The sequence below is a fragment of the Pseudophryne corroboree genome, chromosome 3 (genome assembly GCF_028390025.1).
Source record: "Pseudophryne corroboree isolate aPseCor3 chromosome 3, aPseCor3.hap2, whole genome shotgun sequence".
NCBI classification, from domain to species: Eukaryota; Metazoa; Chordata; class Amphibia; order Anura; family Myobatrachidae; genus Pseudophryne; species Pseudophryne corroboree.
The window spans coordinates 133550416-133622504 of NC_086446.1; the positions used below are offsets into that span (position 1 = coordinate 133550416).

General features: G+C 43.9%; 10 pseudogenes; all 10 read left to right on the plus strand.

The window, feature by feature from the left end:
* The first annotated feature begins 12024 nt into the window (after nucleotides 1-12024).
* Nucleotides 12025-12143, plus strand: LOC134898469 (5S ribosomal RNA; annotated as a pseudogene).
* A 333-nt stretch (nucleotides 12144-12476) lies between these two features.
* LOC134898410 (5S ribosomal RNA) lies at nucleotides 12477-12595 on the plus strand (annotated as a pseudogene).
* Nucleotides 12596-12702: 107 nt separating this feature from the next.
* LOC134892678 (5S ribosomal RNA) lies at nucleotides 12703-12821 on the plus strand (annotated as a pseudogene).
* Nucleotides 12822-29379: 16558 nt separating this feature from the next.
* On the plus strand, nucleotides 29380-29498 carry LOC134890504 (5S ribosomal RNA; annotated as a pseudogene).
* Nucleotides 29499-34594: 5096 nt separating this feature from the next.
* LOC134898426 (5S ribosomal RNA) lies at nucleotides 34595-34713 on the plus strand (annotated as a pseudogene).
* A 1195-nt stretch (nucleotides 34714-35908) lies between these two features.
* LOC134898207 (5S ribosomal RNA) lies at nucleotides 35909-36027 on the plus strand (annotated as a pseudogene).
* A 107-nt stretch (nucleotides 36028-36134) lies between these two features.
* Nucleotides 36135-36253, plus strand: LOC134897338 (5S ribosomal RNA; annotated as a pseudogene).
* A 109-nt stretch (nucleotides 36254-36362) lies between these two features.
* On the plus strand, nucleotides 36363-36481 carry LOC134893177 (5S ribosomal RNA; annotated as a pseudogene).
* Nucleotides 36482-36814: 333 nt separating this feature from the next.
* On the plus strand, nucleotides 36815-36933 carry LOC134896080 (5S ribosomal RNA; annotated as a pseudogene).
* A 106-nt stretch (nucleotides 36934-37039) lies between these two features.
* Nucleotides 37040-37158, plus strand: LOC134894149 (5S ribosomal RNA; annotated as a pseudogene).
* The last annotated feature ends 34931 nt before the right edge of the window (nucleotides 37159-72089 follow it).

Genomic DNA, 72089 nt, shown 5'->3' on the forward strand with positions numbered 1-72089 from the left:
CCAGAAACTTGACCAGGCACAGGCAAAGCCACTGGACCTCAGGACAGGAACGCCTCACGGCAGGACACGGGATCAGACACAGGAATCGACACAGGGACTGACACAGGAATCGACACAGGAAGCAGCTCGACTGATACTGCTACGCAGGAGCTAGCAGGAACCAAGCTCAGAACTCAAGCAGACTGGAAACCTAGAAATATCACCAGCATCTGTGAATAGCACTGAGCCAGCATATAACAGAGAGGCCTAATTAACAATCTCATGCAGCTGCCCTGTTGCATGACTCCAAACTGACAAGATGCAATTAGCAGCCAGGTGAGGCTGAACACATGGGAACAAGCTGCAATAACACAGACTCACCAGCGGCAGCAACCAAGAGTACTCTTAAAAAGAGCAACAAGAAATCCTGGCCTGCGAAACAACTTATAAACATAAAATACCAAACTAACATGCAAAACAGGAATGAGCCACAGCCGTGGCTCATAACAGTACCCCCCCCCTTGAGAAGGGGTCAAATGACCCCAAAATACAGACTATCCAAAACAAGGGATACAAAAAAAAACCTGACACACTGGTCTAACAGACACGAAAACAGAAACAAGCTGCAACCACAGCTTGTAACAGTGGCCTCCCCCTGACGGTGGCCACAGGACACAAGATAAGGAAAATAAATATATATTTTTTTATATATCAAGGCAAGAGTCAAAAATTATTATTTTTTCTTCTTCTTTTTACAAAGCTCTTTAGGTCTGACCAAGGTAATTCCCCAAACATTGTCTGAACTAATGGTACCACCCAGCAAGGCTGCGTTCAAATCAGAGACAGGTTTCTTACCCTTGGGAGCTGAACTCCTGAAGGTGTGTTTTTGGATATACCCGAAAACCACGCTCAGGAAGCGCAGGATATGCTAGACTCCCCAACAAGATTAATGTCACACACTGTTATTGTAAATAGGTGTCCATCCAAGGTAGAGGAAATGATTTCCCAGATACCGGAGTCACTTTGGACCAAAGATGGACAAGACACTGGATTGATGGCAAATGTAGCCCCAGTAGTTGTGCAAGTAAAAGATGGTAGGATAGCTCCAAAAATCCCACAATATCCTCTGAAGCCAGAGGTGGAGTTAGGAGTTTACCCTGTAATAGAGCGCTTGCTACAACAAGGCATTCTGGTAAGGACGTCCAGCACTGCAAATAGTCCCATCTTCCCTGTTAAAAAGAGTGGGGGGAGGGGTTACAGATTAGTGCAGGATCTAAGAGGGGTCAACAAAATAGTTGAGAGTCAATTCCCCGTAGTGCCAAATCCAGCTGTCATCCTAATGCAAATCCCTCCCACTGCCAAATTTTTCACTGTGATTGACCTCTGCTCTGCTTTCTTCTCGGTACCTCTGCACCCTGACAGTCAATACTTATTTGCATTCACATACAGGGGAGTTCAGTATACCTGGACTCGCTTACCACAAGGGTTCATAGACAGTCCAAGTATTTTCTCACAGGCCCTGCATGATTGTTTACAGTCTTTCCAACCAGTGAGTGGATCAGTATTGATCCAGTACGTGGATGATTTACTACTGTGTTCAGATTCACTGGAAGCGTCCCTGAGAGATACGAAACAGCTCCTGTTTCATCTTTCAGACACAGGACACAAGGTTTCCAAAGACAAGTTACAGTTATGCCAGACCTGTGTGAAGTATTTGGGACACTGTCTAACACAAGGACTGAGACACCTTACCGCTGATAGAATTCAAGCAATTCGTGACCTGACCCTGCCACAAACCCAGCAACAGATTAGAACGTTTTTAGGAATGTGTGGGTATTGCCGTAACTGGATCCCAGGTTTTTCCATACTAGCCCTACCTTTGCAGGAGATGGTCTCATCAAGTAAACCTGATCGGATTTCGCACACAGACGAATCTGAGAAGGCATTTGAAAGACTAAAACAGTGCCTAACACAGGCACCGGCATTAGGTATGCCTGACTATGGGAAACCCTTTGAGCTATACGGAACAGAGAGTGCTGGTTGCGCAGCAGGTGTCTTAACCCAGAAGCATGGTGATGCCAGCAGGCCAGTAGCTAACTACAGCGCTCAGCTAGATACGGTAGCGCGATCCCTCCCCACATGCTTGCGAAGCGTTGCAGCAATAGCATTGCTAGTCACGAAAAGCGAAGATGTAGTGCTAGGACACAACCTCACAATTCATACACCACATGCAGTGTCAGCCTTACTGAATTCTGCCCAAACCAGACACGTCTCATCAGCGCGGTTTACAAGATGGGAATTGGCATTGATGGCCCCCGTAAACATCACCATAAGGAGATGCAGCGCATTAAATCCTGCAACGTATCTCCCAGGTGTGCCTGGACAGGCACAAAGGGTGGAGGATGAGAGTGATGGTGAAGGAGGATTTAATACAGGGGATGACACGCATGATTGTATGGAATATTTGACCCAAAATTTCACGGCAAGGCCTGACATCAGTGACAACCCACTGGAAGATGTAGATTTTACTTTCTACACTGACGGTAGTTGTCACAGACAGACGGACTCGGGAGACTTGTGTACTGGATACGCTGTCGTAGATGACCAAGGTACCATAGAAGCAGAACCGCTAGGTCCACCTCACTCATCACAAGTTGCTGAACTGGTTGCCCTAACCAGAGCATGTGAATTGGCTAAGGGCAAGTCAGCCAATATCTACACAGATTCTAGGTACGCCTTCGGAGTAGTCCATGATTTCGGAGCCCTATGGCGCCTCAGAAATTTCATGACGGCAGCTGGCACACCCGTAGCGCATGCAGCCCACATCAAAAGACTTCTAACAGCGATACAGGAACCCGACAGAGTGGCTGTTATCAAGTGTAAAGCTCACATGTATAGCCAAGACCCGGTATCACTTGGTAACAGCCGAGCAGACGAAGCTGCTAAATCAGCAGCTAGTAACCCCATACAAACAGATAGTACACGACTGATGGTATTTAATACTGTAAACACACAGAAATTGTGTGAAATGCAAAATTTGTGTTCCCCACAGGAAAAGGCAGTCTGGAAGTCAAAAGGATATGGCCAGGAGTCCACAGGACTCTGGACAGATGGACAGGGTAAACCAGTGGCACCCAGAGCATACCTTCCAAGTCTAGCTGAAGCAGCACATGGGCTGACTCATCTAGGCAAAGAAGGGATGTGTAAGCTAGTAAGAGCTTATTGGTGCGCCCCAGGATTTTCTTCCCACGCGGGTAAAAGAGCGATGACATGTCTCACCTGCTTGAGGAAGAATATCGGAAAGGTAATACCGACAGAACCATCCCATATCCCTCCGACATATGGTCCTTTCCAGGTAATACAGTTGATTTCATACAATTACCACCTTGTAGAAATTTAAAGTATGTTTTGGTCTGTATTGATGTATTCTCAAATTGGGTCGAAGCATTTCCCGCGGCCACAAATACCGCCGTATTTACGGCAAAGAAAATTGTGCAGGAATTTGTGTGTAGGTACGGTATCCCTAGAATAATTGAGAGTGATAGGGGTACCCATTTTACAGGTGAAGTCTTTCAAACAATGTGTAAGTTGATGGGAATTAATAGTAAGCTGCATACTCCGTACCGCCCCCAGGCGAGCGCGAAGGTGGAAAGAGTAAACAGCACTATTAAAAATAAATTGAGCAAGGTAATGACTGAAACAGGACTGTTATGGCCTGAAGCTTTGCCAATCGTATTATACAGCATCAGAACCACCCCCAGATCCCCTCTTAATCTGTCTCCTTTTGAAATTCTGTTTGGTCGACAACCCCATGTTATGATTAACCCCCAGGATGATTTGAAATGTAACAATGAAGTAACCATAAAGTACTTGGTTAAGATGAGTAAGCAATTGAGGAATCAGAATGATAATCTAAAGTTGGTGATTCCTGATTTGCCAGACAGTAATTGTCATGACATTGAACCTGGGGATTATGTAATGATTCGGAATTTTCTACGCTCAGGTTGCCTTATTGACAGATGGGAAGGACCATATCAAGTCTTATTGACCAGCACAACTGCTTTGAAGGTTGCCGAGAGAGAGACTTGGGTCCATTCGTCTCATTGTAAAAAGGTCACTGACCCAGAGAGGTCCCGTGATAAAGAACAGATGGTAGAGGTTGTATCACTAGAGTGTCTGTTCAGGGAGGATTAAGACGACACCTGAGCGCTGAGAATAACAAGACCGGAAGCTTGTCGAGCCAGATTTCTTTTTCCCATTTGTTATTTTCTCCAGTTCCCACCTCCCTCCTATTTCCTTTCCCCCTTCTTATTTTTCTCCTTTTACTCCTCAAAGATGGACTTGCCCCAAGAGACTGTGATCCGGATTTTCCTGTTGACCATGATGTTGACCAGAGCAGTCTGTTTCGGTGAGAGTACCATGGAGGTCGAGAAAGGATCGGGAATGGGTTCTGAAGACCAGGATGCAGGCGTAGATTTCCAAGAACAACATAATCTCCGAGTAAAGGCGAGTATCAGAAAACGATCTGGTAGCATTGACAATAGAAGGAATTGTGAAGGATTGTTAGCTGAAGAGAACTGCATCTGTAGGCATTGTGACAATATAGTTGAGGATGGGTGCATAAAGAAATGTCAGTCCAGTTTTAATGTCCACATGGACCGGCATCCATTGAGTGACTATCACTCCTTAGTGGGTAAAGTGTTAAATCAGACAGACAGTTGGGTATGCTCTCAAGTGCCTCAAGGCCATAGCAAATCAGGACTAGTACCATTCCCTTTAACTGTAGGAGAGGTACTTGAGCTAAGTGGTGGGAGGCCGGTGGACAAGAGGTTTAATATCTCTAGTCCTCCTAGTTTGAAGCTCCACCAATATCATGTGGATAGGTCCTTAGTGTGCTTTAACATTTCCAATCCCCGAAAGCCGGGAAATTGGGAAGTGTCATGGAGTAATCAAACCATGACATTCTCACATAGAGCCGACAGATTGCCCATAGACACAGAACTTATACGCCAGATAGCCGACCATAGGAAATTCTTTCGGTATAGGTACACCTTAGGAAGTAGGATCATGCGAGTTGGAGAAGTATCACCAGGATACTGTGCACAGGTCGTACAAACTGATACGTGTACTAAACAGATGGAAGAATTAGGGTTAGGAGAGTTCACATGGAAAATTTGTAATATGGTTATGTCACACTCCGTCCCATATGTTCTCCCCGATGATGCATATTTCATATGCGGGAGGAAGGCGTATAAGTGGCTTGCCCCAAACTCAGAAGGGTTATGTTATATTGGAAAAGTACTGCCTGAGATAATGACTGTATCCCACACTAAAATGAAAGATATTCACCGCAATGCCCAAGCTCCTTATACTCACACTCATTACGAGCACATCGTTAAACGGCACCTGATAGAAAGAACAGAGCATTCGGCCTCTGACCTGATCCATGAATCCACCGGGATTCAATTCCTACTCGCGTTAGATATCACTCGTACCGCCAGAGGAGTGCTAAATTACAAATATATATCTGCGCTTGCAAATTTATTAGACAATATCACCGAAATGTATGACGACACATTCAGGTACACTGGGAAAGAGTTACAAGCCTACAAAACAGAACTGGTTCAGCATAGGATGATTCTCAATTACCTCACAGCTGTGACAGGCGGGTATTGTGTTACCCTGGCAACTCAATATGGAATAAAGTGCTGCACGTACATTACAAACAGCACGGAGGACCCAGCCGAGGTCATATACCAAAAGATGGATGACATCTTACAATTAAAGTGGGAGTTTCGAAGGAAACACAATCTCACACTCGCTGCTGTGGGTAATGAGCTGACCAGTTGGGTGTCATGGTTGAACCCACGAAATTGGTTCTCTGGTTTAGGAGAATGGGCCCAAGGTATTATCATGGATGTAGGGAAATTTCTTTTGTGTATTCTGGGAGTCGCCATATTGGTCGGTCTGATATTTAGATGCGTTCGGGTTTTAGCGAAGCGTAAAAGTAATACCAGGGTGATGAGTCTAAGGAACGAGGACATTGTACTAACAACAACAAATTTGATGTATGACCCAACGATAGAGACAATGTTGTGATGAAAATGTGATTCCACGGTCCGTTTCTTTCACCCGTTTCTCCTTTGTTTTCCTCCAAGGTACAAAGACATCCGCTTGGAAGAAGAATTTGACAACCTTTTACACAGACCATTGATGGACAATGCCATAGAGCCCCATTTTCCCTAGTGACTTTAAAAATTTTACGATAGCCCAACACTTCAAAGATTGTAAGTCTATGGACATTGAGAAAGCTTTTTGCTCAAGCAATTATAGCAAAAGCATCGGGAGACTACAGTCAACATGTACATCGAGACAAGACATCAGACAAGACCTCAATCGGCAAATGTACATTAAACTCACATAGTTTATGACTGCATTTACCATAATTGCTTCTTATCTTCATCTCTACAACCTTCAGGTAATGACACACATAGTCGATAGGGAATATAGGCACAGATATCAGCACTCACATATCCCCCCCCATTCATGTATCATCAACTAAAATGTGCTCCCCCATTTTGTTGCAACCAAAAGCCGAAAAGAGCTCGGTAAAGTTTGACAGCCCATCCACAGGCCCGTACTACGGGATAAGAAGGAATTCAAATGTATACTTCGCAATACCTCGAAGCTTGATTTAAAACACGTACGGCACGATGATACATGACCCCTCAAACATGGACTCATACACACATGCTTCTACTATCTCACTAGGTCATACCTTTTTCTCACCTTCCTCTCTTCTCCCTTACCCAATCATAGAAATGTATTTATACATGACATATATTTTTCTCTTTTTGAACTGTTTTAGGAAGTGGCAGTTATTGGTGACTGCCAAAGGGTGGACTGTAAAAGTCAGAAAAATATCACGCTGCACGTTGCCATATATTCACCTAATGCGCGTGCCTGCTGCATGTGCACATTCTCTCCCGTGCGTGCGGATACTCGCAGCCGCGTGATGGCGCCTCGGCCATGCGCTCGAGCGCGTGGTATGTGCATTTACGGTAGAGTTTGTGTGCGTCTAGCGGGCGCCTCAATCGTTAAATAATAACACCAAATAGTATGTTTTATAGATAATGTTCCCCTTAATAATGACTGTAAGTTTGTTTAATGTAAATGGTCGCTGGACAGAGGAATTCCTCTTTGTATGGTACGAAGGGTCAGACAGGGTTTGAACAGCTGTGTCTGGTACCTAACTAAAGAACATTTTAATAGCAACAATCCGGTGTTGGTTAGGTAAAGATTAATTGCTCCTGTGTATAGTTATGGCCATTAGTAGATTCTGGACATTTCATATATTTGCGATTCATTACACATGCGGCGGGAATCTTCAGATTCCCTCCCACTTGAGCAGTTTGATATAGTCACAGCCCACCTGTTCAAACTAACCTATGACCTTTTGTTATGATGCGAGGAGACATTCCTGTGTCCAATGAACAATGAGATTATAGGTCCCTTTGTAGTATACTGTACCCAGTGTATATAAGATCAGCCACCCTGGGCAGCTCCCTCACTCTCCACAAACGGTTTTCATATTGACTAACTCGGAGCTGGTACCAGGCTGCGCTGCGATCATTCCCAGTGTGTGTAAGTAATTCTCTGTAATCATCTCGCTCTTTGTTTGTATTGGCCACATTCTCTCTCTCTCTGTTTAGTATAAGATTGCAACGTTATTGTATGTTTCTGTCTAGATATTCTGTTAGAATTATATGTTAGCTTGTAGTGTATGACTTGTAAACTGTTTTACCCCTTTCCGATATAACTAAAAGCTTGTTAGTAAAGGTGTTGGATCCTTAGCACGGTATTGTGTGTTCATTACAGTGCAGAGGGTAATAAGAGCGTCTCGATCGCTCAAACAGCTTTAGTATTAACAAGGTTAAGCAGCGTTATATCGCTACAGTGTCTCAGTACAAGGTTTACAGCATAAGAGTATCCTTTCTGTGTGTTACATTCAAGGTTTACTGATTCTCATCTTGTGAGCGTCTGCGCCGCTCGTGATCTCCTCGTGGTCTCGAGCGTCCGCTACGCTGGTAGCGTAGCATTACGGTAGTCGCTCGCCTATAGCGTGCTCGACACCACGCATTAAGCTGTGAGCGAGCGTGCCGCATGTGCGTCTCGATCACGGCCTAGCGTATGCTACGCTAAGTGCGTACCCTTACGGTACCCCATACGCCAATTGCGTACTGTGTCTCTTACCCATTATTGTGAAGGTTATAAGGTAATCTAAATCAGCATTATCAGCAGTGACTTTCTGGAACCCCGCTGGGGCAGTGGCCTCCGGGAACCCCGCCGGGGCAGTGGCCTCCGGGAACCCCACCAGGGCAGTGGCCTCCGGGAACCTCGCTGGGGTCAGCACCTCGGATTCTTTTACTGGGACCGAGCCGTCGGCCTCCCCCACTGGGACCGAGCCATCGGCCTCCCTCTCTGAGTCGATAATTATCGAAACTTCTCCCGGGACTATGACTTCCGGGACTTTTGCTGAAGCTATAACCTTCAGCACCTCCACTAATGCTACGCCTCTTAAGTTCTTTCCTGGGGAAGCGACCTCTAGACCCTTCTTAGAGGCTGCATCTCTCGAGACCCCACTTGGGGATATTACTTCAAATATCCCTTCTGGGGTTTTGCTTCTAGAGTTCCCTTCTAGAACTATGGTTTTAGATACCCTTTCTGGGGTTGCGCTTTTCAAGTCCCTACCTGGGGTAACAGCTTCTGAGACCCCTTCTGGTATGGACACCTGAGCTACAATATTTGATGTCCCTCTATAAGCTTGGTCATCGGGTACCGCTCCAGCACTCTGGCCATCGGGTAGCGCTCCAGCACTCTGGGCATCGGGTACCGCTCCAGCACTCTGGGCATCGGGTACCGCTCCAGCACTCTGGGCATTGGGTACTGCTCCAGCACTCTGGGCATCGGGTACCGCACCAAGATCCTGAGCATCGGGCACCTCTCCAGGACCCTGGGCAACAGGCACCACTCCAGGACCCTGGGCTACGGGCACCACTCCAGGACCCTGGGCTACGGGCACCACTTCAGGACCCTGGGCTACGGGCACCACTCCAGGACCCTGCGCTACGGGCACCACTCCAGGACCCTGGGCATCGGGCACCACTCCAGGACCCTGGGCATCGGGCACCACTCCAGGACCCTGGGCATCGGGCACCACTCCAGGGGCTTGCAACTCTGCTTCAACAGGAACCTCAAGAGAGGAGAGAAACATTATCTTTTGATTCCTGAATCTATAATGGGGCTCCCTTGCCCAAGGACCCCAATTATAGGACAGAGAGCTTTTTAGTGTGGGTTGTGTGACAAGTACCTCTGCCACAGTAGAGACAGGGGTAGGTCTTGTATCCTGACTCAACTTGGCCAGAGGGCAAGACTCGTCACCACACTTTGGCTTGCGCAACTCACAGGTCTGCAGATAGTTGCCTAAACCCCCACAATATAGGCATAAGTTTAAGTTTCTGCGACGCAGACGCTCCTCTTCTGAGAGCCTGGGCCGCAGAAAACTTTTAAACCTTTTCTCTTCAATTAAACCAGAGGATTCTCTTGTCACCATACTGTGAACAAGAGTCTCTTTAGAGATAGATGTACTCTCAACGACTTCTGGCAAGATGAGCAAGATTTTAGTCAGAAGGTTTTGCAGTTGCTTTAGGGATTGCAGCAAAACTTCTAGTCGCTCTGGTCTCAAAGCACTGAAAGCAGAGTTCAGGGCTGCGAGAGATGCCTGCAGGGCTTGCATAGTAGACATAGGAGGATTTAAAACTAGACAAGACAAGACTAGACAAGGCAAGACTAGACAAGGCAAGACAAGACTGGAATTTTAAACTAGACAAGACCGGACTGGATTCTGCACACTAGTTTCTAGACAGGACTGGATTCTAAACACCGGATTGGATTCTGCATACTGAATTCTAGACAGGGCTGGATTCTAAACACCGGACTGGGTTCAGCACACTGAATTCTAGACAGGACTGGATTCTAAACACCGGACTGGGTTCAGCACACTGAATTCTAGACAGGACTGGATTCTAGACTAGACACTGGACTGGGCCAAAAAAGAAAAAAAAAGTTTTATTTCTTTTTTGTGGTATGGCTGGTGATAATGTTATGTACCTGGTGCTCAGAACAAGGGAGATGTTATGAAGTGAGTCCAGAGCACCAGGACGTAACGCTGAGAAAGGGGAATGGAAAGGGAATAGCCCCTGGCGCCCTATCTCCGTTGTCTTGCCCGTGCTGTCAGTACACTCTTGCGAGACTATGGTTGCTTGAGCCCATGGCAGCCGCGTTTGAAGGGCGGATTACGTCTGCCCAACTTCGATGCCCCCTCAGGTCTTAATGAGAGACAAAGAGTGTACCGAGACAGGGTGATAACAAGGGGCCCTCTTACTAAAACAACCAAAGCCAGGGGCTACTAACTAGCCTAAAACTAAATGTATGTGCGGCTTGCCGCCAAAGGAAAAGAACAACAAAGGAAATGCTGACCACACGCCGACACAATACTTTTGTTTACCGGCGGTGACAGCATAAGCAGAACCCTCTGCAAAACACCAGTGACAGAAATAATAACGGAATACAGCGGCCTAGGCCGACGGACGCGGCAGAGCCGCTACTCACGGTACCGGTACGAATACTGGCAAACGGACAGGAACTCCCAATGCTGCTGACACAGACTCTCAGAACTGGAGGACAGGCAGAATCCCAAACAACAGACCGGTGGACACCAAGAAGCCAGAAACTTGACCAGGCACAGGCAAAGCCACTGGACCTCAGGACAGGAATGCCTCACGGCAGGACACGGGATCAGACACAGGAATCGACACAGGGACTGACACAGGAATCGACACAGGAAGCAGCTCGACTGACACTGCTACACAGGAGCTAGCAGGAACCAAGCTCAGAACTCAAGCAGACTGGAAACCTAGAAATATCACCAGCGTCTGTGAATAGCACTGAGCCAGCATATAACAGAGAGGCCTAATTAACAATCTCATGCAGCTGCCCTGTTGCATGACTCCAAACTGACAAGATGCAATTAGCAGCCAGGTGAGGCTGAACACATGGGAACAAGCTGCAATTACACAGACTCACCAGCGGCAGCAACCAAGAGTACTCTTAAACAGAGCAATGAGAAATCGTGGCCTGTGAAACAACTTATAAACATAAAATACCTAACTAACATGCAAAACAGGAATGAGCCACAGCCGTGGCTCATAACAGTTACCAGCTTCATCTATTACATCTACTGGCATGTTCCTCGGTTATCTTCACTACTACAGCCAGGCCTGGTAAGGTTATTCCATCAAAGGACTTTAACAGCTATTCTTTAACCTACCAGTGCTCTGTGATACCTTCCATGGTCAAAGTGTTCCAGGAACTATATTATTTGCCATTACCATTAATTGCTGTCTGTTATTACACGGAGTCTGTCAATAAACTTTTATTTTACTTTTACCTGGTTGTCATGGTCACACCTTCGGGTTTCCTTTAACACTTACATGCCCAGGGGTCTGATTAAACCTCCCTGGTTTAAGTTCCTCTCAGCCCCTACAACTGAGGCTTCCTCCTGTCAGCCAAAACCCTCAGTTGTGACAGAGACTACCTGGAAATACCACGTGCTGTCGGTATTTTATACTACCAACACTGCGTGCTGGAGGTTTTTTTTATACTACAAACACCGTTCTCTTGATGCAATCCATTTTTAAACTTATTCATTAATGTACCAGTAGTTAGAAGTAGACGAGCTTTAACAGAAACCACAAAGCTCATATACAGTCACACCACACTGAATATGCCCAATCTCCTCTGATCTTGGAAGATAAATTGAGTTGGGCCTGGTTAATACTTTAATAGGGCTACCTGTGAATACAATGTACTTTAGATATTTTTATACTACTAGCACCGTTCTCTTTATGCATTCCATTTTGAAACTTATTCATTTATGTACCAGTAGTTAAAAGTAGAAGAGCTCTAACAGAAACCACAAAACTCATCTAAAGCCACACCACAATGGATATTAGCAATATCATCTGACATTGGAAGCTAAGCAGTGTTGGGCTTGGTTAGTACCTGGATGAAAGACCACCTGGGAATACCAAGTGCTTTAGATATTTTGATACTTCCAACACCATTCTCTTGATTCACTCTATTTTGAAAATCATTAATTTATGTGCCAGTAGTTAAAAGTAGAAGAGCTGTAACAGATACCACAAACCTCATCTACAGCCACACCACAAAGGATATGCCCAATCTTATCTGATCTTGGAATTTGAAAAGCTTTATGCCTGGCTAGTACTTCGATGGGAGACAACCTGGGAATACCAGGTGCTGTAGATATATTTATACTACCAAGACCATTCTATTGAGGCATTCCATTTTGATATGTATTCATTTATGTACCAGTAGGTAGAGGTAGAAGAGCTCTAACAGAAACCTCAAAGCTCATCTACAACCACACCACACTGGATATGCCAAATATTATCTGATCTTGGAAGCTAAGCAGTTTTGGGCCTGGTTAGTGCTTGGATGGTAGACCACCTGGGAATACCAGGTGCTGTAAGTATTTGTATACTACCAACACCGTTCTCTTCATGCATTCCATTTTGAAATGTATTAATGTATGTACCAGTAGGTAGAAGTAGACGAGCTCTAATAGAAACCACAAAAAACATCAACAGCCACATCACACTAAATATGTCCAATCTCATCTGATCTTGGAAACTAAGCAGTGTTGGGCCTGGTTAGTATTTGGATGGGTGACCACCAGGGAATACCAGGTGCTGTAGGTATTTGTATATTACCAACACCATTCTCATTAGGGATGAGCGTAGAACTGAACTTTACCGGACTTTACCATTCGAGTCCAGTTCCGAGTCAGACTTGGGGTTTCCCACCTGACTCGGAAACCAGAATGAGGCATTCTCGCGGGATTTGGATTCCATTTAAGGAGCCGCACGTCGCGGCCATTTTCACTCCAGTCTCGGAGAGTGTAGTGAGAGGACGTGTCTCCGTCCTCAGTGTCTGTGTGGGGGTGGGAAAGTGCAGTGGTGATTCTAGTGCTGTCTTGTGCTGCTCAGTCCAGTGTAGTGTCTTATGCTGCATCAGTCCAGCCACAGTGTTGGTGTCCTCTGCTGCTATATGTACCCAGTGCTGTTGGCTGCTGTATAAGTCCCTTGCAGTTTTGCTGTGTTGTCTCTCTTGTGCAGCATCAGTCCAGGGACCAGTCACAGTGTTTGTGTCCTCTGCTGCCATATAGCCAGTGTTAGTGGCATATAATACTAGTGATATTGCTGCATCATTCCCGTGATATTGCCGTATAATTCTAGGGATAATGGCTTATAATTCCTGTGATATTGCCATATAATTCTCGGAATACTGACATCTAATTCCTATGATATTGCCGTATAATTCCAGTGATATTGCCGTATAATTCTCGGAAATACTGGCATATAATTCCTGCGATATTGCCATATAATTCTCGGAATACTGGCGTATAATCCCTTTGACATTGCCATATAATTCTCAGAATACTGACGTATAATTCCTGTGATATTGCCATTGTCGAAGTCAAAAACATTACATACAGAAAACATACAAACTCCAAACAGCGTGCACAGCTATATATGGTAGCATAAGCAGTCACACAGACAAGCCACAAAGATATATTCAACACATATTTTATACCACACATAAATTAAACATGTCAAGCACCAGACATTTATAATGTCTTAAATTATATAATAGAGTATAAAATCATGTATATGTATTAATAGAATGGAACAAGGTAAACATGTCATGCTTGGTGTCAAAATAATCAGGGGAATGAGTGTGTTAATTTGATACCTGTGGTTAGGTTGTAGCACATTGCAACGATTAGTTATGATTAAATGTAGTAATATGAAGCCACAATTCAAATGAGAACAAAGACAGCATGTGGGCAGGAAACCAGTTGCCAACCCCTATGATGCCATCTTCAAGGCTGGACGTAGCTTGCATATGAACTGACCAATAACACATCATGAATGAGAAAGTTCCCTCCTCTGGACCAATAACAGTAGACTCAGTCCCAGACATGTACTCCCCCAAAATACACAGGATATAGGCATTTCCACTCACCCAAGAAGCTCTGTTTGCTGTTTATTTGCTGAGAGAGAGAGAGAGAGAGAGAGAGAGAGATGGAGCGGAGTGTGCATTGAGGGAAATGGTAATGTATGCTGGCTGTGGCTGTATGGATTCTTTTGTAACAACTGCTTCCTGTGTAATTGTAAATCTGTAACCATATATATACTGTACATGTGTTATATTGTATGCATATCCTTTTAATATCAAATATATAAATCAATGAGCGTTGGAACTCATACAATGTGTGCAAGTGCTTGTTTTCTCTTAAGAGATGTAGTGTTTGCGACGTACAGCGCACTTTTATTGTATATGGTAACAAGATGTGTCTTGTGTCCTCAGCATATAGTAACGCTGGCATTTTAAATATTTATTAGAAATAATCTGAACTTCTCGGTTGGGGGTTTGTCCAGGATATCACGTACGTAATGATGCGCTGTACAGACGCTGCTTTGGTCAACCAGCTAACGATGGACGCATTGAGATGCTGCTGAACCACATGCTATTTGTTTTCTGTTATCAGTAAGGCGCTGATATGAAATTCAAGGGACAATATATTTCTATGTTGCGTATGACAAAAAAAGGCCCAATATTTAAAATGCTAAAGCATATTTTTATTGCTGCAAAACAAAGTTCAAATATTGATTTAGATTGGATATCTTTTAAGTAAATTTAAAGAGAATTAAAGGTTGTTGCATAGGTATGATATAGCTTGGGTTAACATACTAAGGCCTATTCGCATACTGCTAGCGCAGGCCTAAAATAACATACTCCCGGTGCTTGTACAATTTGTGATTTATTTCTGACAAAGGAGCTAGCCGCAAGGTGTCCGCAATTTTGTCCATGCACATGGCTTGGAAAAGGGGGAGGAGCAGTGGTCATTATCGGTAAGGTCACTCTATCCACCTAGCTAACGGCTGACTTTCAGTCGGTTAAAGCAATCAGTTTCCTTTGTCACAAATAAACAATATATATGTACAAATCCAACACCATTTAAAAGCTACCAATGAATTTAGCAAACCCATGCCATAGTGAATTACAAATAGTTTCAATTGGGCCTAGTGAGAGTTAATAGTGAGATGAATACTTGATGTAAGAATTACACACAGATATAAAAAGGTTTTTTTTCCTTCTTTCCCAGGATTTGTTAACTCTCTGTTTGCTACAAGATAGGCATTGAAATGTTACTTAACCTGTTCAACCACTTTGGTAAAACAAGCATATGAACCTCTGTTGATATGCAAATTAGAGACTTTGTAGGAACTGCATTCATTCAGTATGTGTGTACTGTGTGGGGGTTCTATGAGAGTCAAGTGGTGTATATATATATTATTATATAAAATGTGTATATTTATATCAGCGTATGTTCTGCAAGATAGCTATCCAATCTGAATCATAGCATTTAAATTATAGTCAATAGTCATTATAGATCTGCATAGAATTGGATACGTTTATTTGTTATACATTTGGTGTAGTTATTTAAGTGGTAAATTTTAAAAACACAAAACGCAGTTCCAGCCCTAAATTTTAGGTAGCACTTAAAGGAGGATTACCCATGTGGGCGACTTCCAGCAGGTGTGAGGAACAAAGGTGTATTGTGTAGTGAGCAGTAGAATTTTGCTTACATTGATTGTGTGGAATATTTAAGTGCGAACCCACAGTGTACACGTAGTACAGTAGAAAAAGTATGTGAGGTAAGCGTACGGGAATGCGCACGTGGTGCAAATTACGTGCATGGTTGCATGATTACGCAAGGTTGCATGAAGTAGCGAGCGCAAGTTTTACCACACAATAGGAATAAATTTAAATGGTGGGATAAAAGATTAGTAGTTATACAATTAACAATTAACTATCCGATTTTAAAAGCAGATTTCTATAATATTTTGTTTGAAGTGGGACAAGCTACTAATCAAAGGGAGTGATATTTTTCTGTACAGAAAACTGTTAGGTTCCTGGTGCTCAGAACAAGGGAGATGTTATGAAGTGAGTCCAGAGCACCAGGACGTAATGCTGGATTTGGTGAAATGTAACGGGAATAGCCCCTGGCACCCTACCTCCGTTGCTTTACCCGTGTTGTCAATTCACGCCTGCACGACTATGGTTTCTTGGGCCCATGGCAGCCGCGTTTGAAGGGCGGATTAGGTCTGCCCAACTCCGATGCCCCCTTAGGTCTTAAAGAGAGACAAAGCGTGAACTGAGACTGGGTAATAACAAGGGGCCCCCTAACTGAAAAAACAAAAGCCAGGGGCTACTAACTAGCCTAAAACTAAATGTATGTGCGGCTTGCCGCCAAAGGAAAAGAACAACAAAGGAAATGCAGTCCACACGCCGACACAATACTTTTGTGTACCGGCGGTGACAGCATAAGCAGAACCCTCTGCAAAACACCAGTGACAGATACAACCAAGGAATACAGCGGCCTAGGCCAACGGACGCGGCAAAGCCGCTACTCACGGAACCGGTACAAATACTGGCAAACGGACAGGAACCCCCAATGCTGCCGACACAGACTCTCAGAACTGGAGGACAGGCAGAATCCCAAACGACAGACCGGTGGACACCAAGAAGCCAGAAACTCAACCAGGCACAGGCAAAGCCACAGGACTTCTGGACAGGAATGCCTCACGGCAGGACACGGGATCAGACACAGGAACTGACACACGAATCGACACAGGAAGCAGCTAGACAGACACTGCTAAACAGGAGCTCAGGAACTGGCAGGAACAAGCTCAGAACTCAAGCACTCTGGAAGACTGGAAACCTAGAAATATCACCAGCGTCTGTGAATTGCACTCAGCCAACATATAACAGAGAGGACTAATTAATTATGTCATGCAGCTGCCCTGTTGCATGACTCCAAACTGACAAGACGCAACAAGCAGACAGGTGAGACCAACCACATGGAAACAGGCTGCAATTACACAGACTCACCACTGACAGCAAACAAATATCTTCTAAACCAGAGCAAAGGGAAATCCTGGCCTGCAAGAGAACTATAAACATAAAATAGGAATGAACCACTACCTGTGGTTCATAACAGTATCCTCTCCTTAAGGGAGAGCTCCGAGCGCCCCATGACACCCACGGGGAACATAAACAGAAGTATAACATAAAATACCTAACCGAAATGCAAAACAGGAATGAGCCACGGCCGTGGCTCATAACAAAAACATTGTGTATTAGTGTGGGTTGAAAGTAAGTGTGAATGCATTGAACTCCATGACCAATTCGGGTTCCCGTAGAAGACACTGAGTTAGCAGAGGTTTGGTGGCGTGAAGGCTAGCGACCTTACGTTATAGAGAAATACGCAAGTAGTGCGGAAACTTGCGTAGGAGCATGATAGATTGTGAAGTATTGATTTAAGGTTTTTGGTGTTGCGCTCCGGCTGTGGAGCGCAGCTAGTAGAAAATGACTCCTGTGATCGTAGGGCGTATAGATAACAAGTATCTATAAGCTGTGCGATTGGACTGCACGTCTGTATGTGCAATACGTGGCACAACGTGATACCATTTGCATTCTTTTGTGCAAATTGCATCATCATACATGCTGTGTAGAGCATATGCAGACGTGATTTGTGTAAGGATGAAGAAAATTCACACAGGGAGTTTCTTGGTGGATATTCACTGGATAGGGTGATTGATAAGTTGTTTCTCATCCAACAAAATTCCAGTGGATAGAAACCCAAAAGTAAAGGAACTTTTCGCTGACTCTCTCTCAGGAAAACATTACAACAGGTTTTCAACCTCCACTGGAAAAGGTGCGGTATTAATTCTGTTAATACTTCAATAATTCCAGTGCTGAGGGGTCTGTTAGGATCCTAGTCTGGGTACACGGGGGTCATTCATGGAGTGAGTCGTGGTACTGGTCAGCCGAGGCAGGGGCGGGTGAAAAGCGCCCGAAGGGACTTTTCACCATCGTCTCATGTGGGTCATTTCGTGTGTTGTGAAAAAAGCCCACAATGGGAGCCAAATGGGCATGCGAGAGGCGTTCAGCAGCCAGGGTTCAGGCTGGAGAGCAGAGTCCAAGAGGGTCCGTTCGGTTGATAATGTGTGGAAAGTATGGTCCATACGGAGAGGCTTTTTGTGATGAATCGGTGCAAATGAGAGTGGATGATAAAGCATCATTTTCTAGAGTTGGTGGTTTTGATCTTGAGGTATTGCAGGTAGTATGATTAACCAAAGTCATATAAGACAAGAATGAAAACATAATAACTGTTTGAACTTGTAGCAACAATAAATAAGTAAAAAGAGAAAGCAGGTACACCGCCATATGTGGATGTGGAAGCAGTAACAGCCAGCATACAAACTATAGAAAATATGAAAAATATGAAAAATGTGAATGTAACCTATATCTGTACTAATGAATGTCAAAGTTTTATTTAGGAGAAGGCGACTTGACTGGTTTCAGCCATTTCTCATGCACTCAGAGGAGTATCAAACCGGTAAAAGAGGAGCAGTAGCCTGCAGGGGAAGTGGCTGAGACCAGTGGAACTGGTAAGTATGGAGTCATTCAAGTACATATATGGGAAAACTAAAAAAGTAAATACAAAAAATCAAGAAAGTAACCTCATAAATGGAGAATATCCTGTCCGCACATCAGTATTTACCAGTAGGAAAGTGGACAGAGATAGGGTAACCCCCAGGTATTTCTTTTAAATTACCACATAAGTAGTATTCATTTCTAGTAATGCCCCAGTTTAGATAAGCTAAGAAATTTTTATTGGACTATGTACAGACCCTTAATACGGGATGAGGATTGAATGAATTCTTCGCACGACCTAGAAGCTTGTTTTTTTTTTCTTTGCAGTACTAGAAAATTCTTCGTCAGGATAAGATCACTGGTAAACACTAATTTGGCAAATGGGAGGAACAAGAGAAGTGCAACATTACCCTTTGACAAAACCTGCTGAAGTTACGATTGGGCTTCTATGATGCTAAACCCTTTCCTTTTTTTCCTAGTAGCAGTGGCCCCTGACTAACTTAATCGACAGAGATTTTGTTATGTAAATTGAAATGTGAAATACATATATTGTACTCCCGCTCAGGAAGTACAAGGTATGTTAGATACCCTCAAAGACTAATGTTGCATTCCACTGTTCTAGATTCATGTCCATAACAGGTAGAGGAAATGATCTCAGATACCGGGTTCCCTATGAACTTAGGATGGACAGGACACTGGATTGATGGCTGAGGTAGTCCCAGTAGTGACACAGCAAGCAAAAGCTTTAAAGGGGTAGACCAAGCAGTTAATAATTTCCCTGTAGTGCCCAATCCAGTTGTAATTTTAAGAAAATCCTCTCCACCTCTACAAACTTATCTGTCACCAACCTCTATTCTGTTTATTCACAGTTTCCTCTTCATCTTTTGCGTTCACAAAGGGGGTACAATACATGGACCCGATTCTCCCAAGGTTTTGAGTGACAGACTGGGTATTGTCTCCCAAGCCCTACATGACTGTTTACAGTCCTTTCAGCCTGAGAATGGGTCAGTGCTGATACAATATGTTGACTTGTTGTGCGCTGATTCATTTGAGTCGTCCATGGCAGATACGAAACAGTTTCTGTTTTGTCTCTTCCAGACAGGACACAAGGTCTCAAAGGATAAACTACAGTTGTGTAGGACAAGGGTCAAATACCTGGGACATAGTACTGGTACATGATTTGACAGTTCATACACCACATGCCATATTGGTCCTTTAAAGTTCTGCCCAAACCCGGTATGTCTTATCAGCACGATGGCACCAGTATATTACTGCAGTGTGCCTTGTCATGCACAAAGGGTGGAGGATGAGAATACTGGCGAAGGGAAAGTTTATATAGACACTGATCTGCATGACGGTATTGAATATCTGAATCAAACCTTTGCTATGAGACCAGACATAAGTGACAGCCTATTGGTGAATGCAGACCTGATATTTTCTTCTTCTTTTTTCTCTAGAGATGTTTTTTTCTTTTTTTTTGAGTGATGCTTATGGTACTCAACATTGCAATACACAGCATTTAAATTAAGATGCAAATTAGTCTTCCCTACAGGAAAAGGAGGTCTGGAAGGCAAAGGGGTATGGTCAGGAGTCCTCAGCACTCTGGAGAGATGGACAAGGTAAGCCAGTGGCCCCCAGGACGTATCTCCCAGGCCTAGCTGAGGCGGCATATGGTCTGACTCACCTAGGGTAAGGAAGGTATGTGCAAATTAATAAGAGCTTACTGGCATGCACCAGGGTTCTCTTCTCAGGCAAGCAGGAAAGCAATGACCCATCTTACTTGCATGAGGAAGAACATTTGGTAAGGTAGTACCGACAGAGCCATGCCATATCCCTCCTGTAGATGGACCTTTTTCAGGTAATACAAATTGACTTCGTACAGTTAACACTCTGTAGGAATTTTAAATATGTATTGGGGTGCACTGATGTTTTCTCAAACTGGGTAGAGGCATTTCCTGCCGCCACAAATAATGCTGCGTTTACCGCAAAGAAAATTGTGCAGAAATTTGTGTGTAGATATGGTATCCTTAGGAGTAGGAGCAAAGTCATAGATTGAAACTGGACTATTGTGGTCATAGACACCGCCACTAGTGTTATGTAACATCGGAACCACTCCCAGATCCCCACTTAATGAATCACACCCTTTTTGAAATATTTTGTTTTTGTTTTTTTTGGAATACAACCTCATGTCAATCGATCCGCAAAATGATCAGAAATACACCAATGAGGTAACAGTACAGTACCTTATCGAGATGAGCCAGCATTTCAGCACTTGACAAAATAACTTGAAACTGTTGATTCCTGATATGCCAACTACTAACTGTCTTGATTGTGAACCAAGAGACTGTGTGATTGTTATTATGCTCAGGTTGCCTAACAGACAGGTGGGAAGGACCGTACCAAGTTTTGTTGACAGCACGATCCCAGTGAAAGTAGCCGAGAGACTTGGGTTCATGATTCCCATCGCAGGAAAGTCGGTAGTCCGGAAGGATCTCGTAAATGGAGTGAGATCACAGAAGTATCACCCAAGAGTCTGTTCCGTGAAGACTGAGAGACGGCACTGTTGAACACTACCTGATCATACTAAAGGATTACAGAAAGACTAGTCGTAATGGATTTGTTATGGTCAAGATTTGTTTTGTTTTATCTTTCTGTTTTCCAGTTGACAAACATTTTTTTCTTCAGGACATTCTATTTTTGTGAGGTCTCATGAGGAGTCTAGTGTGGGATTGGAACTGGTTCTGGAGAAAGGAGTAATGTCTTTATAGGATCCCAGGATCAGCCTATAACTTTGTTAAAGCCAAAGAAAATCAAAAGTCTAGTAGTTACAAAGTTCGGAGGTAACGTGATAGGCTATTGTCTGAGGAATACTGTAATTTTGTAGTTATTGGGACCCTATAATTGAAGATGAGTGCATCCAAAGATGTCAGTCTAGCAATAAGGCTGCATTTGACAGACATCCCTTGAGTGATTACCACTCATTAGTGGGTAAGGTGTTAAACCAAACGGAATGTTGGATGTGCTCACAGGTACCTCTAAGACGAAATAATGCAGGACTAGTGCCATATTCTTTAGAGTTAGCTGAGGTATTTGAATTACACAAAGGGGGGGGGGGGACCAGTGGACAAGGAATATAATATAACTAGACACCCCAGTCTTAAGATCCACCAGTACCATAGATAAGTCCCTGGTATGTTTAAATCTCACAAGTTTCAGCAAATCAGGAAATTGGGAGGTAATCAGGAACAATCAGACAATGGCTATTCACACATAGCAGGTAAAGAGCTCATTAATATATGTGGAATAAAAGTTTACGTATGGCTCTCCCCGAACTCTGAAGGTTTATGTTATCTAGGAGGGACACTACTACTAACCCTTGTTCAATGATGAAATAGACCCAGCATATGTTCCAGAAATGGAAACAATGTTCAGAGAGTGATAGGAATATAAACCATGAAAATTTGATCTCTTTCACGGTTTGTTTATGTTTTCTCCCTCTACCCAGCAAAACCTCTATCGAATCCGAACATCAGTGTACAAAGACGTAGGTACATGTATGTGTGAAACGTTCATTCAAATCAGACATCATAGGCCATAGCACTGTCCCAGCATACTCTATAGGTTAAATGTTGTCCCACACCCAACCAGTGTCCCATGACCGCCGAGTGCATATACAGGATGTCCTGTCCTCCTCCCTGTCTTCTCCAAATATAGTCAAATGTCTGATTTGCGAAATGAATACATACGTGTGTTTAGGTCACCAATTATGTGTTTGAAATATTTTTTTTCAATTATGTTTAGTGTGACAGTTATTGTCTACTGTCAAAGGGTGGACTGGCAAAGTCAAAAATATTACATACAGAAAACATACAAACTCCAAACATGAGTCGCTGTGCATGCGAATATATGCAGTGTGCACAGCGATATATGATAGCATACGCAGTCACACAGTCAAGCCACAAAGATATATTCAACACATGATTAATTTATTAAATATGTCAAGCACCAGACATTATAATGTATTAAATTATATAATAGAGTATAAAATCATGTATATGTATTAATGGAACAGAACAAGATAAACATGTCATGCTTGGTGTCAAAATAATCAGGGGAATGAGTGTGTTAATTTGATATCTGTGGTTAGATTGTAGCACATTGCAATGATTAGTTATGATTAAATGTAGGAATATGAAGCAACAATTCAAATGAGATCAAAGACAGCATGTGGGCAGGAAACCAGTGGCCATCCCCTATGATGTCATCTTCGATGCTGGACGTTGCTTGCATATGAACTGACCAATAACACATCATGAATGAGAAAGTTCCCTCCTCTGGACCAATAACAGAAGACTCATTCCCAGACATGTACTCCCCCCAAAAACACAGGATATAGGCACTTCCACTCACCCAAGAGGCTTTGTTTGCTGTTTATTTGCTGAGAGAGAGAGAGAGAGAGATGGAGCGGAGTGTGCATTGAAGGAAATTGTAATGTATGCTGGCTGTGGCTGTATGGTTTCTTTTGTAACAACTGCTTCCTGTGTAATTGTAAATCTGTAACCATACAGTATATATACTGTACACATGTTATATTGTATGCATATCCTTTTAATATCAAATATATACATCAATGATCATTGGAACTCATACAATGTGTGCAAGTGCTTGTTTTAAGAGATGTAGGGTTTGCGACGTACAGTGCACTTTTATCGTATATAGGCCCTCATTCCGAGTTGTTCGCTTGTAAGTTTTTTTCGCAATGGAGCAAGTTTGCCACTAGCAAACTTGCTAAAAACTTTGGTATTTTACTCACGGCTTAACGAAGAAATTTCATTGTTCTGGTGATCGGAGTGTGATTGACAGGAAGTGGGTGTTTCTGGGCGGCAACTTGCCATTTTATGGGTGTGTGCGAAAAAACGCTGCAGTTTCTGTGAAAAACGCGGGAGTGTCTGAAGAAACGGGGGAGTGTCTGGCCGAACGCTGGGTGTGTTTGTGACGTCAAACCAGGAATGAAACTGACTGAACTGATCGCAGTGGCAGAGTAAGTCTCGAGCTACTCAGAAACTGCAAAGAAATTTCTATTCGCAATTCTGCTAATCTTTCGTTTGCAATTCTGCAAAGCTAAGATTCACTCCCAGTAGGCGGCGGCTTAGCGTGTGCAAAGCTGCTAAAAGCAGCTAGCAAGCGAACAACTCGGAATGAGGGCCATGGTAATAAAATATGTTGCGGACGCAAGGCACATCTTAACGCCGGCATTTTAAATATTTATTAGAAATAATCTGAATTTCTCACAGTGTAATTCGCGGAATACTGGTGTATAATTCCTGTTACATTGCCATTTAATTCTCAGAATACTGGCGTATAATTCTTATGATATTGCCATATAAATCTGGTGTTATTGCCATATAATTCTGGTAATACTGGTGTATAATTCCTGTGACATTGCCATATAATTCTGGGAATACTGGCGTATAATTCCTGTGACATTGACGTATAATTCTCAGAATACTGTTGTATAATTCCTGTGATATTGCCGTATAATTCTCGGAATACTGGCGTATAATTTCTATGATATAGCCATATAAATCCTGTGATATTGCCGTATAATTCTCGGAATATTGGCATATAATTCCTGTGACATTACCGTATAATTCCCGAGATACTGGTGTATAATTCCTGTGATACTGCCATATAATTCATGTGATACTAGTGTATAATTCCTGTGATATTGCCAAATAATTCCCATGATATTGGCATATAATTCCTGTGAAATTGCCGTATAATTTCCGTGATACTAGTGTATAATTCCTGTGATATTTACATATAATTCCTGTGATACTGGCATATAATTCTTGTTATATTGCCATATTATTCTCAGAATACTGGTGTATATTTCCCGTGATGCTGGCATATAATTCCTGTGATTAGCCATATAATTCCTGTGATATTGCCATATAATTCCCGTGATACTGCCGTATAATTACAGTTATCCTGACGTATAATTCCATATAAATCCATATAATTCCGTATAAACAAAGTCCAGTGGTGCTGCCATATAAAATAAGTGGTGCTGTCCTGTTCTGTATTATTTACTCCAAATCTAGGGGTTATTAATATTTAATCCAAATAATATTTACAGGGTTTGCCCTGTGAGGTGTAGGGGTACACTCTCCTATGCCACATATTGTGTTATATAACTCCAGAAAAATTATGGAGAACAAACATTTGGAGGATAAAATAGGGAAAGATCAAGAACCACTTCCTCCTAGTGCTGAAGCTGCTGCCACTAGCCATGACATAGATGATAAAATGCCATCTACGTCATCTGCTAAGCCGATGCCCAATGTAATAGTAGAGGGCATGTAAAATCCAGAAAGCCAACTTTCAGTAAAAAGACCCAAAATTTAAATGGTCTGAGTAGAAATGTAAACTTGCCAATATGCCATTTACGACACGGAGTGGCAAGGAACGGCTGAGTCCCTGGCCTATGTTCATGACTAGTGGTTCAGCTTCACATGACGATGGAAGCCCTTATACTCCCGCTAAAAAAAATAAGAGTTAAGCTGTAAAAAGCACAGAAAAGAACTATGCATTCTGAGATGGTATCACAAATCCCCATGGAGAGTCAAAGTGTGTCGGTGGTTGCGATGGCAGACCTTCCCAACACTGGATGGGAAGAGGTGGCTCCTTCCACAATTTGAACACCCCCTGCAAGTGCTGGAAGGAGCACCCACAGTCCAGTTCCTGATATTGAAATTGAAGATGTCACTGTTGAAGTACACCAGGATGAGGATATGGGTGTTGCTGGCGCTGAGGAAGTTGACGATGAGGATTCTGGTGGTGACGAGGTTTGTTTAAGTCAGGCACCGGGGGAGACACCTGTTGTCCGTGGGATGAAGAAGCCCATTGTGATGTCTGGGTAAACTACCAAAAAAGCGTCCTCTTCGGTGTGGAATTATTTCTCCACAAATCCGGAACAGGTGTCAAGCCATCTGTTGCCTCTATCAATCTGTAATAAGTAGGGCAAAGGATGTTAACCACCATTCATCATAAGTGTCAAGTTGTGAAACTTTAGGTTTCAGTGGACTGTTTACGCTCTTACCCAAATCCCTTCTTCTTCCTGTACCCAAGCTCCTGCAAGCCACACCACCAACTCACTCAACGTCAACTTCCTCCTCAGTCAGGATCATCTGTAGTCCTGCAGGCCATGTCCCTGTCAAGACTGAGGAGTCCTCTCCTAATCGGGATTCCTCTGAAGGATCCTTGAGTGTTACGCCTGCTGTTGCTGCCGCTGCTGTTTTTGCTGCTGGGAGCTATCATCTCAGAAGGGGAAGTCAAAAGACCACTTGTACTACTTCCAGTAAGCAATTGACTGTCCAATAGTCCTTTGTGAGGAAGATGAAATATGACAGCAGTCATCCTTTTGCAAAGCAGATAACTGAGGCCTTGACACTTACGTTGGTGTTAGACGTGCCCCCGGTATCTGCCATTAGTGCAGTAGGATTTAGACAATTGATGGAGGTATTGTGTTCCTGATACCAAATCCCATCTAGATTCCATATCACTAGGCAGGCGATACCAAGAATGTACAAAGACGTCAGAAAGAGTCACCAGTGTCCTACAAAATGCGGTTGTATCCAGTGTCCACTTAACCATGGACATGTGGACAAGTGGAACAGGGCAGACTAAGGATTATATGACTGTGACAGCCCACTGGGTAGATGTATGGCCTCCCACAGCAACAGCAACAGTAGCAGCATCTCGCAAATGCCAACTTGTTCCTAGGCAGACATTGCTATGTATCACAGCTTTCTGTAAGAGGCACATAGCTAATAACCTCTTACAGAAACTGAGGGACATCATTGCAGAATGGCTTACACCAATTAGACTCTTCTGGGGATTTGTGATATTGGACAACGCCACCAATATTGTGTGTGCATTACATCTGGGCAAATTCCAGCACATCCAGTGTTTTGCACATACAATTAATTTGGTGGTGCAGAATTGTTTTAAAAATGACAGGGGTGTACAGGAGATGCTGTCGGTGGCCCGAAAAATAGCGGGCCACTTTCGACATTCTGCCACCTCGTGCTGAAGATGGGAGTGCCAGCAAACACTCCTGAACCTGCCCTGCCATCAACTGAAGCAAGAGGTGGAATTCAACACTCTATATGCTTCAGAGGATGGAGGAGCAGCAAAAGGCCATTAAAGCATTTACATCCACCAACGATACAGGCAAAGGAGGGGGAATGCACCTGACTCAAGCGTGGTGGAGAATGATTTCTGTCTTGCGCAAGGTTCTCCAACCCTTCGAACCTGCCACACGTGAAGTCAGTTCAGACACTGCCAGCTTGAGTCAGGTCATTCCCCTCATTAGGCTTTTGCAGAAGCAGCTGGAGAAATTGAAGGAGAAAAGATGGAGCAATTCTGCTAAGTATGTGGGGCTTGTGGATGGAGCCCTTCATTAACTTTGCCAGTATTCAAGGGTGGTCAATATGTTGAAATCTGAGCACTACATTTTGGCCACTGTGCTCGATCCTAGGTTTAAAGCCTACGTTATATCTCTCTTTCTGGCAGACACAAGTCTGCAGAGGTGCAAAGACCTGCTGGTGAGTAAATTCTCAACTCAAGCGGAACGTGACCTGTCAACAGCTGCTCCTTCAATTTCTCCCGCCACTGGGGCTGCAAGGAAAAGGATAAGATTCCCTAGCCCACCCGCTGGCGGTGATGCAGGGCAGTCAGGAGCGAGTGCTGACATCTGGTCCAGACTGACATGTCTACTGTCACTGCATATGATTCTGTCACCATTGAAAGAATGGTGAAGGATTATATGAGTGACAGCATCCAAGTAGGTATGTTAGACAGTCCGTATATACTGTATACTGGCAGGAAAAAGAGGCAATTTGGATGCCCTTCCACAAACTGGCTTTTTTTTAACCTAAGTTACCCCCATCCAGTGTGTAGTCCGAAAAAGTGTTTAGTGCAGCCGGTAACCTTATCAGTGATTGGCGTAGGAGGTTACTTCCAGAAAATGTGGAGAAGATGATGTTCATCAAAATGAATTATAAATTCCTCCGGGAAGACATTTACCAGAATTGCCTCCAGAAAGTACAGAGGGACCTGTGATGGTGGATTCCAGTGGGGATGAATTACTCTGTGAGGAGGAGGAAGTACACAGTGAAAGGGGTGAGGAATCGGAGGATGAGGTTGTCATCTTGCCTCTGTAGAGCCAGTTTGTGTAAGGAGAGATTCATTGCTTCTTTTTTAGGTGGAGGACCAAACAAACCAGTAATTTCAGCCACAGTCGTGTGACAGACCCTGTCGCTGAATTGATTGGATTGTTAAAGTGTGCATGTCCTGTTTATACAACATAAGGGTGGGGGGGGGGGGCGGCTAAAGACAATTCCATCTTGCACTTTTTTTCCCTTATCATAATGTGCTGTTTGGGGACTATTTTTTTAAAGGGCCATCCTGTCTGACACTTCCGTATATGTCTAGTGGTACTGCCATTTAATTCCAGTGATTAGGACGTATAATTCCAGTGATTTTGCCATTTAATTCCAGTGATTTGGACCTATAATTCCAGTGATTTTGCAGTATAATTCCAGTGATTTGGACGTATAATTCCAGTGGAATAGTTTGTGTCGCTTGGCTTAGTGATACAACTACCTCATTGCACCTCTTCGACATCTTTGCATGAGGTGCTGTTTGGGACCTAGTTTTTGAAAAGTGCCATCCTGTCTGACACTGCCATATGAGTCCAGGGGTACTGCTGTATTAGTCCTGGGGTAATGCCGTATAAGTCCACCAATAGCAGAATTTTTTTTAAATGACAGGGGCGTGCTGGAGATGCTGTCAGTGGACCGAACAATTGCGGCCCACTCTCGACATTGAGCCACTGCGTGACACTACTCGATGGGCCAGGTGGTTGTGTCGCTTAGCTTAGTCATACAGCAACCTTGGTGCACCTTTTTTTCTTCTTTGCATCATATGCGGTTTGAGACCTTTTTTTATATCTGCCATCCTGTCTGCCACTGCAATGCCACTCCTAGATGGGCCAATTGTTTGTGTCGCTTGGCTTAGTCATACAGCTACCTCATTGCACCTCTTCTACATCTTCTGTTTGGGGCCTAGTTTTTGAAAAGTGCCATCCTGACTGACACTGCAGTGCCACTCCTAGATGGGCCAGGTATTTGTGCCGCACACTTGTGTCGCTTAGCTTGGCCAACCAGCTACCTAATTTCACCTCTTTTTCTTCTTTGCATCATGTGCTGTTTGGGGACAAGTTTTTGAACAGTGCCATCTTGTCTGCAACTGCAGTGCCACTCATAGATGGGCCAGGTGTTTATGCTGCACACTTGTGTCACTTAGCTTGGTCGTACAGCCTTCTCGGTGCAACTTTGGGCCTAGAAACAATATTGTGAGGTGTTCAGAAAAGACTGGAAATGAGTGGAAATTAATGTTATTGAGGTTAATAATACCGTAGGAGCAAAATTACCCCCAAATTCTGTGATTTTAGCTGTTATTGTTTTTAAAAAAATCATACAGATCCAAAACCAAAACACGAAAGGGTAGTTTTGGCAAAACCAAACCAAAACACAAAAGTGGAATTAGAATCAAAACCAAAACACAAAAAGTGCCAGCCACACATCTCTAGTTCTCTTGATGCATTCCATTTTGAAACTTATTCAGTTACTGTATGTACCAGTAGTTAGAAGTAGAATAGCTCTAACAGAAACCACAAAGCTAATCTACAGCCATACCACACTGGATATGACCAATTATGTCTGATTTTGGAAGCTAAGCAGTGTTGGGCCTGGTTAGTACTTGGATGGGAGACCACCTGGGAATACCAGGTGCTGTAGGTACTTGTATACTAACAAAACCGTTCTTTTGATGCATTCCATTTTGAAACGTATTCATTAATGTACCAGTAGTTAGTAGCAGAACAGCTCTAATAGAAACTACAAAGCTCATCCACAGCCATACCACATCGTATATTCCCAATCTCATCTGATCTTGAAAGCGAAGCAGTGTTGGACCTGGTTAGTACCTGCTTGCTTAAGTGCTGCTTGGATATCTAAGTATGAGTTTTAAACAGCAAAAAGGTGAGTTAGAATACAGAAAAAGGTGAGTTTTATAATACACAATCAGGAACACACATTTGCAGTACCATTAAACTTCTGGTGAGGCTGCAAGGGGCTGACCTTGTGAGTGAGTGAGAGGGTCTCTTACTTGGAGTAGCAGAGGGGCTGTGATTGTGCGTGTGTGAGGGGCATTTTTTTTTTTTACTAGCAGGAGCTGGAAGCCGAGTGAAAAGGAGGTGTAGTGAGCTGGAACAACTGCAACTGCTAAGTGGACTGCTAAGTGGAGTATAGGTGCCGCAGGAGAGAGTACTACGGCTGCATAAAAGTGAAGGACCAATAACCGCACAAAGATAGATAAGTATAAGCCAGCTTAATTATTGTATAAGTGAGATTCCTTGTCTTCTACTTTTTATTTTTGCTGCTTTTTCTTTGAGAGTAACAGGGAGTTAGACCTTACAAACAATATGGGAGGGGTTGTGATTGGGGACCTCACTCCTGGGCTACCGGCCCAGTGTGATTACATCTGCACAAGGTGTGTGCGAACTGTTGCCCTGGAAGCCCAGGTAACTGATCTAGAGCAAACCGTTACGTGACTGAGGGAGATTCACAATCTCGAGCGTAGTTTAGACAGAACGGTGGAGGAGTTGTGGGAGGGGTCACTGGTAGAAGAGGATGATGATCAGGTAGCCAGTTGGGTCACAGTTAGAAGGAAGAAAAAGAGGGGGAGGCACGACATCTCCGAACTATCAAACCCGAACAAATTTGCCCGATTGGACGAGGAATCGGAGGATGATAGTGAAGAAATGACGGTGCCGGAGGAGACTGCTCCCTCTAGCATCCAGAGGTGCGGTCCCTCTGGCGCGGTTGGGATAAAAGATAGAGAGGTACCTAGTCAGATGGTGGTGGTAGGGGATTCTATCATCAGGAAGGCACATAGGGCAATCTGCTACCGGGACCGTGATCACTGTACAATCTGTTGTCTCCCGGGTGCTCGGGTACGGCACATCGCGGATCGGTTAGATAGATTGTTGGGAGGGGCTGGAAAAGACCCGGCGGTCTTGGTGCACGTTGGCACCAATGACAAAGTTAGCGGAAGGTGGGATGTCCTTAAGAAAGACTATAGGGACTTAGGAAAGAAACTGAAGGCAAGGATATCTAAGGTAATATTCTCGGAATTATTACCCATGCCACGCGCTAGTCCAGGTAGGCAGAGGGAGATTAGGGAGGTAAATGTGTGGCTTAGGGATTGGTGCAGGAAAGAGGGGTTTGTGTTCCTGGAACACTGGGTGGACTTCTCAGTCAGGCGCCATCTCTTTTGTCGTGACGGATTGCACCTGACTGAGGAGGGGGCAGCGGTGCTGGGGGGAAGGATGGTTAGAAGGTTGGAGGAGATTTTAAACTAGGAGCCTGGGGGGAGGGTTTAGCTAGAAACTACGGGTCATGCAGTGAGAATAGTGGGGATGGCGGTAGTAAACGAAATGGGGGAGAAGTTGGGGGTATGGTAAGAGCAGGCGGTAAGGTTACTAACATGGGTACTAAAAGGGATTTTACCAAAGCAATAACTGATGACGATTACAGGTCATCCTTGCTACATAAGGTGAAAGATGTCCCTAACGCAAGGGAAAATACTTATCTTAGTTGTATGTATGTAAACGCCAGAAGCATTACTGGTAAAAAGCGTGAACTAGAAATACTTGCAGCAAGCAAACAGTATGATATTATAGGCATTACTGAAACTTGGTGGGATGAATCTCATGATTGGACAGTCAATCTAGAGGGCTATACACTGTTTAGGAGAGACAGACTAAATAAAAAGGGTGGAGGGGTGTGTCTTTACGTAAAGCCGTTTTTAAAACCTAATATATGGGAAGATATTCAGGAGGGGACTGTAGACACTGTCGAGACATTATGGGTAGAAATTGCATGCGGGGGAAAAAGGAATAAAAAAGTTAGTATTGGGTGTATGCTATAGTCCGCCTGGTATCAACGCATCTGATGATGAATTGTTACTAAAGCAAATTGAAAGAGCAGCAGGAGTAGGAGACATAGTAGTGATGGGAGATTTTAACTATCTAGCGATAAACTGGAAAAACGATTCATGTGATACTGCTAGGGGCAATATGTTTTTAAACACACTAAACACAACTAATTGAGGAACCAACTAGGTACAATGCAATCTTAGACCTGGTATTAACAAACAATGGGGATTTGGTATCAGGTATTATAGTAGGGGAACCCATAGGAAACAGCGACCACAATATGGTCACATTCAATATCAGTTTCTATAAACAGCCCTATACTGGCTCAACTAGGACTTTAAACTTTAGCAAAGCAAATTTTGAAAAGATGAGGGTATTTTTCAGGGATATTGAATGGGAAGGTTTGTTTTTAGGAAAAAATACTAACGGAGAAATGGGAGGTACTAAAATTCCTGCTAGCTAAAAATACACTCAAATGTATTCCTATGAGTAGCAAAAAAAGGAATAAAAATCATAAACCGATGTGGCTTAACAAAAAGATTAAGGAACTTATGGGCAAGAAAAGGTGAGCATTTAAAAAATACAAATCTGACGGGGAAGCAGAGTCGTTTCAGCACTATAAGGAATGTAACAAAATTTGCAAAAAGGAAATAAGAGCGGCTAAAGTAGAAACGGAAAAACTAGTAGCAAAGGAAAGCAAAGCGAATCCCAAAAAATTATTTAAATACATTAATAGCAAGAGATTAAAGAAGGAGAGTATAGGCCCTTTAAAAGACAAGTTGGGAGTCTTAAGCAAAAATGATAATGACATAGCGGACACACTAAATTAGTTTTTTTCAACAGTATTCACTAGAGAGGACACAATTCAGGGACTGACACACAATCTCAATAATGAGAATATCACACTGATAGGTACTTATTTAAGCGAGGAAGTAGTCTGTGACCGATTAAAACATTTAAAGATTAATAAATCACTAGGGCCCGATGGTATTCATCCAAGGGTTCTAATGGAGCTTCAAAACCGCTATCTTTGATCTTTAAGGATTCAGTTATATCAGGTATGGTTCCCAAAGACTGGCATATAGCGGAAGTAGTGCCTATATTCAAAAAGGGAAGTAAAGCTGAACCAGGTAATTATAGACCAGTTAGTCTTACATCTATAGTGGGGAAAGTATTGGAAGGTATTCTAAGAGATAGTATTCAGAAGTTCCTTGAAGCCAATAAGGTCATTAAAAGGAATCAACATGGGTTTATGAAGGACAGATCCTGTCAAACCAACTTACTTGGCTTTTATGAAACAGTAAGCGCAAACCTAGATCAGGGTTAAGACGTGGATGTAATCTTTTTAGACTTTGCGAAAGCGTTCGATACTGTACCACACATGAGACTTATCTACAAGATACAAGAATCAGGGCTAGGAAGCACAATATGCACTTGGGTCAATAACTGCTTAGATAATAGGGATCAGCGCGTTGTGGTTAATGGATCTTTTTCAACTTGGACTGAAGTGCTAAGTGGTGTGCCGCAAGGCTCAGTATTAGGACTGCTATTGTTCAATATTTTCATTAACGACCTAACAGAAAGTCTAGAGAGCATGGTGTCAATTTTTGCAGATGATACCAAATTGTGTAAGGCTATAAATACAGAGGAGGATGCCGAGTCTCTTCAGAACAACTTAGTTAAATTAGAAGCATGGGCAGCCAAATGGAGAATGCGCTTCAACACAGACAAGTGTAAGGTAATGCACTGTGGTAACAAGAACAAAAATTACACCTACTTACTAAATGGGGTAAAATTAGGGGATTCTGTACTGGAAAAGGACTTAGGTGTCCTCATAGATAGCAAGCTAAGCAGTAGTACCCAAAGTAGGACTGCAGCAAAGAAGGCTAATAAGATATTAGCATGCATAAAACGGGGTATTGATGCTAGGGACGAGAGTATTATACTCCCGTTTTATAAATCACTAGTGAGGCCACACCTTGAATACTGTGTACAATTCTGGGCACCGTACTACCAAAAGGATATCCTGGAGCTTAAAAAGGTACAGAGGAGGGCGACCAAACTAATTAAGGGCATGGAGACGATGGAATACAAGGAAAGGCTTGAAAGACTAGGCATGTTTACATTGGAAAAGCGGAGACTAAGAGGGGATATGATCAACATCTACAAATATATAAGGGGACAATACACAGAGCTTGCGCAAGACCTGTTTTTGGTTAGATCAACACAGAGGACTCGTGGACACTCGCTCAGGTTAGAGGAGAGGAGATTCCACACAATACGGCGTAAAGGCTTTTTCACGGTAAGGACAATACGTGTTTGTTGGAATTCCCTGCCCGAGGGAGTTGTAATGGCGGAATCTGTCAACACCTTTAAGAATGGGTTAGATAAATTCCTAATGGATAAGGATATCCAGGGGTATGGTGCATAGTCATGCATTATAGTTACTATAAATAGGGATAAAATGCAACGGCTGACAGCAGCATCAGTCAGAAATTTTAGTTAAATCATCATGCATAGGAGACCACAAATAGGTTGAACTCGATGGACAATTGTCTTTTTTCAACCTCAGATACTATGTTACTATGTAACACCGTTCTCTTGATGTATTCCCTTTTGAAACGAATACATTTATGTACCAGTAGTTAAAAGTAGAAAAACTCTGACAGAACACACAAGCTCATATACAGGAACACCACACTGGATATTCCCAATCTCATCTGATCTTGCAAGCTAAGTAGTGTTGGGCCTGGTTAGTACTTGGATTAGAGACCACCTGGGAAAGCCAGTTTGTGTAAGTGTTTTTATACTACCAACACCTTTCTCTTGATGCATTCTATTTTGAAACGTATTCATTTATATACCAGTAGAAGAGCTCAAACAGAAACCACAAAGCTCATCTACAGCGACACTACACTGGATATGCCCAATCTCATCTGATCATGGAAGCTAAGCAGTTTTATGCCTGGTCAGTACTTGGATGGGGGACAAACCGGGAATATCAGGTGCTGTAGGTATTGTTATACTACAAACACCGTTCTCTTGATGCATTACATTTTTAAACTTACTTATTTATGTACCAGTAGTAAGAAGTAGAGCAGCTCTAACATCAACCTCAAAGCTTATCTACAGCCACACAATGAATATGCCCAATCTCCTCTGATCTTGGAATATAAGCAGTGTTGGGCCTGGTTAGTACTTGAATGGTATTTTTATACTACCAACACCGTTCTTTTGATGCATTCTTTTTTGAAACGTATTCATTTATGTACCAGTAGTTAGAAGTAGAAGAGCTCTAACAGAAACCACAAAGCTCATCTACAGCCACACCACACTGGATATGCCCAAATCTTGTCTAATGTTGGAAGATAATCAATTTTATGTCCAGTTAGTACTTGAATGGGAGACCACCTGGGAATACCATGTGCTGTAGGTATTTTATACTACCAACACCGTTCTCTTGATGCATTCCATTTTGAAACATATTCATTTATAAACCAGTAGTTAGAAGTAGAAGAGTACTAACAGAAACCACAAAGCTCATCTACAGCCTCACCACACTGGATATGCCCAATTTAATCTAATGTTGGAAGATAATCAATTTTATGTCCAGTTAGTACTTGAATGGGAGACCACCTGGGAATACCATGTGCTGTAGGTATTTTATACTACCAACACCGTTCTCTTGATGCATTCCATTTTGAAAGTTATTCATTTATGTACCAGTAGGTAAAAGTAGAAGAGCACCAACAGAAACCACAAAGCTTATCTACAGCCACACCACACTGGGTTTACCCAATCTCATCTGTTCTTGGAAAATAAGCAGTGTTGGGCCGGTATAGTACTTGGATGGGAAACCATACCATGTGCTGTAAGAATTTTTATACTACCAGCACCATTCTCTTGATGCATTCCATTTTAAAACTTATTCATGTACCAGTAGTTAGAAGTAGAAGAGCTCTAACAAAAATCACAAAGCTCATCTACAGCCACACCACAATGGGTTAGCCCAATTTCTTCTGATTCTGGAAGCTAAGCAGCTTAATGCCTGGTTAGTACTTGGATGGGGGACAACATGGGAATACTGTACCAGGTGCTGTAGGTATATTTATACTACCAAAACCGTTCTTTTGATGCATTGCATTTTGAAACTTATTAATTTGTGTACCAGTAGTTAGAAGTAGAAGAGCACTAACAGAAACCTAAAAACTCACCTACAACCACACTACAATGATTATGCCCAATCTCCTCAGATCTTGGAAGCTAAGCAGTGTTGGGCCTGGTCAGTACTCTAATGGGAAACCACCTGGAAATATCAGCTGCTGTAGGTATTTTTATAATACCGACACCTTTCTATTGATACATTCCATTTTGAAACTTATTCATTAATGTACCAGTAGTTAAAAGCAGAAGAGCTCTAACAGAAACCACAAAGCTCATCTAAAGCCACACATCACTGAATATGCCCAATTTCATCTGATCTTGGAAACTAAGCAGTCTCGGGCCTTGTTAGTACTTGGATGGAAAACCGCCTGGGAATACAAGGTGCTGTAGGTATTTTTTTATACTACCAACACTGTTCTCTTGATGTGTTCCACTTTAAAACTTTTTCATTTATGTACCAGTAGTCAGAAGTAGATGAGCTCTAACAGAAAGCTCAAAGCTCATCTACAGCCACACCACACTGGGCATGCCCAATCTCATCTGATCTTGGAAGCTAATCAGTGTTGGGCCTGGTTAGTGCTTGGATGGGAGACCACCTGGGAATAACAGGTGCTGAAGGTATTTTTATACTACCAACACCGTTCTCTTCATGCAGTCCATTTTGAAACATATTAATTTATCTACCAATAAATAAATGTAGAGGAGTGCTAACAAAAACAAAGGAGCTTGTTTTCAGCTACACCACACTGGATATGCCCAATCTAATCTAATGTTGGAAGATTAGCAGTTTTATGCCCGGTTAGTACTTTGATGGGAGACCACCTGGAAATATCAGGTGCTGTAGGTATTTTTATACTACCAACACTGTTGTCTTGATGCATTCCAGTTTGAAACGTATTCATTTATGTACCAATAGATAGATATAGAGGAGCTCAAACAGAAACCATAGAGCTCATCTACAGAAACATCACATTGGATATGCCCAATCTCATCTGATCTTGGAAGCTAAGCAGTGTTGGGCCTGGTTAGTACTTGAATGGGAGACCACCTGGGAACACCAGGTGTGGCAGGTATTTTTATACTACCAACATTGTTCTCTTGATGCATTCAATATGTAATTTATTAATTTGTGTATCAGTAGTTAGAAGTAGAAGAAATCTAACAGAAACCACACCGGTCATCTACAGCCACACCACACTCGATATGCCCAATCTTGTCTGATCTTGGAAGCTAAGCAGTGTTGGGCCTATTTAGTAGTTGGATGGGAGACCACCTGGGAATACCTGGTGCTGTAGGTATTTTTATACTACCAACACCGTTGTCTTGAAGCATTCCATTTTGAAACTCTTTCATTTATATACCAGTAGGTAGTAGAAGAACTCTAACAAAAGCCTCAAAGCTCATCTACATCCACACCACACTGGATATGCCCAATATTCTTAAAAGAATTGCCAGGAGTTTTCCTTTGTGTAAGTAATGCAGAGGCAAGATATTGGAAAAGAAAAGCTGTACTGTGTAAATGCATCATCTCCCAAACTCAAGACAGCAGAATAATGATTTCCAAGCATTCTTTTAGGTCTTAATATTCAAAGCATTGCCTTTTAATTTTCCACTGTGTAAGTCACTGCAGAGGCAATATATAGGTAAGGAAAAGCTGTCCTGTGTAAATGCATCTTCTCCCAAACTCAAGACAGTAATTAAATAATTTCAAAGCATTCTGTTAGGACTTAATCTTTAAAGCATTATCTGGAGTATCCCAATGTGTAAGTCATTGCAGAGGCAAGATATTGGTAAGGATAAGCTGTCCTATGTAAACACTTCTTCCAAACTCAAGAGAGCAGAGAAATCATTTCAAAGTGTTCTTTAGACAATTAGCGGCGAATCGCGGCAAATTGTCGCCATTTTTTTAATTCGACACAATTCGGCAGGTGAATTTCGGCAGGTGGCTGCCGGAATTCACCATATTCAATGAAAAACGGATTCGACAGTCCCGCGGGCGAAAAACCGCTGATTTGCCGGATTTTGCCGCAATTTTAAAAAACGGGGGAAAATGGGAAAACCCCCCCAAAAAATGGCATGAGGTCCCCCCTCCAAAGCATAACCAGCCTCGGGCTCTTCGAGCTGGTCCTGATTCTAAAAATGCGGGGAAAAATTGACAGGGGATCCCCCGTATTTTTAAAACCAGCACCGGGCTCTGCGCCTGGTGCTGGTGCAAAAAATACGGGGGACAAAAAGAGTAGGAGTCCCCCGTATTTTTTACACCAGCATCGGGCTCCACTAGCTGGACAGATAATGCCACAGCCGGGGGTCACTTTTATACAGTGCCCTGTGGCCGTGGCATTAAATATCCAACTAGTCACCCCTGGCCGGGGTATCCTGGGGGAGTGGGGACCCCTTCAATCAAGGGGTCCCCCCCCAGCCACCCAAGGGCCAGGGGTGAAGCCCGAGGCTGTCCCCACCATCCAAGGGCTGCGGATGGGGGGCTGATAGCCTTGTCAAAATTGAAAGAATATTGTTTTTCCCAGTAGTACTACAAGTCCCAGCAAGCCTCCCCCGCAAGCTGGTACTTGGAGAACCACAAGTACCAGCATGCGGGAGAAAAACGGGCCCACTGGTACCTGTAGTACTACTGGGAAAAAATACCCAAATAAACACAGGACACGCACACCGTGACAGTAAAACTTTATTGCACACCTGCCGACACACACATACTTACCTATGTTGACACACCGACTGCCACGTCTCGACTCCGACGATCCGGGGTACCTGTGAAAAAAAAACACTCACCTGATCCAGTGTCCAGAGATAATCCACGTACTTGGCAAAAAAAAAAACACGAACACCCGAACCACCGGACTGAAAGGGGTCCCATTTTGACACGAGACCCCTTTCCCCGAATGCCGGGACCCCACGTGACTGCTGTCACTGAGGTCCCTTCAGCCAATCAGGAAGTGCCACGTCGTAGCGCTCACCTGATTGGCTGTGCGCGTCTTAGCTCAGACAGCGCATCGCACAGCTCCCTCCATTACTTTCAATGGTGGGAACTTTGCCGTCAGCGGCGGGGTTACCCGCGGTCAGCCGCTGACCGGCGGGTGACCCCACCGCTAACCGCAAAGTTCCAACCATTGAATATAATGGAGGGAGCTGTGCGATGCGCTGACAGCTCAGACGCGCACAGAGCCAATCAGCAGAGTGCAAGGACGTTGCACTCGCTGATTGGCTGAAGAGACACTTCTGTGACAGCTGTCACGGGGGTGTCTGGATTCGGGAAAAGGGGTCTCATGTGTCAACATGGGACCCCTTTCAGTCCGGGGGTCGGGTGTTCGTTTTTTGTTTTTTTTGACAAGTACGTGGATTTATCTCTGGACCATGGATCAGGTGAGTATAATTATCTTTTATTTTCAGGTACCCATGGATTCTACTTGGAGAAGAGGACCGACTGCTTCGTGTCAACATAGGTAAGTATGTGTGTGTCGGCAGTGTGTAATAAAGTTGTACTTGTCACGGTGTGTGTCTCCTGTTTTTATTTGGGTATTTTTTTTCCAGTAGTACTACAGGTACCAGCGGGCCCGTTTTTCTCCCGCATGCTGGTACTTGTGGTTCTCCAAGTACCAGCTTGCGGGGGAGGCTTGCTGGGACTTGTAGTACTACTGGGAAAAACAATATTCTTTCAATTTTGACAAGGCTATCAGCCCCCCATCCGCAGCCCTTGGATGGTGGGGACAGCCTCGGGCTTCACCCCTGGCCCTTGGGTGGCTGGGGGTGGGGGACCCCTTGATTGAAGGGGTCCCCACTCCCCCAGGGTACCTTGGCCAGGGGTGACTAGTTGGATATTTAATGCCACGGCCGCAGGGCACTGTATAAAAGTGACCCCCGGCTGTGGCATTATCTGTCCAGCTAGTGGAGCCCGATGCTGATGTAAAAAATACGGGGGACCCCTACTCTTTTTGTCCCCCGTATTTTTTGCACCAGGCGCAGAGCCCGGTGCTGGTTTTAAAAATACGGGGGATCCCCTGTCAATTTTCCCCCCGCATTTTTAGAACCAGGACCAGCTCGAAGAGCCCGAGGCTGGTTATGCTTTGGAGGGGGGACCCCACGCCATTTTTTTTCTGAATTTTACCATTCCATCTAAAAAATGTAATAAAAAAATATTATTTTTAAAAATATATAAATAATACTTGTGCCTCCAAAAAAAACAAACCAAGTACCTAATCCCTTCTAATATAAATAGATATGCTATTATCAATAAAAAAAACACAAAAAAAAAACATGTTTTAATTTTTTTTTATTAGTTTCACCCACCAAAGTGTGGCGGATTGAAAATGACGAATTTACTGTCTAAAAGCACTGTTGTCGAATTTCCAAACTTCAATTGAATATACTTTGGTCGAATTGCAGCACTTGTATCATTGCAGAAAAGTCGAATTTGACAAAAGTCGAATTTTAAAAAGTCGAATTTTGAAAGTCCGTTTTTTGGATGGACAGTACTGAATTGCATTGACGATTTTTTTTTTTTGGCGAAAAAGTCCCGAAATTCGACAATTTCGGGAATTCGACCGCAATTGCATGTACCCCATAATCTTCAAAGCAGTGCCTGCACTTGTCCACTGTGTAAGTCATTGTGAAAAGCTGTCCTGTGTTAATGCACTTTTCTCCCAAACTCAAAAGAGCAGAGAAATCAATTCAAAGCATTTTGGTGGTCATTCAGAGTTGTTTGCACGACTGCTAAAAACTGCTAGCGAGCAAACGCTATGCCGCCTCCCACTCGGTGTGTATTTTAGCTTAGCAGAAGTGCAAACGAAAGTATTGCAGAGATGTGGCAATTTTTTTTGTGTGCAGTTTTAGAGTAGCTCAATACCTACTCAGCGCTTGCGATGACTTCAGACTGTTCAGTTCCTGTTTTGATGTCACAAACGCCCTGTGTTCGATCGGCCACGCCTGCGTTTTTCCTGGCACGCCTGCATTTTTTCGAACACTCCCTGAAAACGGTCAGTTGACACCCAGAAATGCCCACTTTATGTCAATCACTCTGTGGCCAGCAGTGCGACTGAAATGCTTTGCTAGACCTTGTGTGAAACTACATCGTTCGTTGTAATAGTATGTCGCAGGTGCGCATTGCGCCGCATACGCATTCACAGAAGTGACAATTTTTTGCCTCATCGCTGCAAAGCGAATGAATGCAGCTAGCGATCAACTCGGAACGTCCACCCTTGTTAGAATCCCCTCCCCGTAGAAAGTAAGCTCTCACAAGTAGGGCCCTCTTCCCTCATGTGCTCACCCTTTTCTTACTTTAATAATTCTCAACTGCCCAAATCACACAAACTTTTTTGGCCACCTGGAACTTATCTCTGTCATTTACTGGTGTAGTTATGCTTAGTTACCCTGTACTTGTCCTAAATTGTTTTCAACTGTAAGTCACTGTTTTCCTGTTTTGATTATGTGCATATGTACTCTGTAATTGGGCGCTGCGGAACCCTTGTGGCGCCATATAAATAAAGGATAATAATAATAACTAAATCATCAAAGCATTGCCTGGAGTTTTTAATGTGTCAGTCATTACAGAGGCAAGATATTGGTAAGGAAAAGTTGTCCAATGTAAACACTTCTCCCAAACTCAAGTCAGCAGAGAAATAATTTCAAAGCATTCTCTTAGGCCTCAATCAGTTTTCCACTGTGTAAATCATTGCAAAGGCAAGATATTGGTAAGGAAAAGCTGTCCTGTGTAAATGCACTTTTCTTTCAAACTCAACAGAGCAGAGAAATCATTTGAAAGCATTCTGTTAGACTTAATTTTCAAATCATTGCCTGGAGTTTTCCACTGTGTAAATCATTGCAGAGGCAAGATATATGAACATTTTATAAAAAGTTTAGTTGATTAGATAAAGTATGTTTCTCCGGCTGGGTCCAGAGGTTATCAACAGGATAACATTGGGATATGCCGGAGCGACAGCGGAAATGGCACCAAATAGTCACAAGCTTTCTGGCCTCCCAAGATGTATCGGGCTCATTTATATAATTCTGCCCACCGACGCAGTCAAATCAGTTTTTTATTTAGTGCGGCAGGAGCCGGACCATGGTCACAGGGCTGCTGTTAAAGCAGCCCTAAGCTTTTATTATTTTATTTTTATAGTCTTACTATGTTTTGAGTGATCTTTCTTAACAGCGTCTTAAACACATGCTAGAAAGAGTCGCTCCGACAACTCTCCACCAGGTCACAACAACGCTTACCTCCGAGTATTAGTGCGGTCTCGATAGGCGTCTGTGTTGGATGTTCTAGCAGATCCAGCAGACGTTACCAGGCTGTAGCCGGAGCATGGGGAAAAGGTAAGGCATCGGTTCCACTTACTAGGGGATTCTGGACACAGCCACACTGTATTGGAGACCACAAACAGTGGCTGACGCACCGACACTCTTAAGTACTCCAGTGCTATGCTTTAGGGATCATAGGTGCCAGGACTAGGTTGAGGCTGCGATCCCTGGAGTTTATGTCAGCAGGGGGAGTCAGACGCTCACCTGGTCTCCCCTCCCTCCAGTTCATGACCAGTTTCCGTGTGTATCCCATCCATGAACTGATGACCTCACTTCTGTCTCAGATGCTACCACGAGGGTACTCGGTCACAGCTTAGGCCGCTACAGTTGTGTACACTAGAGTTGCCACAGAGACCGGGTCGCAGACAGGAGCATCTGCATACACTCATCGTTCACTGAGCGTCTGTGTCCGTTATTGAGTGTCTGTGTCTCTTATCAGTTTACGGAGCGGCAGTGTACACTAGTAGCGTCTGAATCCACTCAGCGTCTTTCGAGCATATTGATCAATCCTGGAAGTGGGGTGAGTCTCCCTGTATCCCACTCTACTGAGTAAGGGCTATACAGTACAAAAATTCTATCTACTGTGTAGTATGAATAGTTAATTTTGGTACACAATGCATATGAGGCCTGTACAGTACTGTGGTTTTTTGCATGATTTGACTGAAAAACTTATTGAAATAGCTGTTTAAAAACAGAAACAGTAAATTGTACTCCTACATACTGGACAAGTAATTTTGTGGTTGATTATATACTCATATGACAATTGCTAATAATTAACATGTGACTGACTGCTAATGTGATTGCTGACTTTTATGTGTTTGTCGGTATTGTTTCTGAACCTCAAGTCGGGTGCTCGGGTTGTGGCCAGATTGAGATCACTTCTATATTTATATAAGTGATCTCAGTCACAGAGAGTGTAGTATATTGTACAAACAGATTATTTACATGTCTATGAGCGGCAAAAGTGACGAGGATACTTTATCAGGGACTCCTACACCCTTAACATGTCTATCTTGTAAAGTAGGGGTGTTAGCCCAGTATCTAACTTATGACGGGTTATGTACAAACTGTTGTGCGTATCAGCAAAATAAAAGAAAGGTTCAGCAGCCAGTAGATCCACCATGGGGTGTGTTTGCACAGACTTTGTCTACAATAGCTGACAGATTAGCACCTGCAGTGCCACACCCGGGAGTAGGATACACTATTAACCCTTACATGCAGCTCTCTTCTTGTGGGTTAATTCCAGCAGCTTCAACAAGTAAGCAGGCTAGTGAAGTCAGGGTAGATACATCTGTTACAGACTACACAAGACGATACAACAAATGAAGATACTGTGTATTCAAATTTCCCATATGACGACCAGTCGGAGGGTTTCAGAACAGAGAATATAGCTGAGCTTATTGATGCCATGAAGGCTGTTCTGTCTTTGGAAGAATCAGCCGAAGCAATAACAAAATCTAAAGCACCTGTGTTTAAACGTCCAAAAGCAGTTAGGATTGAGTTTCCAGGGTCAGAAGATCTGACAGAAATTATGGAAGAACCTTGGGCTACACCCAATAAAAATTATAGAATTCCAAAAAAGTGGGATTCTTACTATCCTTTTCCGGCTGAGGACTGTTCTAAAAGAGAAGTTCCTCCTAAAGTAGATGCACATATCATGCGACTTGTGCGAAAATCTATTTTACTGTTACCCTCTACCTCACTGAATGATGTCACGGATAGAAGAGTAGATGGATTCTTGAAAAACATTTTCTCTCTGTCAGGGGCTGTTGTAAGGCCAGCTATGGCTTCGGCCTGGATGGCAAAAGTAATGGTAGAATGGCTGGAGGAACTAGAGAGTGGCCTCTCCGCTCCTACCAAGTAGCAGGAGTCTCAGCTAGATCATATAAAACAAGCTGCGCAATATTTGGAAGAAGCACCAATTGATATGGGTACGATTGCTTCTAAAGCATCAGCCTTAACGGTAGCCGCTTGTAGAGCAATTTGGCTACGTATTTGGAAAGCGTATGCAGAATCTAAGAAAGCTCTGGAAGCATTGCCTTTTGCTGGTAATATTCTGTTCGGAAAGCAATTGACTGGAATCGGATGCGGAATCCAAAAAGGTCAGGTTTCCTGCTAGTTATAACCCTAAACCGAGGGGTTAAAAATTTCGGCCATTTCGATGGCAGGGTAGAGTAAAGGGAAAGGAAGATTCTAACCAACCACAGTACAATAAATAAGCTAGGAGTAGGAAGCAATGGGCCAATAGACGGCCAGCTTCCAAACCAGAACAGAAGCCATCAGTTTGAGGGTGCGGGCCTCCGCCTGGAGGATTCCAGGGTTGGGGGCTGACTCCTTCACTTTGCACACATATGGCAGCAGTCGACGACAGATGCTTGGGTGCAAAAGGTGGTATCTCTCGGTTATGGTTTCCCTTTCAAGAAGCAGCCTCCTCAAAGGTTTTTTTGCAGCAGCCCATCTTGTATAGAGTCGAAGTTCAGAAATTGCTTCAGTCTGGGGTAATTATCCCAGTACTTCTGACACAAAGGGGACGGGGGTTTTACTACAACCTATTTGTGATTCAGAACATAGCAAGGTCCCATCAGTGTTACCTCAGGTTTGCCATCCTCCAGCAACATTTTCAGTTCCAGGCTTTGCCCTTTGGGCTAGCAACAGCCCCCAGGGTATTTACCAAAATTATGGTGGTTATGGCAGCTTATCTCCGCAAGCAGGGGATAAGCATTTTTTAATACCTCTACGATCTTTTAATCCTGGCTCAATCCTAGGAGTTACTCTTGGGCCATCTCCAACAGACAATAGCTTGTCTACAAAGACACAGATGGCTCATAAATTGGGATAAATTATCTCTGAGTTCATCACAATGGATGGTTCACTTGGGGGCCATATTGGATTCAAGTCTACAAAGGATAATCTTACCTGGGAAAAAGATATCCAGGGTGCAGGTAATGGTTCAGGAATTGTTGCAGTCAGACAGTATCAGTCCATGCAGCGATGCGAGTGATGGGTCTAATGGTGTCAACATTCAACATGGTGGGATATGCACAATTCCACTCCAGACCCCTACAGCACCTCATTGTAACCAGATGGAATAGAAAACATCAGACAATAAAAAGACATGATAAAGCTTCCAGTAAACGTAAAAAGGTCATTAGCCTGGTGGCTACAGACGGACCATCTAGATAAGGGGAGACCCTTTGGGTAGCAGATTGGCAAGTACCGACAACGGATGCCAGTCTTCAAGGCTGGGGAGCAGTGTTCGAAAATTTCTGGTTCCAGGGAAAATGGAACACAAGGGAAAGTTGCCAGCCGATAAATCTGTTGGAAATAAGGGCCATATATATGGCTCTGGTTCAGGCAAAGGACATTCTGGCAAGGAAGACCAGTCCAGATCCGTTCAGACAATGCAACAGCAGTAGCGTACCTCAACCATCATTACAAATGGGCATTACACCCGGATGTATTTCAAACTCTAGTAAACAGATGGGGTCTGGCAGAGGTAGATCTCATGGCGTCCCGTTTGAACAACAAAGTTCCGGCATACGGGTCAAGAACAGAGGATCCCAGGGCGATCCTTGTAGATTCACTGTCAGTGAAATGGGAATTTCATCTGGCATATCTGTTTCCTCCAATCTCCCTGTTACTCAGGGTGGTGAGGAAAATAAAGCAAGCAAAGGGAGCCATAATTCTAATAGCTCCAGTCTGGCGCAGAAGGCAATGGTACACAGATCTACTAAGGATGTCCGTGGAAACTCCAATTCTGCTTCCTCAATGTCCAGATCTACTAATGCAGGGGCCGTATTATCCCAGCCACTTGGAATGGCTGTCTTTGACGGCATGGCTGTTGAAACCTCTATCCTAAAATCAAGAGGATTTTCACAGGTAATTCAAACCATGCTTAGCCTTCTTCAGCTCGTATTGATCATCGAATACGGCAGGCCTATATTCATTGGTGTAGCGAAAGAGGTATGGATCCAAGATCTTTTAAAGTATCCAGGATTTTGGATTTCCTCCAAGCAGTAGTGGATAAGGGTTTAAAGGTGGCTTCCTAGAGAGTTCAAGTATCAGCATTAACTGTATGGTTTCAGAAAAATTGCTAACCTACAGGCTGTGCATACTTTTTTTCAAGGAATGTTGCACATTCGACCACTGTTTGTTTCTCCTACAGTACCCTGGGATTTAAATCTGGTTCTTAAAATCCTTCAGGGGGCTCCGTTTGAACCGCTTAAGAGAGCAGATCTTAAATGGTTGACATCTAAAGTTCTCTTTCTACTGACAATGGCGTCAGCTAGAAGTGTCAGATTTCGGAGCGCTGTCGTGTAAGTCTCCTTTTCTGATCTTTTATCTAGATAAAGCAGTTCTCAGAACTAAATCTGGTTATCTTCCGAAGGTGGCCTCAAAGTTTTACCTGAACAAAGAAATTGTAGTCCCGGCTTTTCAGGTATCAGGACTTTCTGCGGGAGAAGCATCGCTGGACGTAGTCCGTGCATTAAGAATTTACGTAGATTGTACTAGTGCCATCAGAAAGACAGATTCTCTCTTCATTCTCTACGGATTTCACAAAAGAGGATGGCCTGCTACTAAACAGATGCTGGCAAGATGGCTTCAAATGACGATTTCAGAAGCATATTCTCGTGATCTCCCTGCTCCGGCTAATGTCTCTGCGCACTCTACACGTAGGGAAGGTCCTTCATGGGCAGCACAACATGGTGCTTCAGCAGAACAAATTTGTAAGGCAGCCACATGGTCTTCCATTAACGCATTCATTAGACATTATGCCTTTGATACTTTTGCCTCTCATGACGCGGAATTCGGGTGAAAGGTCCTCTTGGCTAATCAGGAACGTCCCCACCACTAATAATGGCTTTGGGAATCCCAATGTTATCCTGTGGATAACCTGTGGACCCAGCCGGAGAAATATACCATTATGGTAAGAACATACCGTTGATAACGGAATTTCTCCTATGTCCACAGGGATCCCACCCTGACGCACCTGATTTGAGGATCTTTACAATCACTAAACCTCTTCCCTCTTGTATGGAAGGGTGTGCATGTGTGTTCTTATCGCCTGAATAGGGTTCTACATGATGCTCCTGCCTAATTGCTGTGAAAACTGATGAGTCGGTGGGCGGGATTATATGGATGAGCCCGATGCATTCCGGGAGGCCAGAAAGCTCGTGAGTATTTGGTGCCATTTCCGCTGTCGCTCCGGCATATCCCAATGTTATCCTGTGGATCCCTGTGGACATAGGAGAAATTCCGTTATCAACGGTAAGTTCTTACCATAACGGTATATTTTGCAATCACTATATAATTCAAACGCCATGGCCAATATTTACTAAGAATTCGAGTTTGTCCGTTTTGTGTTTTTTTTTCTAAGTCCCAATCCGGGAATTCACTAAGCACCAATCTCTGCAGTGTTTGGACTATTCGTAATGGTTTGATTTGCAAAGTTCCGAAATACGAATGAATAGACTATCGGTCAAACGCGGCTGTTATTTCATACAATACGGGAATTCACTATTCATTCGTATTTGGGTGTTAGTTTCTGAATGCTCAATTGCGGTCGTATTTTTTTGCGAATCGGTAAAAAAAGCGGCAAAAAATAGACCTGCTTTTTTCAATCGTGTTTACATGTGTTGCAACTCAAAAATCAATCACTCCTGAATTAGGATTCCTATAAAAGGATGTTAGGCCCATTTCAATATACCTACACTCAGAAATGGCAGAAGGACTGTGGGCCAGTGAACTTTTGTGTGCTGTGGGATTCCTCAGACTCAGACATCAGCCAAGAAACTAAACATGGTCAGCAGGTTGTACAGGTTCCGCGGAGGCTGCGCAGGCCTCGGTTTTTTTAGGGGGTGCGTTTAAACTTGAACGCATTGTCCGATGATAAGGTCATACAGATGTTCCGTCTAAATCGTATCAACATTTTCTGTCTGTATGACCATGTCAAACTGGGCCTAGACCCTGAGACAGCACGCTCTCGCTCTGTCTCAGGCCTGCACAAACTCCTGACTGTGTTGCACTTTATGGTTACTGGCAGCTTTCAGGCTGTGTCTGGGGATGTCATAGGAATCTCACAGCCCTCATTTTCCAGAATCTTAACACAGGTGATGTATACCTAACTACCTCTTCTGTTTTTTGTTTGTTTTAATTTCTCGGTAGCCAGTTCTGTCCTAAAATCTCATGTTTTTGTTCTTTAAAATATACACACAGGTGTTGGCTGTTTTGCAGCCCCACATCGAGGCCTCAATCTGCTTCCCTACCCAGGAGTCTCAGTGGCATGCCATCAGGGTAGATTTCTATGAGCTGGCTGGCATGCCCAATGTACTTGGAGCCATAGATTGCACACACATTCAGCTGAGACCACCTAGGGGCAGGCAGCACATATATACTAATCGCCATTTCGAACACTCTACAAATGTGCAGGTGGTTTGTGATGCAAATCTCAAAATAATGAGTGTTGTTGTTGGTTACCCCGGGGGCTGCCATGACTCCTTCATCCTCAGTCAGTCATCCCTCTTTGATAAGTTTGAGGACGACAAATGCCAGATGGATGGCTGCTGGGTATGTAATTTGATGTGTATACTTTGTCCAAATACAGGTGCAGATGTATTAACCTGTCGAAGGCATAAGGAAGTGAGAAACCAGTGATCTGTGCAAGGTGATAAAGGCACCAGCCAATCAGCTCCAATATGTAAATGAACAGTTAGGAACAGATTGTCTGCTGCCTTTATTACCTTGCACATATCACTGGTTTATCACTCCCTTATGCCTTCTACAGGTTAATTCAACTGCCCCACAGTGTGTTACTTGCTGTATCTTAACATGAATCACGTTACTATATCTGTCTTTTAGGTGATGGAGAATATGGCTGTTTCTCTTGGCTTCTAACTCCATTGTCCCGACCTGATAACCCTGCTGAACACAATTACAATCATGCACATAAGCCCACGTGGAATGTGATAGAAAGATGTTTTGGTGTGCTGAAATCTAGGTTTCGGTGTCTGGATAAGCCAGGTGGCCTTTTGTTGTATAGTCCCTCCAAGGTGACTCAAATTGTGTTCTGCTGCTGCTTTCTTCATAACATGTGTTTGCAACAACATCTGCCACATGTTGAGGAGGAAGAAAGCAGCCAGCAAGCAGAGGAATTAGAGACATCTGGTGATACTTGGAGTACAGATGTAGGGAGGCAGGTTAGGCAAGAGCTCATCACTCGCTATTTCTAAGGTAAGTTTGGTTTGCTTATTTCATTTGTTGTGTAATCATAAATAGATGGTTTGCCATTTTTATTGGCAAAACCATTACTCACAATGTGTCTGTCTCCTTGACACATACAAACATACCCTCGCTTTATGCAAAACAAATGTCGCATGTGTATTGTGTGTATATTTAAACTCAAAACAACAGATTATGAGTGGCATGCATTAAGTCTGGATAAGTGATCGTAAACTTGCAGTGCTAATTTATTACAAGCCCACATAATCCATTTAGTATTTCACTTTATCATTGTCTGTAACATCTGATAAAGCCGAATATTTATCTTACTTAAAACCCTTTAAAAGGTTAAAGAACACAGTACGCTATTGGCGTATGGAATACCTTAAGGGTACGCACGTTGCGTATCTAACGCTTAGCCGTGGTCGAGACGCACGAGCGGCACGTTCGCTCACGGCTTAGAGCGTACAGGCAAGCACGCTATAGGCTGCCGACTAACGTAATGATACGCTATCAGCGTAGCGGATGCTTGGGACCACGAGGAGATCACAAGCGGCGCTGACGCTCACAGTGTTAAACCTTTTTAACTATACCATAAACAATGTACATATACTGTAAACCCTTGTGCAGTGATAAGATGTAAATGCAACACAGTGTAACCTTGTTAGTTTAAAAGCTGTATGAGCGTATGTGACGCTCAGAGAACCCCTTAGCAATATAATAAACAGTCAAATACTGGTCTAAGGGTCTAACGCCTTTTAAGGAAATGAATGAACGTTCAATTGCAAAAAAATAGTACAATACAAGTTATACACTACCAAGATAACATAAAATACCTAACCAAGTAACTACACATAAAATACAATAAAGATACAATTACTTTTAAAGGGGGAAAGGGGAGAGAGAGAGAGAAAGTGAGAGAGAACGAGAGAGAATGGCTTATAACAATAAAGACAATATGATTGCAGAGAAACTTACGCACAAAGGGAAACAATCGCATGCGCCTTCTGGATATCCAGCTCCCGATTATCAGCAATGAGAACCGTTGAAGAGAATAGAGAGCTGGCCCAGATCGGCTTGTCCTTTTATACACTACACACAATACAGTACAATGGTCCCTATATTCTTATTGTTCATTGGACACAGGAATTCGTCTTCGCATTATAACAAAAGGTCATAGGTTGATTCATACAGGTGGGCTGTGACTATTTCCAACTGCTCAGGTGGGTGGGAAACTAGGTTTCCCGCCGCATGGATAATAAAGTGCAAATACAGTAAATGTTCATAAACTTCTTATGTCCATAACTATTCGCACGAGCGAGTTATCCGCTTCAAACCAACACCGGAATATTGCTAATTAAATACTCTTCCGATGGATACTAAACACCACTGTATAACCCCTGTCTGACCCTTCGTATCAAACAAAGAGGGATCTCTTTGTCTATGAACATGCTACATTAACTAAACTTTCAGATTCTATCAAAGGGACCATAATCTACAAAATACATTATATGGTTAAAATATGTAACGATTGAGTCGCCCGCTAGACGCACATAAACTTTACCGTAAATGCGCATACCGTGCGCCTGCGGGTGCACACAACAGCGAGTATGCGCACGCACGGGAGAGCTCATGCACTCGCAGCAGGCACTCGCATGAGGTGCCTATATGGCAGTGTGTAGCGTGATATTTTTCTGACTTTGACAGTCCACCCTTTGGCAGTCACCAATAACTGCCACTTTCTAAAACATTTCAAAAAGAGAAAAATATATGTAATGTGTAAATACATTTCTATGATTGGGTAGGGGAGGAGAGGAGAAGGTAGGAAAAGGGTATGACCTAGTGAGATAGCAGAAGCATGTGTGTATGAATCCATGTTTGGGGGGTCATGTATCATCGTGCCGTACGTGTTTTAAATCAAGCTTCGAGGTATTGCGAAGTATACATTTGAATTCCTTCTTATCCCGTGGTACGGGTCTGTGGATGGGCTGTCAAACTTTACCGAGCTCTCTTCGGCTTTTGGTTGCAACAAAATGGGGGAGCACATTTTAGTTGATGATACATGAATGGGGGAATATGTAAATGCTGATATCTGTGCCTGTATTCCCTCTCGACTATGTGTGTCATTACCTGAAGGTTGTAGAGATGAAGATAAGAAACAATTATGGTAAATGCAGTGATAAACTATGTGAGTTTAATATACATTTGCCGATTGAGGTCTTGTCTTGTGTCTTGTCTTGTCTCGATGTACATGTTGACTGTAGTCTCTTTGTGCTTTTGCCAATAAACGCAAGCAAAGCTTTATCAATGTCCATAGACTTACAAAAAGTGTTGGGCTAGCGTAAAATTAACGTTACTAGGGATAAGGGGGTCTATGGCATAGTCCATCAGTTGTCTGTGTAAAAGGTTGTCAAAACTTCTTCTTTAGTCTATCTGTTGTCTGCATACAAGGTCGTCAAATTCCTCTTCCAAGCGGGTCTTTATACCTTGGAGAAAAACAAAGGAGAAACGGGTGAAAGAAACGGACCGTGGAATCACATTTTCATCACAACATTGTCTCTATCGTTGGGTCATAAATCACATCAGTCGTTGTTATTACAGTATCTTCACTCCTTAAACTCATCACTCGGGCACTACGTTTACACTTTGTTAAAACCCGAACGCATCTAAATATCAGACCGACTAATATGATGACACCCAGAACACACAAAAGGAATTTCCCTACATCCATGATAATACCTTGGGTCCATTCTCCTAAACCAGAGAACCAATTTCGCGGGTTCAACCATGACACCCAACTGGTCAGCTCATTACCCACAGCGGCAAGGGTGAGATTGTGTTTCCTTCGGAACTCCCATTTTAATTGGAGAATGTCGTCCATCTTTTGGTCTATGACCTCGACCGGGTCCTCGGTGCTGTTTGTGATATAATGTGCAGCACTTTATTCCATACTGAGTCGCTAGGGTAACACAATACCCACCCGTCACAGCTGTGAGATAATTGAGAATCATCCTATGCTGAACCAGTTCTGTTTTATAAGCTTGGAGCTCCCTTCCAGTATACCTGAATGTATCATCATACATTTCAGTGATGTTGTCTAATAAATTTGCAAGCGCAGATATATATTTATAATTTATCACTCCTCTGGCGGTACGAGTGATATCTAACGCGATTAGGAATTGAATCCCGGTGGATTCACTGATCAGGTCAGAGGCCGGATGCTCTGTTCTCTCTATCAGGTGCCGTTTAACGATGTGCTCGTAATGAGTGTGAGTATAAGGAGCTTGGGCACTGCGGTGAATATCTTTCATTTTAGTATGTGATACAGTCATTACTTCAGGCAATACTTTTCCAATATAACATAACCCTTCTGAGTTTGGGGCAAGCCACTTATACGCCTTCCTCCCGCATATGAAATATGCATCATCGGGGAGAACATATGGAACGGAGTAGGACATAACCATATTACACATTTTCCATATGAAATTTCCTAACCCTAATTCTCCCATCTGTTTAGTACACGTATCGGTTTGTACGATGTGTGCACAGTATCCTGGTGATACCTCTCCAACTCTCATGGTCCTACTTCCTAGGGTATACCTATATCGGAAATATTTTCCACTACCGGCTATGTGGCATATAAGTTCTGTATCTGTTGGCATTCTATCGGCTCTGTATGAAAAGGTCATGGTTTGGTTATTCCATGACACTTCCCAATTTCCCGGCTTTCGGGGATTGGAAATGTTAAAACATACTAGGGATCTATCCACATGATATTGGTGGAGCTTCAAACTAGGAGGACTGGAGATATTAAACCTCCTGTCCACCGTCCTCCCACCACTTAGCTCAAGTACCTCCCCTATAGTTAACGGGAAGGGCACTAATCCTGATTTGCTATGGCCTTGAGGTACTTGAGAGCATACCCAACAATCTGTCTGATTAAACACTTTACCCACTAAGGTGTGATAGTCACTCAATGGATGCCGGTCCATGTGGATATTAAAACTGGATTGGCATTTCTTGATACACCCATCCTCAACTACACTGTCACAGAGTCTACAGATACAGTTCTCTTCAGCTAACAATCCTTCACAATTTCTTCTATTGTCAATGCTACCAGATCGTTTTCTGATACTCGCCTTTACTCGGTGATTATGTTGTTCTTGGAAATCTACGCCTCCATCTCTGTCATCAGAACCCATTCCAGAACCTCTCTCGACCTCCATGGTACTCTCGCCGGAACAGACTGCTCTGGTCAACATCATGGTCAACAGGAAAATCCGGATCACAGTCTCTTGGGGCAAGTCCATCTTATTGGAGGAAATGGAGAAGGATGAGAAGGGGGAAAGAAACAATTGAGGGAGATGGGATGGGAAGTGGAGAAAAACAATAAAAGGGAACAGGGAATCGACAACTGCCTCCGATCTTATTATTCTCAATGCTCAGGTTCCGTCTCAGTCCTCCTGAAACAGACACTCCAGTGATACAACTTCCTCTACCGTCTGTTCTTTATCACGGGACCTCTCTGGATCAGCAACCTTCTTACAATGGGACGAATGAACCCAAGTCTCTCTCTCGGCAACCTTCAATGCTGTCGTGCTAATCAATAAGACTTGGTATGGTCCTTCCCATCTGTCAATAAGGCAACCTGAGCGTAGAAAATTCCGTATCATTACATAATCCCCAGGTTCAATGTCATGACAATTACTATCTGGCAAGTCAGGAATCGCTAACTTCAGATTGTCATTCTGATTCCTTAGCTGTTTACTCATGTTAACCAGGTATTTTACAGTCACTTCATTGTTACACTTCAAATCATCCTGAGGGTTAATCATAACATGCGGTTGTCGACCAAACAGAATTTCAAAGGGGGACAGATTAAGAGGGGACATGGGAGTGGTTCTGATGCTGTATAGTACAATGGGTAAAGCTTCTGGCCATGTTAATCCTGTTTCTGCCATAACTTTGCTCAATTTATTTTTAATAGTGCTGTTCACTCTTTCTACTTTCGCACTCGCCTGAGGGCGGTACGGAGTGTGCAGCTTACTATCAATTCCCATCAACTTACACATTCCTTGAAAGACATCACCTGTAAAATGGGTACCCCTATCACTTTCAATTATTCTAAGGATACCGTATCTACACACAAATTCCTGCACAATTTTCTTAGCAGTAAACATAGCGGTATTTGTGGCCGCAGGAAATGCTTCGACCCAATTTGAAAACACATCTATACAAACAAGTACATATTTCAAATTTCGACAAGGGGGTAATTGTATAAAATCAATCTGTATTACCTGAAAAGGGCCGCCTGTAGGTGGGATATGAGATGGTTCTGTTGGTATTGCCTTTCCGATGTTCTTCCTCAAGCAGGTAAGGCATGACATTGCTCTCTTACCTGCATGGGATGAGAATCCTGGGGCGCACCAATATGCTCTTACCAACTTGCACATTCCCTCCTTGCCCAGATGAGTCAGCCCATGTGCTGCTTCAGCTAAACATGGAAGGTATGCTCTGGGTGCCACTGGTTTACCCTGTCCATCTGTCCAGAGTCCTGAGGACTCCTGGCCATATCCTTTTGACCTCCAAACTGCCTTTTCCTGTGTGGAACACAAATTTTGCATTTCACACAACTTCTGTGTGTTGATGATATTGAATACCATCAATTGTGTGGTGTCTGTCTGTCTGGGGGTACCAGCTGCTAACTTAGCAGCTTCGTCTGCTCGGCTGTTACCAAGTGATACTGGGTCTTGGCTATATGTATGTGCTTTACACTTGATAACAGCCACTCTGTCAGGTTCCTGTATCGCTGTTAGAAGTCTTTTGATGTGAGCTGCATGCGCTATCGGTGTACCAGCTGCCGTCATGAAATTTCTGAGGCGCCATAGGGCTCCGAAATCATGGACTACCCCGAAGGCGTATCTAGAATCGGTGTAGATATTGGCTGACTTTCCCTTAGCCAATTCACATGCTCTGGTTAGGGCAACCAGTTCAGCAACCTGGGCTGAGTGAGGTGGGCCTAGCGGTTCTGCTTCTATGGTGCCTTGGTCATCTACGACTGCGTATCCAGTACACAAGTCTCCCGAGTCCGTCTGTCTGTGACAACTACCGTCAGTGTAGAAAGTAAAATCTACATCTTCCAGTGGGTTGTCACTGATGTCAGGCCTTGCCGTGAAATTTTGGGTCAAATATTCCATACAATCATGTGTGTCATCCCTTGTATTAAATCCTCCTTCCCCATCACTCTCATCCTCCACCCTTTGTGCCTGTCCAGGCACACCTGGGAGATATGTTGCAGGATTTAATGCACTGCATCTCCTTATGGTGATGTTTACGGGGGCCATTAATGCCAATTCCCATCTTGTAAACCGCACTGATGAGACGTGCCTGGTTTGGGCAGAATTCAACAAGGCTGACACTGCATGTGGCGTATGAATTGTGAGGTTGTGTCCTAGCACTACATCTTCGCTTTTTGTAACTAGCAATGCTATCGCAGCGACACTTCGCAAGCATGTGGGGAGGGATCGCGCTACCGTATCTAGATGAGCGCTGTAGTATGCTACCGGCCTGCTGGCATCACCATGCTTTTGGGTTAGGACGCCTGCCGCGCAACCAGCACTTTCTGTTCCGTACAGCTCAAAGGGTTTCCCATAGTCTGGCATACCTAATGCTGGTGCCTGCGTTAGGCACTGTTTGAGTCTCTCAAATGCCATCTCGGATTCGTCTGTATGCGAAATTCGATCAGGTTTGTTTGATGAAACCATCTCCTGCAAAGGTAATGCTAGAATGGAAAACCCTGGGATCCAGTTACGGCAATACCCACACATTCCTAAAAACGTTCTGATCTGTTGCTGGGTTTGTGGCAGAGTCATGTCTCTAATTGCTTGAATTCTATCAGCGGTCAGGTGTCTCAGTCCTTGTGTTAGACAGTGTCCCAGATATTTTACTTTAGGCTGGCATAATTGTAGTTTGTCTTTGGAAACCTTGTGTCCTGTGTCTGAAAGATGAAACAGGAGCTGTTTCGTATCTTTCAGGGACGCTTCCAGTGAATCTGAACACAGGAGTAAATCGTCCACATACTGTATCAATATTGATCCACTCTCTGGTTGGAAAGACTGTAAACAATCATGCAAAGCCTGTGAAAATATACTTGGACTGTCTATGAAACCTTGCGGTAATCGAGTCCATGTGTATTGGACTCCTCTGTATGTAAATGCAAACAAATATTGGCTGTCAGGATGCAGGGGTACCGAGAAAAAGGCGGAGCAGAGGTCAATAACAGTGAAAAATTTCGCAGTGGGAGGGATCTGCATAAGGATGACAGCTGGATTTGGCACTACGGGGAACTGACTCTCAACTATTTTGTTAATCCCCCTTAGATCCTGTACTAGCCTGTAACCCCTCCCCCCACTCTTTTTCACAGGGAAGATGGGACTATTGGCAGTGCTGGATGTTCTTACCAGAATGCCCTGTTGTAGCAAGCGCTCTATTACGGGGTATACTCCTAATTCCACCTCTGGCTTCAGAGGGTATTGTGGGATTTTTGGAGCTATCCTACCATCTTTTACTTGCACAACTACTGGAGCTACGTTTGCCATTAATCCAGTGTCTTGTCCATCTTTAGTCCACAGTGACTCTGGTATTTGGGATGTCATTTCTTCTACCTGGGATGGATTCCTATTTAACATAACAGTGTGGGACATTAATTTTGATGGGGAGTCTAGCATGTCTCGCACTTCCTGAGCGTGATTCTCAGGTATGTCTAAGAATACACCTTCAGGAGTGCAATAAATGACGCACCCCATTTTACACAATAAATCTCTTCCCAGGAGATTAGTCGGTGCCGATGCCGCCAGCAAAAAGGAATGCTTGGTATGCAAAGGCCCTATTGTAATCTCTGCTGGTTTGCTAACAGGGTAGTGCTGGACTACTCCCGTCACTCCCATGGCTGGAATTGTCTTACCAGTGGTTCTCATGCCCACTGTCGAATTTATCACTGATTTGGCCGCCCCCGTATCTACAAGGAAGTTTAATGATTTACCAGCTACATCGATTGTGACCTCGGGTTCACTTCCAAGGCTTGCAATCAATTTCACTGGCTGCAGATTACAGGTATGGCCACACCCCTATTGGGTATGGTGACCTCCCTGAATCGCGCTGGCAGCAACTACTTGAGAAGGGGGTAAATGGGAACTACCAGAGACTTGCCAGTCTCTTTTTGGGGGATACCTTTTTGTTTCCCCTGCATGTGGCTTATGACTCCGTCTCTGCGGTCCCTGATCCCAATTTCGTGTGTCATGTCGTTGTCTAGGGGGTTGATATGATTTTTGTGTGTTTTTCGATCTACAGTCTCGTGCAAAATGTCCCTCTTTATGACAGTAATAACAGGTTACCACATTTGACTTACCCACAGGGTTTGGAGATTTATACAAAGGTGGCCATGTGGTCAGGGCCTGTATACTTACGGCCATTAACTTATCACTTTGTGACTCCCTGTGTCTGGTGATATTTCGATCGTGATCAATAGCAGCCTCTCTCAAAGTAGCCACCGACAGACCTCGCCAACATGGTTGCGTGGTCTGTACCCTTTGTCACGATCCGGGTATCTGGACGCCATTTCTTACCCATCAGATGCCTCCTAAGGCTGGCTCAGCGCTCCAGGACCGGATTCCATCTGTTATCCTGATGTGTACATTCCTGTATCCTCTCCTGTCACTCTGGGACGCTGTCACAGTGAGCGCCATATTGCATCTGGCATGGCGTCTCCCGCGGCCTCCGCCGCCGTCCCTGAGCTTCTGCATGCAGAGTGTCAGAGTGGCGATTACGTCAGCCGCGGCCTCCGCTGTGTCCGCGTGGTTGGATGTGCACTTGTCAGCCTGGCGTCTCCTGTCTCCAGTGGCCGGCGCCGCCATTACTGTTTTCATTACCACATGGATTACAAACCAAACTTCCCTCCAAGTGTCTGCATGGGCGCAGCCATCTTGGATTCTGTCAGCTGATCATTTCCTCCAATCTGTTGTCAGTATTGTTAATCTGCATAATTGTCTAGCCAATCCCTTCCTTGCTGCAGGTATAAATACACTGTGCCTGAGCAAGGAAGGCGTCAGTGCTTTGGTTGCCAAACCTAGTTCCTGTTTGTCTCTCTCCTGTGATTGTCTTCCAGGTTCCAGCTCCTGTCTCAAGACTTCCACCATAGAGACCCGCACCAGCATTCCACCTGCGGTGTAGCCTGACTCTCCAATCCATTGTGGATTCATCTGTTTCCAGCTACAACATTACCTGCTTCCAGCTCAGCTTCCAGCAGAGTACAGCTTCCCTTAAAGGGCCGGTGTCCTTTCTACACTTTACCACTCTCCACCGGTATTATTATTTCTCCGCTCTCAAGTTCTACATTTCAGTTCATATTTCATCGCTCCCAAGTTCATTTATTATTTAACTGGTTCCAGCCAGTATCCACTCCGTGCTAACAACAGTCTGGTTCCAGCCAGTATCCACAGCAGCTGTTTTATCTTCAGCAACCCAGCTTTTCCTGGAACACCAGCTGGCACAATCCTGGGTTATCTCCATTGCTACAGTCGGGCCTGGTAAGGACTTTCCATCTAGAAGATCATAAGAACTATCTCACACTACCAGTGCCCTGTGGCTCCTGCCATCCTGTAGTACCCAGGAACTGTATTTATTCTTTGCTGACTTTTACGTTTTCTTTTACTGCTGCTGTGTTGCGGAGTTGTCATAATAAACATCATTGACTTTTATCCAAGTTGTCGTGGTCACGCCTTCGGGCAGTTATTATTCATGTTACTTACATGTCCAGGGGTCTGATACAACCTCCCAGGTTCCGGTACATCTCAGCCCCTACAACTGAGGCTGCCTCCCGTCAGCTCAGGCCCTCAGTTGTGACAGTAAGCACTGACCTAATGAATCCAGCCGGAGACCAGGATCAAGCGGCCAGGCCGATGCAAGAACTGGCAGCCCGACTAGAACATCAGGAGGCTGCACAGGGCCACATCATCCGCTGTCTCCAGGATCTCTCTACTCGGCTGGATGGGATTCAGACAACTCTCCGTGGATCAGGCGCGTCTGGTGCGTCAACCACAGTGACTCCAGCTATAACCCCACCCACCTTACCCATTTCTGCTCCACGTCTTCATCTTCCAACGCCAGCAAAATTTGACGGATCTCCAAGATTCTGCAGGGGATTTCTCAACCAGTGTGAGATTCAGTTTGAGCTACAACCTGGCAATTTTCCCAGTGACCGTACAAAAATTGCCTACATTATTTCTCTTCTCAGTGGCTCAGCCCTTGATTGGACATCACCGTTATGGGAGAGGTCCGACACCCTGCTATCTTCCTACACTGCCTTCGTGTCAACATTCAGGCGCATCTTCGACGAGCCAGGCCGGGTAACCTCAGCTTCATCCGAGATTCTCCGTTTACGCCAGGGGTCACGTACTGTAGGACAATATCTGATACAGTTCCAGATCCTGGCATCCGAACTGGCATGGAACGACGAGGCCCTGTATGCTGCATTCTGGCATGGCTTATCTGAGCGTATTAAAGATGAGTTAGCTACCAGAGACTTACCTTCTAAGTTAGATGAGCTAATCTCACTCTGCATGAAAGTTGATTTACGTTTCAGAGAGAGAGCAACTGAGCGTGGAAGATCATCTGCTCCAAAATCTTCTGCTCCTCCTCCTCGTCAACTGTCACCATCTAAAGATGAGCCCATGCAACTTGGCCGTTCCCGTTTAACTCCTGCTGAGCGCCGAAGACGTCTCTCCGAGTTTCTCTGTCTCTATTGTGCAGCTCCGTCTCACACCATTAATGCCTGTCCCAAACATCCGGGAAACTCCAAATCCTAGCTCGCCAAGGAGAGGGCCGGCTAGGAGTAATGATCTCCTCTCCATCTCCTCAAGATTGTAATCTCCCAGTCTCGCTTCAAGTTGCTCAACGTTATCGGAACGTCATTGCCCTCCTTGATTCCGGAGCAGCTGGGAACTTTATTACCGAAGCCTATGTTAAACGGTGGTCCCTACCCACCGAGAGACTTCCTTCGTCCATTTCTTTAACTGCCGTGGATGGCAGCAAAATTTTTGATGCAGTTATTTCTTTAAGGACTCTACCAGTTCGTCTGAGAGTGGGAGTTCTTCATTCCGAACTTATTTCTTTTTTTAGTGATTCCAAGAGCCACACATCCTGTGGTCCTGGGCCTTCCATGGCTCCGTCTTCACAATCCTACAATTGATTGGACGACTACGCAAATCCTGGCATGGGGTTCCTCCTGTGCTGAGACATGTTTGTTTAAAGTATTGCCTGTCTGTTCTTCCTCCCCCAGGTCGTCTGATGTTCCACCTCCTCCATATCAAGATTTCACGGATGTGTTCAGTAAAGCTTCTGCTGATATCCTTCCTCCTCATAGAGAATGGGACTGTCCGATTGATCTCGTTCCAGGGAAGGTTCCACCTCGAGGCCGAACTTATCCGTTGTCTCTGCCTGAGACGCATTCTATGGAGGAATATATTAAAGAGAACCTAGCAAAGGGGTTCATTCGACCTTCTTCTTCTCCAGCCGGCGCAGGCTTCTTTTTTGTAAAAAAGAAAGATGGTGGTCTGCGGCCGTGCATCGACTACAGAGGTTTGAACGACATTACCATCAAGAACCGTTATCCTTTACCCCTGATTACTGAGCTCTTTGACAGAGTTAGCGGAGCTACCATCTTTACAAAGCTGGACTTGCGAGGTGCATACAATCTCATCCGGATCCGTGAGGGTGACGAGTGGAAGACCGCCTTTAACACCCGTGACGGACATTATGAGTACCTCGTCATGCCCTTCGGATTGAGCAATGCTCCAGCTGTCTTCCAGCATTTTGTCAATGAGATCTTCAGAGACATTCTATACCGTCATGTCGTGGTCTATCTAGACGATATCCTCATTTTTGCCAACAATTTAGAGGAACATCGTTTTTGGGTAAAGGAGGTTCTGTCCCGTCTCCGTGTCAATCATCTCTACTGCAAATTAGAGAAATGCGTCTTTGAAGTCAAGTCCATTCCGTTTCTAGGGTACATTGTGTCCGGTTCCGGACTAGAGATGGATCCTGAGAAACTACAAGCAATCCAGAATTGGCCGGTACCCTTAACCCTCAAAGGGGTCCAGAGGTTCTTAGGGTTCGCCAATTATTACCGAAAGTTTATACGAGACTTTTCCACCATTGTGGCGCCTATTACTACTTTCACCAAGAAGGGTGCTAACCCGTCCAAGTGGTCTGAAGAAGCCATGCAAGCTTTTCATCTTTTGAAACAGAGGTTCATCTCTGCGCCTGTCCTGAAACAGCCTGACATCGACTCTCCTTTCATCTTAGAGGTGGATGCCTCCTCCGTTGGAGTAGGAGCGGTGTTATCTCAGAGGGCTAAAGATGGCCATTTACATCCTTGCAGTTTCTTCTCCCGGAAGTTCTCCCCAGCGGAGCGCAACTATGCAATTGGCGACCAGGAGTTGCTAGCCATCAAGCTCGCTCTAGAGGAGTGGAGATATCTATTGGAGGGAGCTTCTCATTCAATCACCATACTTACAGACCACAAGAACCTTCTATATCTAAAAGGCGCACAATGTCTCAACCCTCATCAGGCCAGATGGGCACTTTTCTTTTCCAGATTCGACTTTAAACTCCAGTTCTGTCCGGGCTCTCAGAATCGCAAGGCCGATGCCCTTTCCCGCTCATGGGAGCAAGAAAATGAGTCAGAGTCTTCAGACAAGCATCCTATTATAAATCCGTTGGCATTCTCCACGGTAGGGATGGACTCTACGCCCCCATCAGGGAAAAGTTTTGTGAAGCCGACACTAAGGAAGAAGCTCATGCATTGGGCCCATGCTTCCCGCTTTGCCGGACATACAGGTATCCAAAAAACCCTGGAGTTTATCTCTAGGTCCTATTGGTGGCCAACTCTGAAAAAGGACGTTTTGGAGTTTATTGCATCTTGCCCAAAGTGTGCCCAACATAAAGTATCCCGCCAGTCGCCTGCGGGGCAGCTGGTTCCACTATCTGTTCCCCGTCGACCATGGACCCATTTGTCGATGGATTTTATTACAGATTTGCCCATGTGCAACAAGTTCAATACCATCTGGGTGGTAGTTGACCGGTTCACCAAGATGGCACACTTCATTCCTCTCACCGGTCTTCCGTCAGCTTCCAAGTTGGCTCAAGTATTCATACAAGAGATCTTCCGACTCCACGGTCTTCCAGAGGAAATTATCTCAGATCGAGGAGTTCAATTCGCAGCCAAATTCTGGCGAAGTTTATGTCAAGTCCTCCAAGTCAAGCTAAAGTTTTCCACGGCTTACCATCCTCAGACCAATGGTCAAACTGAGAGGGTGAATCAGGACTTGGAGTCCTTCCTCCGCATCTATGTGTCCTCCTCTCAAGATGACTGGGTTCAATTACTTCCCTGGGCCGAGTTCTGTCATAACAACCAGTATCATTCTTCATCTTCTTCAACACCATTCTTCACCAACTTTGGATTCCACCCTAAAGTCCCTGAGTTCCAACCGCTTCCAGCAACTTCTGTTCCCGCAGTGGATATCACCTTGCATCAGTTTGCCAATATCTGGAAGAGCGTACGATCAGCTCTGCTCAAGGCATCGTTCAGGTACAAGAAGTTTGCGGATAAGAAGCGTCGAGCAGTTCCTGCTCTCAAGGTGGGTGATCGGGTATGGTTATCCACGAAGAATTTGAGGTTAAGAGTTCCCAGTATGAAGTTTGCACCTCGCTATATCGGTCCTTTCAAGATTGAACAAGTCATCAATCCTGTTGCTTACAGACTCCAGTTGCCTCCCTTCTTAAAAATACCCAGGACATTCCACGTTTCCCTGTTGAAACCGCTGATCTTGAATCGGTTTCATTCCTCACTTCCTCCAACTCCGAAAGTCCAAACTCAACGAGGCGTTGAGTATGAAGTGGCAAAGATCCTGGACTCACGTCACCGTTACGGTCAACTACAATATCTTATTGACTGGAAGGGTTATGGTCCTGAGGAACGTTCATGGACCAATGCTTCTGATGTCCATGCTCCTGCCTTGGTTCGGAGATTCCATTCCCAGTTTCCTCAAAAGCCAAAGAAGTGTCCTGGGGCCACTCCTAAAGGGGGGGGTGCTGTCACGATCCGGGTATCTGGACGCCATTTCTTACCCATCAGATGCCTCCTAAGGCTGGCTCAGCGCTCCAGGACCGGATTCCATCTGTTATCCTGATGTGTACATTCCTGTATCCTCTCCTGTCACTCTGGGACGCTGTCACAGTGAGCGCCATATTGCATCTGGCATGGCGTCTCCCGCGGCCTCCGCCGCCGTCCCTGAGCTTCTGCATGCAGAGTGTCAGAGTGGCGATTACGTCAGCCGCGGCCTCCGCTGTGTCCGCGTGGTTGGATGTGCACTTGTCAGCCTGGCGTCTCCTGTCTCCAGTGGCCGGCGCCGCCATTACTGTTTTCATTACCACATGGATTACAAACCAAACTTCCCTCCAAGTGTCTGCATGGGCGCAGCCATCTTGGATTCTGTCAGCTGATCATTTCCTCCAATCTGTTGTCAGTATTGTTAATCTGCATAATTGTCTAGCCAATCCCTTCCTTGCTGCAGGTATAAATACACTGTGCCTGAGCAAGGAAGGCGTCAGTGCTTTGGTTGTCAAACCTAGTTCCTGTTTGTCTCTCTCCTGTGATTGTCTTCCAGGTTCCAGCTCCTGTCTCAAGACTTCCACCATAGAGACCCGCACCAGCATTCCACCTGCGGTGTAGCCTGACTCTCCAATCCATTGTGGATTCATCTGTTTCCAGCTACAACATTACCTGCTTCCAGCTCAGCTTCCAGCAGAGTACAGCTTCCCTTAAAGGGCCGGTGTCCTTTCTACACTTTACCACTCTCCACCGGTATTATTATTTCTCCGCTCTCAAGTTCTACATTTCAGTTCATATTTCATCGCTCCCAAGTTCATTTATTATTTAACTGGTTCCAGCCAGTATCCACTCCGTGCTAACAACAGTCTGGTTCCAGCCAGTATCCACAGCAGCTGTTTTATCTTCAGCAACCCAGCTTTTCCTGGAACACCAGCTGGCACAATCCTGGGTTATCTCCATTGCTACAGTCGGGCCTGGTAAGGACTTTCCATCTAGAAGATCATAAGAACTATCTCACACTACCAGTGCCCTGTGGCTCCTGCCATCCTGTAGTACCCAGGAACTGTATTTATTCTTTGCTGACTTTTACGTTTTCTTTTACTGCTGCTGTGTTGCGGAGTTGTCATAATAAACATCATTGACTTTTATCCAAGTTGTCGTGGTCACGCCTTCGGGCAGTTATTATTCATGTTACTTACATGTCCAGGAGTCTGATACAACCTCCCAGGTTCCGGTACATCTCAGCCCCTACAACTGAGGCTGCCTCCCGTCAGCTCAGGCCCTCAGTTGTGACACCCTTGTCTTCAATACCTCCTTTAAACCATCCATTAACACAGATACTGCTACCTCTCTATGATTTGCATTTGTTTTAATGTCTTCTATGCATGTGTATTTAGCCATTTCCAGTAGTGGCCTATGAAAATACTCAGCAGCTGTTTCTGACTCTTTTTGCTTAATGGAGAAAATTTTGTTCCATTTAACTACAGCTGGGAAATACTCTTTTAACTGTAAATTTATTCTCTTTACATTGTCTTGGTTGTACACATCCGTAAGGGGTACATCCTCATCTAATTTACAGTCAGCTAAGAATTGTGCTGAGTCGACATTGGAGGGTAAACATGCCCTCAGCAATATCTGCCAGTCTTTGTTATTGGGCTCTACAGTATTCCCTAGATCTCTAATGTATTTCTGGCTAGCAACTAGATCCTTCCTAGGATCAGGGAATTCAGACACTATTGTTCTTAATTCCATTCGGGAAAAAGGACAGTGCATGGCAATGTTTCTGACAGGAGTGACTCCTGAAGTGTCCGTTTTCCCATTTGGCACTGCTATTACCCTAACGGGATTAAGTCTACTAACATCATTCTGAATAGATTCTACAGCTTGTGGTGAAATGGTTTCAGCATAGTGTATGGTGCCGTACTTACCCGTTGATACGACCTCACCTGTCCCTCCGCTAGGGGCCTTGGATACTAATCTTACGGGTTGGGTCGTGCCCACTGCTGTTTCTGATATGGTGGCTGCTAGAGAGAGTGCCGATAGTGTTGTTGACTCGTCCTCTTGATCACACTCCTGGGGAAAGTTTAAAACAGGGTACAACTTGCACGGGTTAATATTTGCATTACTCATCTTATTCATATTATCCTTAACATTTATACCGTTACTAAGTGCCTGTTTATTACACATTAGTGCGTCATTCTCTGCAACCAACTTTTCTCCCGTTATGTAAGGTGGTGGTGGTGCCGTAGCTATCAGTTTCCTGATAGGGTTAGATCCAGCCACCTGAGCCAATCCTCTCTGAATTTCACCCTCCTGTTGCCATAACTGTAAGTAGTCATAATGTTTGATCCGTCTCTTTGTTGATTTAATGAGACATATCCTTCTCCTAAGATTTTGTAACACATCTGGGCTAAAGCTACCTACCCGGGGAAACTTCTCCTCGTCATGCACAGTCATTCTTTCCCATTCATCACATAAAACCTCTGTGTGTGAACCGTATTTTTCACACATTACATACCTTGCCGACCCGATTGGCCGGTTTACTGAATCAACCAGAACCGAGGTTGATCGCCCCCTACCTGAACAACTGGCCCCCATACTTGCAGGTGTTGCTTTCACTACCTCTGACCTTCAAATCAGGGTCTTCAGCGAACCCTTACAAAAACCAAGATGTCCGGGGTAGGCCGACGGTGGCAGTTTACCGAGTACTCCACTCACTCGCCCACGCCGACCAATACGCCCACACACTGCCTTAGCGCTGGCGTACTCGACCTAGGGCCCCTGTGACCTGAACCGCTATTTACTGGAACATGCGAGTGTTATCCGCAGAGCACTTAACCCTTTCCAGTAACTATTGGTTGCTGGATAGTTCCTGAGTGACCAGCGAACCTCCCTTAAAATAAAAAAAATTACACAAATCACGTTAGAGTGTACAAATAGCGTTTATGACCCCTTTCGTACGCAAATGGTACTGGTCAGGTTACTAACTAATGCACACAATTATGTGCGGTACAATCGTTCTGCACATAAGCAACTAATCTTATGTGCGGAGCGACCAGTGGAATCGAAAATTGCGGCTGCGAATTCCTTCAGCCTGAGCTTCAATGGCCTATATGGGTTCCGCACCAACCCTTCCTGGTGTTGTGCTACTTTTCTCTATAGCGGACTTCTTAGTCTGCTGTACCTAGACCTCCTGGTCTGTTCCGGACCTCCTGGTCTGTGCTACAGTAGACCTCCTGGTCTGCTATACTCTAATGCTCTTTTTTATGTTTAACAAGGGATGCCTCCCCAGCCACCATGCACGTCACTTACATGTATGTACCTCACGAGAACTCGACTTCTTGGGGTTCAACCCAAAAATTGTAAAAACTTATATATGCAAACATTCACCACATGTACACTTTAATTTTATTTCTGCGCAGAAATTCCTTTCATTCAGTAAATAGTCTAGACCAGATGAGTCGCAAATTGGAGAAGGATCTATTAGCTTAAAATTTTGGACACTAAAATTGACTTGCGCTATTTATCGCGTTGCCTCCTTTTCGCCTGTTAAAAATAATATCGTGTGTTTTGAATTATGTGGGCGTACCCGGACGCTCCGTTGCGTAATATACGCTGCGTGCGTCGGCCTTTGTGTTGCGTACGCTTGTCTCACCCTTTTGTTAGAGACACGTGTATGCCAGCCAGATATGTCCACAGAAATACAATTAACACGTTTATCAATGTAGATGATCTTTAATTGTATTCATCTACCGAGCACCACACAGGTCTCTCAAAGCTGTGTGCGTGCTTTACAAATTACCCCTTAATGCAGGGGTGGCCAACCAGTCAGAGACAAAGAGCCAAGAAATCTTGTTAGGTACATCAAAGAGCCGACTTCGAGCCAAAGGTGCTCTTGCAAAAAATGGGGTGTGACCTTGTGCCTGCTAGGTCACGCCCGTTGTATAAAATACATTGAAAAAGCCAGATTCAACATAAAATACAATTAAAAAGTCACTTCTACATCAAATAATTGAAAAAGCCAGATCCGAATAAAATATATTGAAAAGCCAGATTCACATAATACACTTTAGTTCCCCCATGTGTCACTCCAGCCAGCACCCGCCTGTGTCACTCCAGACAGCTCCCCCGTGTGTATTTGGCTCCCCCAGTTCTCAGCCTACGTAGTGCTGCTGCATGTCTGGCTGGAGTGCAGCGGTTTACAGATCTCTTGTGGTCACGTGACTTTGAATGTTGAGAGCCACATTTGAATAAAGAAAGAGCCGCATGTGGCTCAAGAGCCACACGTTGGCCACCACTGCCTTAATGTATTACTTTTACTCTTTAACTACTAATAGCAACAAATCTTTCTTAGCACGTTATCAATTGTGAAATGGCAACCAAGAGAGTGATATGTGAAAATACAGAAATGAAAAGAAATGCAGATGTATGCGTGCGTGCGTACGCAAGACAGAACAGAGAGAGAAAAAAAAACAGTTTTAAAAGACACTAGCGTATTGTTTTTACCTCCAGTTCCGGATTCCTTCAGCACCCTTTACTAAGCGAAGCAGACGCTTATCGGGTCAGCACTACGAGAAATATTACCTCCCGCCCTTTGCTGATCGATAATGTCTGCTGAAATTACCTAGTGCAGATATGTGAAGGACGGACGAGCCGCCAATTGATAAAGCCTAATATTTATCTTACTTAAAACCCTTTAAAAGGTTAAAGAACACAGTACGCTATTGGCGTATGGAATACCTTAAGGGTACGCACGTTGCGTATCTAACGCTTAGCCGTGGTCGAGACGCACGAGCGGCACGTTCGCTCACGGCTTAGAGCGTACAGGCAAGCACGCTATAGGCTGCCGACTAACGTAATGATACGCTATCAGCGTAGCGGATGCTTGGGACCACGAGGAGATCACAAGCGGCGCTGACGCTCACAGTGTTAAACCTTTTTAACTATACCATAAACAATGTACATATACTGTAAACCCTTGTGCAGTGATAAGATGTAAATGCAACACAGTGTAACCTTGTTAGTTTAAAAGCTGTATGAGCGTATGTGACGCTCAGAGAACCCCTTAGCAATATAATAAACAGTCAAATACTGGTCTAAGGGTCTAACGCCTTTTAAGGAAATGAATGAACGTTCAATTGCAAAAGAATAATACAATACAAGTTATATACTACCAAGATAACATAAAATACCTAACCAAGTAACTACACATAAAATACAATAAAGATACAATTACTTTTAAAGGGGGAAAGGGGAGAGAGAGAGAGAAAGTGAGAGAGAACGAGAGAGAATGGCTTATAACAATAAAGACAATATGATTGCAGAGAAACTTACGCACAAAGGGAAACAATCGCATGCGCCTTCTGGATATCCAGCTCCCGATTATCAGCAATGAGAACCATTGAAGAGAATAGAGAGCTGGCCCAGATCGGCTTGTCCTTTTATACACTACACACAATACAGTACAATGGTCCCTATATTCTTATTGTTCATTGGACACAGGAATTCGTCTTCGCATTATAACAAAAGGTCATAGGTTGATTCATACAGGTGGGCTGTGACTATTTCCAACTGCTCAGGTGGGTGGGAAACTAGGTTTCCCGCCGCATGGATAATAAAGTGCAAATACAGTAAATGTTCATAAACTTCTTATGTCCATAACTATTCGCACGAGCGAGTTATCCGCTTCAAACCAACACCGGAATATTGCTAATTAAATACTCTTCCGATGGATACTAAACACCACTGTATAACCCCTGTCTGACCCTTCGTATCAAACAAAGAGGGATCTCTTTGTCTATGAACATGCTACATTAACTAAACTTTCAGATTCTATCAAAGGGACCATAATCTACAAAATACATTATATGGTTAAAATATGTAACGATTGAGTCGCCCGCTAGACGCACATAAACTTTACCGTAAATGCGCATACCGTGCGCCTGCGGGTGCACGCAACAGCGAGTATGCGCACGCACGGGAGATCTCATGCACTCGCAGCAGGCACTCGCATGAGGTGCCTATATGGCAGTGTGTAGCGTGATATTTTACTGACTTTGACACATCCTAATGCACAGGTTCACAAACTCGGCCCTCAGGACCACACACAGTGCATGTTTTTCACGTAACCCAGTAGAAGCACAGATGTACGAATTACTCACAGACATATGTTAAAAGGTTCACAGGTGTAGCTAATTATGTCACTTGTGATTCTGTGAGTAGACCTGCAAAACATGCACTGTGTGGGGTCCTGAGGGCCGAGTTTGAGAACCTGTGTTCCCAAAAAACACTCCTCAACATATAATATGTTAGCCTTGAGGAATACATGTGTCCCTATGTGTGATGCTCCATCATATTTAAGAGACACAAACTTACTGTAATCAAGAATAATTTATTTCCAAATGTTTGATGCAGTAAACTTGATGATGTGTAAGTAAATACAGTTTGCCACATATATACATTATACACATTCTTTGTTTTTTTGTTAAAAGTTCTTATTTGTTGGTTTCTGTATCATGTGTAGTAACATTCTTACTCATTTTTAACACACACAAACATGTCCCAACAATACTGACATTCATTTTGTCAATGTTTTTTTTTTAAATTCAATGCCAACATATTAAAAGCATTTTACGCAACTCAATTGTGTTCTTCTTGTAATGTTGTATAGAGAAGAAAGGTAAAATAGTTATCAATAACATTGTAATTTGGATTGTCTGCAGGAAAAGCGAATGATTGGAATCTAGAAAGATTAATGATTAGAAAAAAATCAAGTGGTCAGTTTACTTCCTGTTAAAGACATTCTGCCTGGCTGCCAATTATTGTGTCTGCAGGAAAAGAGAATGATTGGAATCTAGAAAGAGTAATGATTAGAAAAAAATCAAGTGGACAGTTTACCTCCTGCTAAAGACATTCTGCCTGGCTGCCAATTATTGTGTCTGCAGGAAAAGAGAATGATTGGAATCTAGAAAGAGTAATGATTAGAAAAAAACCAAGTGGTCAGTTTACTTCCTGCTAAAGACATTCTGCCTGGCTGCCAATTATTGTGTCTGCAGGAAAAGAGAATGATTGGAATCTAGAAAGAGTAATGATTAGAAAAAAACCAAGTGGTCAGTTTACTTCCTGCTAAAGACATTCTGCCTGGCTGCCAATTATTGTGTCTGCAGGAAAAGAGAATGATTGGAATCTAGAAAGAGTAATGATTAGAAAAAAATCAAGTGGTCAGTTTACTTCCTGCTAAAGACATTCTGCCTGGCTGCCAAATATTGTGTCTGCAGGAAAAGAGAATGATTAGAATCTAGAAAGAGTAATGATTAGAAAAAAATCAAGTGGTCAGTTTACTTCCTGCTAAAAACATTCTGCCTGGCTGCCAATTATTGTGTCTGCAGGAAAAGAGAATGATTTGAATATAGAAAGAGTAATGATTAGAAAAAAATCAAGTGGTCAGTTTACTTCCTGCTAACATGTATGTGCGGCTCCTTCAACATTTCCCTCCTCCAATCCCCCCCAAAAATGGTAAAGAATAAATGTGCGTACAAATTTTATGTTGTTGTTTGTACCACTTATAATAAATGATGTTGTAAAAATTGTCAAGGAGCTAAGTGTTATATATTTTTTGCCAAACATACACTTACTAACTATTTTGAGTTACTTATCACAAATGTCTAACTTGTATTATTTTCATGGTTTTTTTTGGTGGCTGCTTGTCCTGCCCTTTCCCTTTAGCACTGTCATGTTGTCGTGCTCTGGTGGGGCGTCTTGGTGGTGATGAGACTGGCGTGATATTTGGAGTAGTCGTACCAGAACTGCTGCTTCTTTGCTGTTGGTGCATGCATCTGAGTGTTTCATTCAGGTTAGTGAGGGTGGCATTGAGTTCAAGTGTAGCAGCATTTTGATTGTCTACAATTCGGAATAAACTTTCATTAATCTTGATTGTTTTGAAAAATGTTCATATAACTTTGCTGTTGTCTGTGCAGTTCTTCCATTAGTCTGTGCTGTTCTTCCATTATGCGCTGTAAGTTGCCCATGACCTGTGTAATGTCTGTACGCATGAGTTCCATGGTATTGCCTATTCTGGTTATTTGTTAATTTTGTCTACTCAGATTTCTTGATATTCTTCTGAGGTGAGATGGTAGGCTTGCAAACATTTGTGTCTGCCAAACATTTGTGTCTGCCTACGCAGGCAATCTTCATTAGTGGCCTGCTGTCTAGCCCAAATGGACCAAAACACCAGATCAGGGCCTTGTGTTACTGGTGTTGTTGGGCTGTGTTGTAGTGGTGGTGTGCTTTGCTGTGGTGGTGTACTCACAGGTGCTGGGGGGCTCATTCCTTGCCTTAATGGCTGCATTTCTAAGATGTTTGTCTCCTCCATGTCACTGTGTTGCTGTTGTTGCAGAGGGATGCTGTTCCCAGGACTCGAAGCTGAAATGTTAAACAAATCTCCGTTAGCTATCCATATGTTTGAGAAATGTTAACAAATCACGACACATGGAACACATGTCATTCACTGTTGCTTTCAACTATTCTGCCTAGAAA